This window comes from Porites lutea, chromosome 10, assembly GCF_958299795.1.
Source record: "Porites lutea chromosome 10, jaPorLute2.1, whole genome shotgun sequence".
NCBI classification, from domain to species: Eukaryota; Metazoa; Cnidaria; class Anthozoa; order Scleractinia; family Poritidae; genus Porites; species Porites lutea.
Window position 1 is genome coordinate 30,146,075 of NC_133210.1, and position 68,464 is coordinate 30,214,538.

At 39.6% G+C, this 68,464-nt stretch overlaps 11 protein-coding genes across 12 annotated transcripts in view; 5 read left to right on the plus strand and 6 right to left on the minus strand.

Annotated features, from left to right (window-relative positions):
* Positions 1–6,466: 6,466 nt before the first annotated feature.
* On the minus strand, positions 6,467–10,675 carry LOC140949954 (cobalamin-dependent radical SAM methyltransferase TokK-like). 2 transcript variants are annotated; one of them, XM_073399106.1, is made up of 2 exons: positions 8,708–9,891; positions 6,467–7,782 (listed from the first exon to the last, which is right to left on the minus strand). In XM_073399106.1, exons 1-2 carry the CDS (start codon positions 9,178–9,180, stop codon positions 6,894–6,896), a joined length of 1,362 nt encoding a protein of 453 aa, XP_073255207.1. In that variant the 5' UTR covers positions 9,181–9,891; the 3' UTR covers positions 6,467–6,893. The 2 variants fall into 2 exon arrangements, 1 of the variants encoding a protein (XP_073255207.1); XR_012167137.1 differs by having other exon boundaries at positions 6,469–7,782; positions 8,708–10,675.
* Positions 10,676–14,823: 4,148 nt separating this feature from the next.
* Positions 14,824–21,268, plus strand: LOC140949747 (uncharacterized). The gene is made up of 9 exons (XM_073398885.1): positions 14,824–15,004; positions 15,121–15,205; positions 15,802–16,094; positions 17,018–17,261; positions 17,429–17,529; positions 17,617–18,763; positions 19,919–20,097; positions 20,552–20,668; positions 21,127–21,268. Exons 1-9 carry the CDS (start codon positions 14,994–14,996, stop codon positions 21,173–21,175), a joined length of 2,226 nt encoding a protein of 741 aa, XP_073254986.1. The 5' UTR covers positions 14,824–14,993; the 3' UTR covers positions 21,176–21,268.
* A 755-nt stretch (positions 21,269–22,023) lies between these two features.
* On the plus strand, positions 22,024–24,370 carry LOC140949980 (prefoldin subunit 2-like). The gene is made up of 3 exons (XM_073399134.1): positions 22,024–22,184; positions 22,937–23,060; positions 24,092–24,370. Exons 1-3 carry the CDS (start codon positions 22,027–22,029, stop codon positions 24,266–24,268), a joined length of 459 nt encoding a protein of 152 aa, XP_073255235.1. The 5' UTR covers positions 22,024–22,026; the 3' UTR covers positions 24,269–24,370.
* Positions 24,371–25,748: 1,378 nt separating this feature from the next.
* On the minus strand, positions 25,749–33,882 carry LOC140949951 (uncharacterized). The gene is made up of 14 exons (XM_073399103.1): positions 33,753–33,882; positions 33,493–33,572; positions 32,127–32,184; positions 31,700–31,785; positions 31,387–31,448; positions 31,231–31,291; positions 31,037–31,108; positions 30,246–30,310; positions 29,605–29,704; positions 28,366–28,463; positions 28,142–28,161; positions 27,166–27,872; positions 26,437–26,524; positions 25,749–26,255 (listed from the first exon to the last, which is right to left on the minus strand). Exons 1-14 carry the CDS (start codon positions 33,874–33,876, stop codon positions 26,056–26,058), a joined length of 1,821 nt encoding a protein of 606 aa, XP_073255204.1. The 5' UTR covers positions 33,877–33,882; the 3' UTR covers positions 25,749–26,055.
* Positions 33,883–35,825: 1,943 nt separating this feature from the next.
* LOC140949959 (uncharacterized) lies at positions 35,826–36,960 on the minus strand. The gene has a single exon (XM_073399112.1). The coding sequence runs from the start codon at positions 36,958–36,960 to the stop codon at positions 35,872–35,874; it is 1,089 nt and encodes a 362-aa protein (XP_073255213.1). The 3' UTR covers positions 35,826–35,871.
* Positions 36,961–47,428: 10,468 nt separating this feature from the next.
* LOC140949961 (proline-rich transmembrane protein 4-like) lies at positions 47,429–48,785 on the plus strand. Its single transcript, XM_073399114.1, has one exon. The coding sequence runs from the start codon at positions 47,615–47,617 to the stop codon at positions 48,614–48,616; it is 1,002 nt and encodes a 333-aa protein (XP_073255215.1). The 5' UTR covers positions 47,429–47,614; the 3' UTR covers positions 48,617–48,785.
* A 1,051-nt stretch (positions 48,786–49,836) lies between these two features.
* LOC140949970 (ras-related protein Rab-38-like) lies at positions 49,837–50,902 on the plus strand. Its single transcript, XM_073399123.1, has one exon. It carries the CDS (start codon positions 50,066–50,068, stop codon positions 50,756–50,758), a length of 693 nt encoding a protein of 230 aa, XP_073255224.1. The 5' UTR covers positions 49,837–50,065; the 3' UTR covers positions 50,759–50,902.
* Positions 50,903–51,084: 182 nt separating this feature from the next.
* On the plus strand, positions 51,085–53,189 carry LOC140949956 (uncharacterized). The gene is made up of 2 exons (XM_073399107.1): positions 51,085–51,157; positions 51,455–53,189. The coding sequence occupies exon 2, from the start codon at positions 51,517–51,519 to the stop codon at positions 52,690–52,692; it is 1,176 nt and encodes a 391-aa protein (XP_073255208.1). The 5' UTR covers positions 51,085–51,157; positions 51,455–51,516; the 3' UTR covers positions 52,693–53,189.
* Positions 53,190–53,632: 443 nt separating this feature from the next.
* On the minus strand, positions 53,633–57,450 carry LOC140949950 (uncharacterized). The gene is made up of 2 exons (XM_073399102.1): positions 56,292–57,450; positions 53,633–55,582 (listed from the first exon to the last, which is right to left on the minus strand). Exons 1-2 carry the CDS (start codon positions 57,176–57,178, stop codon positions 54,301–54,303), a joined length of 2,169 nt encoding a protein of 722 aa, XP_073255203.1. The 5' UTR covers positions 57,179–57,450; the 3' UTR covers positions 53,633–54,300.
* LOC140949981 (uncharacterized) lies at positions 57,273–59,328 on the minus strand. The gene is made up of 3 exons (XM_073399135.1): positions 58,963–59,328; positions 58,348–58,413; positions 57,273–57,533 (listed from the first exon to the last, which is right to left on the minus strand). The coding sequence occupies exons 1-3, from the start codon at positions 59,002–59,004 to the stop codon at positions 57,273–57,275; spliced, it is 369 nt and encodes a 122-aa protein (XP_073255236.1). The 5' UTR covers positions 59,005–59,328.
* Positions 59,329–60,412: 1,084 nt separating this feature from the next.
* LOC140949748 (uncharacterized) overlaps positions 60,413–68,464 on the minus strand; it is a 29,973-nt gene continuing 21,921 nt past the window's right edge. Inside the window, exons 13-20 of the mRNA XM_073398886.1 lie at positions 68,302–68,464; positions 67,319–67,546; positions 66,235–66,397; positions 65,086–65,266; positions 64,264–64,716; positions 63,196–63,432; positions 62,575–62,763; positions 60,413–60,837 (exon numbers count right to left, since the gene is read on the minus strand). The exon at positions 68,302–68,464 is cut by the window's right edge and continues 104 nt beyond it. Of these exons, the coding sequence (XP_073254987.1) occupies positions 60,748–60,837; positions 62,575–62,763; positions 63,196–63,432; positions 64,264–64,716; positions 65,086–65,266; positions 66,235–66,397; positions 67,319–67,546; positions 68,302–68,464 (1,704 nt within the window). The 3' untranslated portion in view covers positions 60,413–60,747. The remainder of the gene's footprint in view (positions 60,838–62,574; positions 62,764–63,195; positions 63,433–64,263; positions 64,717–65,085; positions 65,267–66,234; positions 66,398–67,318; positions 67,547–68,301) is intronic.

Sequence of the window (68,464 nt, forward strand, 5' to 3'; positions counted from 1 at the left end):
AACAGTTGTTGAAAGTTTCAAGGCAGACAGAAAATTTTTCTTCGTTTAACCGCAATTAATTAAAAGCTTGTTGATCACATAGGCAATTTTGCCGCGAAATGTTTCCGCACGAGTTGAAAATCATCTGATAAGTGGCTTGTCAACTCGAAGAGCGAAGATCTCAACTTTTTTGAACTTGAATTAAAACAGAAAAAGTTTACATCGATTTCACATCTTAAGTTAACTTAAATTCGCCCTTTGTTATTTACAAAGTGGACTCCTAAGCGATTATTTGAGTCTTTTAAAGCGTAAGGCGTCTTTCAAATTTCTGTGCTCTCTCAACCGTGAAAACAGACGCCGTTCCAAAATTCGTTAAATCTTAAAGCCAACTGGAGGCAAACAGAGATGAAGCACTAGATAAACTTTTCATTTTTACAATACAACTAAAAAATTGTGATGCTTAGCAGCTAATATATCGAGTTTGGTAATTCAAACTTGTTTACTGACTATAAATTGTGGCGGAAACGATGTAAAAAGTTTGTACTTTTAAACATCTATTTATGTCTGCGAGACAGTCGATGGCCCGACGCGCCACAACCACAAAATTAAATGTCGAAAATATTCTTCGATGGACGGGCAGAAAAATGAGCAACGATGTCTGCGCTGGCGGCAAAAAATGCCAACATTTTTATACCAAACTAAAATGGCCTTTTGATTTCAAGACAACTGATTTTACGGTGGATTTTTTCCGTTTCTTTTCTTTCGTTGTCTGTGGACTTTGACAAGTGAGGATGTAGCCTTCCTTCCTTTGGCATTTCTCTTGCTTTCATAATTCCCTAAAAAAGAAACATCAACCCTTTGTTACCATTTTCTAAAAGAGAAATCTAATAATCTGATAGTCTAGTAATCTTGTAACATCACTATTAATTTACCTCCGCATCTATTTTCGGATGGAGTAGCTCCAAAATCCCGGAGTTGCTCTCGCGAGGGATCGATAGATTGAAAGTTGAAAGCGTCGATATTTTCAAGTCCTTTTCCTCTCATTCTTAAGTTATATCTTGTTGTAACCCCCGTGGGATCAACAGATCTCTGATGACAAACACCTTCTGTTGCAGGTCCCGCTTCTGTTGTTGCAAGTAAAGGCGCGTTCATTTCTGTTGGCAACTTTCGCGTCTGGAGTCGGCCGTGAACTCGTTCCCACTTGTAGCGTCCACGAAGCGGTTTAAAATTTTCAAAGTCAAAATTCCACTTACGCTTTTTTTCTTCCGAGATGAGCTTCATCTCTCGCCTTAAATCCTCTTGAATCTGTTCATGATCTATAGTGCCGAAAAGATTTCTTTTCACTGCCATTTTCCCGCGACTCGAATCAACGTCAACAGTAATCCTGCTCATAGTACGAATGCTTAACTTTTTCAAATCGGGTGCAATACAATGTTACGCCTCTCTCTCCAGAATCCTTGAATTCACCTTTTTTTGGATCTGACAGCTTGCAATGACTTTATTACCCTTGATTCCATTCACCACAAATCATTTCTACGGCAACTGAGAGAAAAAATTTACGTAGTATATGTTGCGTAGTGATGGATGACAGCGTCCTCTGCTAAAATATCGAGAGCGTTTTCAACATACGCTCGACACCCTCAAGCTTGAATTCTTGTGTACCAACAAAGTTGAAGAACTTATGCATATACCACAATGGAAAAATTCTGAGGAACATTGATTAACTTGTACAGTTAAAATTCACCTGTACAGTTTGTTTATATCGAAGCGAAACTCCCACGTAATTTTTCTTGAGCGTCTCTTTAATTTCGAAGCCCGCCACGCCGACACGCGAGCAAATTAGCTTTGGCATTCTCTGGACCAATGATCGCCTGTTACGTCATCAGTTGTATTTATATTAGGTGACACATTTGGCAGCTTTGGAACAAAGGAATCTTTGTTTTCAAGGTTTGTTTACACAGAGTTACGTCAAAATAGTCAAAAGAACAACGTTCAAATTGACTTTTTGAAGCTATTACCTGAAAATTATTATTTTTTTAAAGGTTTTTTTTAAGATCGGAAATGATTGTCGATTTTCAGGGCAGTTTAAACACCATAAAAACAGTTAAAAGTTTTGACGCCTTCTGATGAAGGATTTAGCGTCCTGTAACACGATATCGGCTTTTTCCAGATGGCTTCCTTCACTATTCTAAAATTTCGCAACAGTGCGTTCCGGGGGACTGTCCATCCACAGTTACTCAGAAATTTTCAAGACACTACTACTTGGGGTAAATTCGCGTTGTACAAAACTGCAAACGTTGGGAGCGAAGAAGGGGCAAAGAAGCACTAGCGTCCAAAGGGCGACAGCTTCCTCGCACGCTGGAGGAGCCAGTGAATTGGAGAATTTTTCTCGCAGTCCTGCAAATGTGCATGGGCAGGTGAGAGAAAAGCCAATCAAAGCACGATCGACCAACGACAAAAAGATGCTATCAGCCATGCAATATCAAATGTTAGTTTAATATTACCGCAAACGTAACGCAATCGTAGAAAAAAAACCTGACATACATACAAGTCATGGTGCAGAAAACAGTCGGGATTATTAACTTCTTTGCCGAAAAACCAATTTATCTTCTCATGAAATGTAGATGAACTGTAACAGGAAAATATATATATATTTTTTGCGCACTCTCTAGTATCCTTTATTTATTTAAAAAACTCAACATGAAGAGGCTGATATTTCGGTACAAAAGTTGAAAGAATGAGGGATGGTGAATTTTAAAAAGCGCGATCAAGCAAATTTTAAAGTGAAATAATCAGCATGTAAAAAGTTTTTCGCCGAAAACATACTTGCAGCTGACATGTCAGCGTTTATTGACAACGTTTGGTCTCGCAGGCTATGAAAACGTGCATTTTCGCGAGCGAAGCACGCGAGCTTCACGCGCGCGTGGTTGCTACATTTGACAAGTGCTGGCCAAAAATGCTTTTTTGCAGTCTGTTTGCATGGGAACAGACGCATGGTTGGTAGATCAAACAAGAAGAAAGCACAGCAAACCTACTATTAGCCAACGATTATGACCACAGCACACCCATGATTATTAAAACTGTGATCAAACATTCTAATATAATCCCCACCGACAATTCTCACCACTCTTTGCTACCAAACTTCGTTTGCCCTCATTCATTGTCATTGACAGGAGTAGATCTCAACCCATTCCCGGGGTTACCCCATGACTTTTTGGTTAGTGGCTCGGTTGGCATCTCGTATCCCAATCCTTAATTACGGTAAGTCGACAAAACAACGTTTTTGACCGAGAAGGCCTGCGAACACGCAGTTCAAGGGACGGGGAACACAAAACCAGCACGCAGACCAAGCAGACTAAAAACAAAACTGTCTTCCCCATCTCAGATCAACTTTTACATTAGAACTTATACTGCATACGTCAGTTCTCCAACCCGGGCCATATATCATGCAGAAGCTAACAATCCTCAACGTGTGTTACAACCCAATAAAAAACGTGTGTAAGGGTGTGAATGCTTAGGACACTTATTTACAACTCCTGCTTTCAGCTATTAAAATTGAGAATAGTTTGTATTGGTTCAGGGTTAACCATGGTCATAAAAAAAGCAGTTGAGCATAGCGAGAAATGTGACGTCAAATCATACGACAGAGGACGCAACGATCTGATATTGTTACATGGCCAGAAAATTCTGCTGTGACTTCTTTGAGTATAACATACCGTAAACTGCCGCTTGCAAGCTCCCTCCGAATGTATTGAAATGAATTCGAATTATTTTCCCGTTTTGACGGAGTACGTTTTTTAAAAGCTCTCCCGTTTATATTGGAGTCCTCCTAAACCCCCCTCCCCAGGGGGGCTCCTCATAATGGCTTATATGGGAAGGCTCCGTCAGGAAGGGATACCTTTTTCAGGCTCCAGGTATACGAAAGGGTAGGGATTTCACTACTTAACGTTATAACAAGGTAATGAAATCTGACATTTCGCTCTGTTAAAAGTCCCAAAAGAACTTACAGATGCATTTTATGGCTGCTAAAAAGTCGAGAAACGTCCTAGGTTTTAACATTTGTTCATATTTAAAAGACTTAATTTACAGCAGTTAAAATGGATGTAAAGATCTAGCCTAGGTATATGAAAGAGTTACCATTTGTGAATCAAAACTATACGAAAGGGGCGCCTTTTCCGTCGAAAATGGTATATAAAAATGTAAGGGGTTGGACCGCGGGGCGGGGCCTCGTATAAAAATTTGTTGCGTACCCCCGGGGCTAAAAGAAGCCCACGCAACGATAACCGGCAGTTTACGGTATCATGCTACAATAGATGAATATTTTGTTGCCTACTTATGACATCCAGTAGTTTTTGCTGATTGAACCACCAAATTTTTTGTTGTCGGACTTTCTGTCAAATGCCACTCAAAAACTGATCTGATCGACGTGGCATGATGAATCTTACGATGACACCTGACCCCACATCAAGGCCACCTTGAATTCACGCTTTAAATATCACAATCAATCAAAAATTCTCAAATACATTTTGTATATACAGTCTAAAGATGAGGAATCTCTCGTCAAACTAGCTTTTTTAATGTCATTCGACTTACACTGTAATGGCAAAAATAGCTTCCACTCTCATTTAATGAATATGTCAGAATACTTTAAGCTTCCTGACTTTAACCCTGATTTATTAGATATAGCCATGGTAAAAAGCTATGTAAGTTCAATGAAACAGGAATATATCTCATATTGGCAAAACACCCTTCAACATTCTCAAAAACTTGAATTTTATAGATCTTTTAAAACCCATAATACCTCCTCTAGTTACTTAACAAGACTTAACAAGAGGAACAGCTGGGAGAAGGGCTTTAGTAAAACTACGAATAAGCAATCACAAACTAATGATAGAAATAGGCAGATACAATCAAACTACGAAGGATAATAGGCATTGCCCTTTTTGTGGATGCAATGTAATAGAAGACGAACTTCACTTTCTTTTTCAATGTCCTACATACTCTATGATTAGGAACAAATATTACTATTAAGTCAAGACTCCGATTCCAAATATTACCCAGTTAGCTATAAACGTTTTGATCAATGAACTGATGAACTCTTCTAATTACTTTATCAATATACAATTCATAACATATATTTCAGCTTGTGTTGAGGTTCGTGATGAATTATTACCAGAGTAACGTAACTGCCCTGTGTTTTTGTAATTTTGATTCCTAAACATAGCTTTTGCAATACTGCATGTGTTTGTATGGTCAAGCAAATAAAGCTCGTTGTTGTTGTTGCACGCTCTTTTGAGTGTCATCAGTGTTGTGTAGGTTTGGCTTCAGTATCAAAAGAATTTCAGTCAAATGAACTCTGAATTGCGCTCTTCTTTTTTATTTTTCCCCACAAGAAATTACTCGTCTCTGAATAAGAGTTAGGCCAAGACGTCGGAGGCTAGTTGAGGCCTTCTCGTAAAGGCCAGCAACTGGTCTCGCAGCGGCAACGAAGGAAACACAAAAAAGAGAGACAGCCCAACCGATAGTTAAAAAAGCAAGATCCCCGCCCCACAAAAATGGAGAAAACAGATAGGGTGATCTCGTGTAGACTATACACTCTACCTAAAACGACGAAAAAAGGCAAAACACAAGAACGATTAGGTAAACATTTTTATCGCTCTAAACGATAATACATATAATCATAACTATAACAAAATTCTCAAATCTGATTGGTTCTCAACTGCCCTGATTTCAGCCTTAATAGGACAGTTTAATAGGACAGTACGCGTCATGCCTAAGTAATTGGACAGTACGCGCCATCACGCGTGCGCTTAAATGGCTTTTTTTTTATAGCTAGCGAAAAAATCTTGGAATTTCTTGTGTTTTGATTTAAAAAGAGCCCTATATATCACAAATTTTGTTAAAGTTATCATTAATTGGTAACAGAACTTCGTGTCGTCCAATTCGGTCTGTAATCATACTCGTGATTAAACAAATCGGACTCCCGCTACGCGGTCGTCCGATTTTGTTAATCACTCGTATGATTACAGACCGAATTGGACTCCACTCAGTCCTGTTACCATTACTTATACATCGCACACTGAAGTTTGTTTGTGATAGTAATATTGTTGTTCTGCCGAAATTTTTAGCATTGCTGTCGATAATCTGTGACAGAACTCACAAAAATTAGTGTAAGTATTTTCAAGCTGCAATCCTTTTCTCAGCCTGCGTCGCTCACGTAGTCCGGCGTGGGCTATCCTTGTCAAGATAAATTGGTTTCTCAAGACAGACGGAAATAGTTTCGCTGTATCCTTGTAGTATGAGGTTTTTCTTGGAAAATGGAACATTTATTATCTTTTCATTGCCGCGCAAATTTTCCGCGCTGCAAAATATATACATCTAGGGTTTTTTTTTCATATCACTCAGACTCGTAATTTGTATAAGTATTGATAACAAAAAATATTCCTGGCTTTTTTACTAATGATGTTTTTACGTTACAGCTCTGTACCGTAGAATGAACAGCAAAAACGGGCGGCAAAAATGTAACTTGTTTTCCAACATTGCTGCAAAACGAATTCCATTGGTATGTTTCGCGTTTTACCACACAAACCTGTTCAGCAACAAATCAGGTTGCTGCACGTTACAAAAAGTTGTTGCAGAAAGTGGAGAGTAGTTATACTTTTTGCAACAGAGTGTGTACATGTTGCGCGTTTTACAGGCCCAAGACAAACTTGTTTTGCAATAAGTGACGTAACTCCCGTGCATGGCGTGCTCCCGCGTAAGTTTATCCAATCAGAAGTCAGAATTCACGCAACTTGCAAATCAGGTTTAAACTTGGGTGGTAAAAGGCGTAACTAAGCTTTTCAACTCGTTTTGTGGCAATGTTGAAAAAAAGTTGCACGTTTTTGTCGCTCGTTTTACCGTGGCTTAAAGGTTTATGCTTCAGCGTGACTTATCCGAGGTTGGTGTTCTGGGTGGCGTTGCTGCAATGACACAGCGATGTCAGCCATTTGTTTCCAGTCACTGTAAGTCAGGGACGGCGTGGACACAACGTGTGGGATATATTTTTGAATCCGATCCAAAATAGGATGTGCTATATCGGTACCCTGAACCAATCCCAGCGCTTCTTTTTGATAATATAATGGTGTGCCCCTCAACAACATCAGAGGAAAGGCGACCAGCGACCCATCTGTGATCTCCTGAAGATGATGAATCGTTCTTTGAAAGCTTTCTACAGTCTGTAAGGGCAATCCAAAAATGAGACTGATTTCGTGGTTAATTTTTCGCTTCTGAACGAGCGCTAGTTTCTCTAAAACTTTCTTAGCTAAGCTGTGCGGATTGGCATTCTTCACGCGTTCGATGTGCACAAGTTCTGCTGGATCAAGTGTCTGCACACCAAACTCTAAAATGACATCAGCTCCAGTAGTTTTACTCAGCGATTCCACCTGATCTAAAAATGCAGGAGTCACTCGCTCCGGACGGCACTGTAAACTTATTTTCCCCGAAAACCCAAGGCGCTCTAAAAAATCCAGAACGGTGTATCCATTTGTGGTGTTGAAAGTCGGGTCTAGTACTGCTACATCTTTCACACCGTTCTCAACAAACCACTCTATTTCTGCGAGGATGCGATCTCTTTGCGCGTGTTGAATTTTCGTCCAGCTTTTGTTTGACGATCGCCACGAAGCTGGGTCTCTGTGCTGGCAAAACGAACAGCTGTAGGGACAGCCTCGTGTTGTTTCCCAGCGCATGAAGGGCTGTGGCTTCAGTGTGCCATCTAAGAAAGGCGATGGGAGCTGGGCTATAGTGGTGGCTGTGTGAAGACCCCTGTTGAAACATGGAAAATGACGTAAATGATCTTATAGATTCCCTCTCTCAAATAATAATCCCCCCCGCTCATAATAAACGCCCCTTATTTAATACACGCCCCGTCCCCTCTTTAAAACGCCCCCGTTTTATATACACCTCTTCTCTTAGGCTCCTAAAATTAATAGACGCCCCGAAAGTCTCTTAGTAGCCTGCGAAGACAGCCTTCTCTTGTTGTTCCTCGCCTCTACGGACGTTTCGCCTGGAGGCCGGGAAACCGGGGGAAACGTTCCAAGCGGCGAGGAGCGAGGAAAGACAGCTGTTTTCGCAACCTTGTATATTAGACCAGTGGTACTGTTCATTCATCTGAAATCTTCGCCGTTTTTTCTTAAACTTTCCCACTATTTTCGGAAGTTAAGATATTCAAAATTTCACTCTATAGATTAAACTATTATTCATAAGAAAGAACCGCTCCGGTCCCCTAAAATTGATAGAAGTTTTGATTACTGAATAGTGACAGAAAGAGGGTCCTCTCACGATTTTATAAACCAAGAGCCACATTAAGACCAGTGCCATTATGTCTCCTGCAAATAATTATAAAAAGCATATAAATTTTTTCGGGAAAAAACGTGAAAGCCTCAACATTTTCGGTTTCGTAAATAATGACAGAAATGGGTATAACATCTCGATTTCGTAAACGTATAAATATAGCTAAATATAAACATCTTAGCTTTTCGGGAAAAATAAGTAAGAAAGAGCTTATAATTCGAAAAGTATGCTCTAGGAAGGCCGAAGACCAAAAAGTTAACAGTTTTCTAGCACCGTTTAGTACTTTAAAGGCACTCCAGGCAGCCTAAAACAGTTTTTAAATGTATTTGGGAGAATTAAAGTTATCGTTAGGTATCCTTGTTTATTGTACGCTACTAGCATAACATCTCTTCGTTACCTGTCAGATGCGCCAGCAAAGTGAACTCCTAAAACATCGTCCTTCCCTTGTGCTAATTCTGCCACGGCTATCTCCGCATATCCTCGAATAAAAGCATCCACCTCAGGATAATAGCTTTCAAGCTGGCCTTTTTCGACGTACGACACCTGAGGACCAGCCATAACAATTCGCCCTCGATAACGATAGTTTTTCAGCTCTTGCAGAATCGTTTTGAGAAAGGGCTCGTTCCAGACGAAACCTCCAAACATAAGATCGTACTTCGGATCGTCGTATCGACTCCATACCATATCGAGGATTTTCCTTGCTAAAGGAGAAATCTGTGTTTCTTCCGCAATATTGTAAGTATGAGCAGCGAATTCGATCTTCTTCTGCTTTAAATAGCTGATGATACTTGCTACCCCCAAAGACAGTGGAGGATCTTTGGGGCGAATATGGTCCAAGCTGATAAGTATTGGGATTTTACTTCGAAACATCTAAAACTTCCGTGTCCGATTATAACCACAAAAATTACCTCATCAGCGACAAAATAAAATCATCTGTGCAATGCTGTTGTTGTCAAAAAGTTGAATTTATTCTTAGTACTTTCTTCTGTTTTGTCTACGGTTCCGAAGAAACCACGAATAAATTAGCATAATTATTATACTACCTAACGAACCAATCAAAAGTTCAATTTATTGGATTTCGGCAGTTTGCTATTCCCTTTGTGGATGGATGTAGAATGACAGGTGTCAAATCACTGAAGGTCATGTGACAAGGGCATAGACGACCCGAACTCACTTTACGAACAAAGAATGCTCACTTAAAACTTAAGAGCTAGTTTTCAAAGAACAAACTCATTAAGATACTGTGACCAATTACAAAGCTTCAAATTAAATGAGATTATTAATAAGCTATTTATAATTCAATTTACAAAGAAAGGTGATCTTTAGTCAGCTGTTTAGTAGCACTTTCACATGCACATCAATCCATTAGTTTTTCAGTATACATGCATACACTTCATAATTGTGAAAAGGAAAAAAAACATTATTTTAATTTTTTTCCTGAATATTGTCTTCTAAGTGAAAAACCCTCAGAGCCTTTCCAGTCCATACTAAAACGATGGGAATTTTGGGGCCGTCAAAACAATAATTAAAGCACCTTACCAACATAACAGCAGTTGTTCAAGGACATCACTGACAAGTTTATTTCAAACTGTCTTCCATCTCTGCCAGTGTTCTGAATTATGAATGTTCCACACCTTGGAAAACTCCTCACTTGTTGTGTCAACCATAACAAACTTCAAAAATTTGGCAGCAAATTCTGCAGTTGCCACTTTCCCTTCCTTTTGAACCTGGTCAAAGTATGAGACATGGGGGAGTTTATGTTGCTTTGCTAGCCTGATATGCTCCCACAAGCCCTCAGTGTCTACAACTCCAGGACGGACATCCGCAATCTGGACATGTGTTCCCTTGAATTCTATGACAAGTTGTTCATACAACCGTTGAAATGCCATTTTTGTGATGCCATATGTTATGGTCCCTAGCTGTGGGGTTGTGGCGACACCAGTCCCAAGATGGATAACTCTTCCTTGGCATGTGTTGAGCCTTGGAAAGAATCCCTTCGCCAACATAAGGGGTGCTGTGACATTAACAGCAAATGCATATTCAAAATCATCGCGCTGGATGTCTAAAAGGCGAGAGGGAACCCCAACAGCAGCATTTTGCACTAGATATTTTACAGAATCACTTTCAGGAATAAAATCCAATATTTTATTCTGCCCTTCGCCTGTTGCTATATCAACAGCCAGAGTATGGATATTGCCTGGGGCATGCCGCTGAGTTTCTTGTAAAGCCTCAAGTCTACGTCCTACAGCAAGGACATGTATATCATGCTGTGCCAATTCTTTAGCGAGTGCTGCACCAATTCCTGATCCTGCTCCAGTTATAACCGCCCAGCTTCTCATCTTCTTGAAACAGAAAAAATACAGTTAGCACAAGAACACAATGGGATTGGCTGATAATTTATAAAACTTCATCAAAAACAAGCCAATATCTCGTAAGACTATAATAAGAGGCAATATTGTTGACAGAACTTAGCAAAATGAGCAGAATGACTGCAAAATATTTTGTGACCCACAACTATTATATTGGTGGTTTTCACTGCCACACCATCAAAAACTTAAATCAAAACTGTGGAATTTCTGAGGCCAAGAATTTCAGATATTATAGAATATTGATGAATTAACAACCTGGCCAAGTCTCACATCTGTGCAATTTTTTCGCTGCTGAGTTGTTCTTCAAAATGTGTAACAGAAATTTATAGGGCTCACTATGGGGATGCCATATTTGTGCTCCTCAGGAGCACAAATATGTGGCGGCCGGAAATAATGCAAACATCTGGTGTCAGTGTCGCCATAAATTTGATCAATTGTTCATTGCGAACAAGCAAATTATTCCGCTAAACACATTTGCTACTACTTTCACCATTCAAAGGGCATAATATCATTTGATAAATTATTTTTTAGCATATGTGACGGCCTTCTCTGTCACCATATTAATGTCACGCAGAGCAAACTTGGAAAATTAGGAAGAGCTATATTTTCGAAACGGAAAACGCTATCTTGTTGAAAACTTATGCGGAAATTTATTTTTAAGCAATCTTTTGCTAGATGGAGATAAAACCTTAAAGGTTCTTGCGATTTTGGAGTTTGGATTTTTGTGACGTCACTTGAAAACCAAGAATTGTGGAGGCATGTGTACTTGTGGCCGAGTGGTTAACAAGCCTTGCCCGTTGTGTTGCTTCCTTAGACATGGAACTTTACTCCACTTTGTCTCTCCTCGCCCAGGTGTATAAATGGGTAGTGGTGACCTACTGTCACGGGGTAACCCTGGGATGGACTAGAATCCTGTCCAGGGGAGAGTAGCAATACTCCTAGGGATGCTTCATGCTAAGGAAACCAGCATGAAGCACATGCCATTTGGGCCTTTGGCTCATGTGAGCCTTTACCTTCTATCATACTAATACAAAGTAATATCACCCACGCTTACCAAACCAACCTTTCCCCACAAAGTACATTTTGCCAACAGCACCTTCATATTGTAAAAAAAAAAAGCGCCCTCCGCCGCTCCCCACCGCCTCGAACATTGGCAGCAAACCCTGATGTTTTAGAAAGTGACTGGCCCTTTATATACGGTCATAGCCGGCGCTAGTTCAGTTGGGTTTTAAAGATCCTCAAATGGTGCTGGATAAAGGGTGTTGCATAACATAATGGCTGTAAATTTTCTCCTGGCTACCAGACGACTTTAAGTGAGGGACTTAAGTCTGCTCAGCCATTAAAACTATATCATGTGTTAAACACGAACATAAAGGAACAAAAAAGGCTCCAAGTTTCGCTCGGGGACATGCCGATATATTTCGCTGTACAACGAGCGCCGCTAAGAAAGTAGGAGGTGATCAGCCAAAGGTCTAGTGAAGTTAAAAATATATTTAGCAAACCTAAGTCACTCAGGAGGTAATAACAATAGTTATCCTGGTTATTACAGAAGTGAAGTATTAATAAGTACCTACCTTTCTTTAGGTTTTTTCTACGAAAGCTGCTCAGCGCACTCACAAACACGCACACTTCAGGACTTTCCGAGCGAAATAAGTGTCATTTCCAGACCCCTAAGTCACTGTCATCTTTGCGTGACGACTTGCGTGACAACAAAGTGTGACTAATTTTGCATTTAGAATAAAATCCATCTTGCTGTGATTCTGAAGAGAAACCATTATATAAGCGGAACTAAAAACTGCAAATCTCTATTTTAAAGATTCTTGCGAACTAAAGACAGTTTGAGTCCTTTATTATTATTATTATAATGTTGCCTTTCTTTCGCTATTTATGCATTAAATTGCGCAGGAAAGATTCATAAAGTATATTTAGTGATCATTATAAAAAGAAATTCGTCAAATTTTCTTGCCCTTCTGAGCATCAAAAAACAACAAGGGAAAAATAAACATTAACGCAGTGTAGGTAAACTTTTGCGGACAAGTATAATAATACTTCTTGATATTAAATCAAACCAAATTCAACACAAGTAAAGAGTATCTAAAACTTTTTAAGGTCAATGTTGGTAAATTAAATAATTCTATTTACAATCCAGAATTCCAAGTCGTATTTAAAGTTGTATCAGACGCACAAATAATCCGCAAATTGCTCATTTCCTGTAGGGTTTGACCCAGTGATGATGACTGTACAGTACTTATTCATTCAACTGTTCAATTCATCCATATTCGTCGAGTTTAAGGACATCACGAGGTCACGGCAAGGGTTGTGGATATTAAAAGTTTACAAATCCCAAAACATATAAGAGAAGAAAATATTGGACTTGAATCAATGCTAGTTAATACCATTCCCGTCCCACAAGTTTGAGCAAATGAAATAATACCAGTTACGAACTTGACAGAATTAACAGTCACGGGAAGGTTTTTGCAGGTGTTTTGAAGCCTTCTGTGGGTTTTTCTGACGATTTTTCAGTTTCGATTTCCTGACTTTTCGTCTCTCTACTACCACAGCTGGCTCCTGTGGTTTGTTGTTCTTGTTTTGACGGCTCAACCGCTTCCCATTCGAATCTGCCTCCTTCTAACGGTTCTCCTCTCGGAAAATCGAAATTATATTTTTCGTTCATCTCTTGTACGTCTTTGTTCAATTCCTTCTTCAAATCGGCTTCAAGTTGTTGATGATCGGGCCGACCAAATAGACATCTCTTCGCTTTGCTTGACTCGGGATTCATCAAGATTTTCCTAGATATCCAAAACTCAAAAATGTTCTTCTCGTTTCCTTGTCTTAATGTATTCCCGCCGGCTGTTACATGCACAGACTTTTAAACATAGCCAAGCGCGGCAAAGTGTATACTTGCGTCACTACGTCATCGGCAGGTATACATCACGCGATATCTGCACTTCGCGCCCAGGCAAGTATGAACTTGTTGACCCGTCATTAAAAAGGAACATTCTAACGTTTGAAAAATGAAAGAAGAAACCATGCATTAGGGATAAAATACTTTCAATATTCATAATGTTTGTTTTTCGTGATGATATTGTTGCTACGGTTTCTTTTCTTCATAATTCTAAGAAATGAGAATTTTTTATCCGTTAATCACCAAAACCGTCAAGTCAAACATCGAAAACACAAATTCGAAAAATGAGTTAATTCACCCAGAACTTGTGGGTCTGTAATCCCACGCTTCATTTGAATAAGATTAGAAAATTCTTTCATCGTCTAATTACTAAACAGAAAAAGTGACGGAAGCCGGAGAACCTTAAGCACGTGTTAAGTTCAAGGGGGTGCTGTCTTAAACTAAGAAAAATACTGTAGTGCAGAATTAAAGATTTAAAATGCACAACTCGAGTCTTGCAGTTTGAAAATAAGAATTAATGAAGCCCCTCTAAGCGTGAGAAAATAATGTTAGAGGAAAACGTCGTATAGTACGAGACATCTCAATACAAGGAGCGGAAGAGGCCAAAAGGCGGCGTAATAACCTCACTCAAGTGTAGAATAGGCGGGATTTTTACCCCCAAAATTTATTATTTCCAGTGAGTCATTCGCCAGATTTTTACTGAAAACAACTATTAAGATGAAGTTATTCCTTCCTTTTAAGATTAAGAGATTTATCTTCATACTATGAGCAATCCAGTTACAAGGGCTTCTAGCCTTAAGTACAAAGTTAGCGACTTATTTTCAAGATCTGGTTGTCCCCGGTCAGCAAGTCCATTTGCTCTAACATTAATCCGGTGGGTGAATACATAAAACGGGTCAATTTTGTCTGTCTATATTTAGAAAGAAAAAAGTTCTTACGTCAGTAAATCCCTGCAGTTAGTCTAGGGCAGGCTTAAACTTGTGACTAGCCTTTACTAATAAGGATGCAATGAAAAGGCATGGAAAATATTGGCCCACGTATGGCAATATTACTGAATCAGGTTTAAATTTTTTGCTGATCTGGACTGTAATCAAGAGATCCTCTTTTAACTGTAATGGATTTAAGTCACAAATTCCAAGACTGAGCTACCTATTTTTCTTTTGGGGCAAGTTTGAACGCATTCTTTCCTCCTACCCAACCCCCGACCCCGCGTCTCGATGTCACGAAAACTTTTCTTTTTGGAGACTGGGAACGACCGAAAGAAGACTTCAAAATATGGCGGCAAGGAAACTGCAAACAGTATACTAGGTTTTTTCTCAGTTTTTAAGCTTTGATTAGGAATTCAGAAACTTTCTTACGAACTTCTTGACTAATCGACGTGTAGGCTATCAATTTACGATTACAATGCAATGAGGAAATCGTGAGTATTTGCTACTTAAAAGACTACCATAGTCTTATTCAGTGAGTTCGCTAATGAAGAAATTAAGTAGTAACTCTTTTAGTTCATTAAACTTTTTCTCTCCCTCTTGGCGACAGGGGTGACCCATTCGAAGTTGAGCCATTTCCAAAGACATTTTATTACCCTTCACAACAAAGAGAGTTGTCCGAAGGCCAGAGAAAGGTATTGCCCTCGCCATTATTCCATGTTCATCTTGCATTGCATGGCTTGAGTCGAGGTTCTCGATCGTTCGCGTTTGCGCTAAATTGAAGAAAATTCGCACGTACGTGTGAAATCAATATTCGTGCAAAGAAATAGTAAATAACGTCAGAAAGGTAGATGTTTTTAGGAAAACTTATTTATTCATTCAATAATGTCGGCCATTTGTTCAACTTGTAAAAATTTAACAGCAAAGAGTTTTTAATTTAAAGCTTGATTTCAGTTAGATCTCGTCAGCTACCTTGGCGTTGCACATCAGCAAAGAGATCGCATGAAACAAATATTTGGACATTTCTTCAGTACTGTATAAGAATCAAGTATATTTATAAGCATTTTAGCTAAAGAATGTTTTCTAAGGTGAGTTGTCTTCAGTATTCTATATAAAACTCGCCCGTGAAACGTATTTTTCGAGTAAGGTGTAAAAATCTCTCAGGCTATGATTGATTGTCATTTTCTGGTCAGGATTGTCTACAAGTTTGCGTCGGGCATTTTATCAGCTGACAAACAGCTGACAAGCTTGTTGAATGATGCTTTTTGTGGTTGTTGTCATTTTTCCACAGATCTGCCTCAGCCCTGGTCGAAAAAAAGAAGATCTGGTTATAAGTCCTGCTGATAAGAAATTTCTTCAAAAAACCAATGATATGAAAATTCATGAAATACCAACAAGAGAGAATGGAACAACAGATCCGGATCATTCCTCGTCCTCCAAGTTTGACGAATCCTGGCCCAGTACTGAGAGAGCAATGGTATCTACTCCTGAAGCAGAGATTAATATCTCAGAGATGTCAAAGACTCCCTCAAGTACAGGAAGCAATCTCTTGCTCCATCCACTCCCTGATTCTACTTTAGCAAGGTTGGTGATGTGATTCACTGAAGGCCCTGTCTCATGCTGTGATCCCAGCACTTTTCACTGGTGCGATTCTTGTATGACGTGACAGAACCTGTTTGGAAATTCATCTATCCCTCCTCACTCCTTACTGCAAGGGAAGTTTCATGGGAGAGACATGATTCCCCCCTTAAAAATTATTTACTATTGACATAGATTTGTCGGGAATCTAGTTAACAAGCACTGATTGGTTGATGTACATAATAACTATTCTTTAAGCTTTTGTTTACAAATGACAGACAAAAGATCACAAAAGTGAAAATAACATACAAACAATGAAATCTTCTAAAAAACAGTTATTATATTGGAATGTACAGTGTATTCCTCTTTATTTGAGTTTTGTTGTTGCTGGTTCACAGAACTCAAAACTTTACGACCACAGACTATCAGAAACTTAAGCTAAAATAAATTTTCAGCTGGAACTCTATGACTACCATTAATTATTAATTACGTCATGTCTCTCCCTCGAAATGTGCCTAGCAGAGGGGAGTGACAGACTGTGGTATTTCTAGGCTAGAACCACTAAGGATGTAAAAATCATTAGCAGCTACAGTCAACTCCCTTTATAGCAGACCCGGTGGGGAGCTTGGTTTAGTGTCTTCATTAGCGAGTGTCCGTAATAATGGGAGTTTATTTCAGTCAAACATCTGTAATTTATTTTTTCCTGGGATTTAGCTGCTGTCTGTATTATCAGGGTGTCCGTTATAGCAGGTGACTGCAAGGCGAGAGTTCACTTTACTACCCTTGCTGTCTATTTCCAGGCAGTACTTTACTTGGAGCCTACTGAAATGCAAAAAGCTAATTTAGAGTGTTTGGATTTCATTATTTCAGAGATATGAACTCTGTAAAATTTTCTCAAAGCACAGCCTTATACCTTTACCTTTTTCTAGGTACATACATCGCTTTCGCAATGCACCTCCTTCTAGTCGACAAGCTAGAGACAGGCAGTACACTGACAGTGGAAAAGGAGGTGAATTTTGGTGGTTATCAGAGCCCTCCCCTCCCACCAGCTCAACACCCAACGAAGGGACCCCTCCTGAGCGGCTCTTAGGCCCATCCCCACGTCCTAGTCTCTCGCCAAAGCAGAAGAGGGCTGCAGCCAGGAGGGGTAAAGCTACAGTTTCTCCAATATCAGTGAGTATCATCAGGATATCAGGGTTGTCATTTTAGACAACTCAGCTGTCTGCTTCAAAACTTTATGACAACCCTGGATATTAGACAAGCCAAGATGTATTTATGTGCCATTATCCTGTCTATTTGAATAAAGACCGTCACGTCACGTCTTTACATTTTTATTTCAGGCATTGCAAAGTGGTTCCTCACCTTCCAAGTCATCTCTTGATGGTTTGGACCCCAAAACTGCAGATTTACAACAACGGGCCCAAACTCTGCTTGAGAAGAGGTGATTTTCAAGTATACTTTATTCTGTCGTTAGTTTAAGCATTGTTGTGTCATTTTTTAACTAAATCATACATTATCAATGTTGCAGTGAGAGCACTCTCGAGACTTCGTCCAGTGAGGTTTACAGACCCACAAGAAAACCAAAGCAGGGTCCTCTTTCGAGTAGGACTTGCACAGAAGTGCCACCTCAGCATGAACTCCCTGGAACTTCCATGAGCGGCCAGTCAAGGCCACTGCAACCTCGCCCTGCGCCTCCCCCTGAGGAAGATATTTTGTATCAGTGGAGACTGGCAAGGAAAATGGAGAGGGCTCAAGAGAAGGTTATGAAATGGGGGCCCACTTGGAGCTCCACAGTGCACAGTCAACCCAACATAGCTTCACAGACTACCCAGCCACACATTTTGTCTAGTACAGATAGAGTCCCACCCACATTTTCCCAGATAGGTGTTGGTTACCAAAGACCAGAACTGCAATTACCAGCTCACCCAGTTGCTTCTAGAATGCCAGTAAGGGCCACAGGTGCACCAACCAGGACACAAACAACTGTTGCAGCCAGTGGGGTAGTTATGACTGACAATGAAGTGTCTCCAGTGATTTCTTCTCCATCTGGAGTCACTACAATGGCACAAGCGCCCACATCAAGTGGTGAGGTTCCTTCTGTTGTCATAGCAACCTCGAGTGGAACCCATGATGGAGTGCCAAGCAGGGAACAGTCACGTGTTGTAGCTGCAGACAGGACAGAAGACTTGGGACACATGCAAGAACCTGTTAGAATGGAGTGGGAGCAGTTTGTATTAGCAGATGTGCCATCTCATATGCATCTCTCATGTGACATTTTACCATGTCCTCATCAAAAAAGTCTAATTGAAAAAGGAAGTTCTGATTGTAGAATCCCTTTAAGTTCTCCAGTAGTTGACTCATGGGCAGAAGAATCACACACTCAGGTGAGAGATACTAACAGAGAACATGAAAAAGAAAGCACAAAGACGATGGAATCAGGTGATGACAGGCAAAATTTTGGCCCGCCAAGAGCTAGACAAAATGGTCTTGGGGACCAAACGAGTCACAGAAAAGTTGAACCACCCAAATTACCTGGCAAAAGATCTACATCACCAGAGATTACTGAACAAGAGAAACACAGAAGAAGAGAAGCTGGAAGGGAGAGGCCAAAAGCAAAGAGTGAGACGTCTCTAGGGCCTGGTCCTTCTGATGTGCTACATGCTGTTATTGGACAGGTAGGCTGTTTTGCTTACTGTAGATAACAATTCAAGGTCCGTCTCTGTCCTGCATAGGTTTAATTGGGCCCTGCCTACAAACTGGCTCAATGGATTCTCCCTGTTGTCCGGGTGTCCTGTTGTCCTCGTTGTTGCTGTTGTAACTGTTGTCCTTGTTGTCGCTATTGTCGTTTTTGTCCCAGTTGTCCTGGTTGTCCTGGTTGTTCCGGTTGTTCCTGTTGTCCTTGTTGTCCCTGTTGTCCTGGTTGTTCCGGTTGTCCTAGTTGTTCCGGTTGTTCCAGTTGTCCTGGTTGTTCCGGTTGTCCTAGTTGTTCCGGTTGTCCTGGTTGTTCCGGTTGTCCCTGTTGTCCTGGTTGTTCCGGTTGTCCCTGTTGTCCTGGTTGTCCCTGTTGTCCTGGTTGTTCCGGTTGTCCCAGTTGTCCTGGTTGTCCCTGTTGTCCTGGTTGTTCCGGTTGTCCTGGTTGTCCCTGTTGTCCTGGTTGTTCCGGTTGTCCCGGTTGTCCCTGTTGTCCTGGTTGTCCCTGTTGTCCTGGTTGTTCCGGTTGTCCCAGTTGTCCTGGTTGTCCCTGTTGTCCTGGTTGTTCCGGTTGTCCCTGTTGTCCTGGTTGTCCCTGTTGTCCTGGTTGTTCCGGTTGTCCCAGTTGTCCTGGTTGTCCCTGTTGTCCTGGTTGTTCCGGTTGTCCTGGTTGTCCCTGTTGTCCTGGTTGTCCTGGTTGTCCCGGTTGTCCCTGTTGTCCTGGTTGTCCCGGTTGTCCCTGTTGTCCTGGTTGTCCCTGTTGTCCTGGTTGTTCCGGTTGTCCCAGTTGTCCTGGTTGTCCCTGTTGTCCTGGTTGTTCCGGTTGTCCTGGTTGTTTCGGTTGTTCCGGTTGTCCTTGTTGTCCCTGTTATCCTGGTTGTTCCGGTTGTTCCGGTTGTCCCGGTTGCCCCTGTTTTCCTGGTTGTTCCAGTTATCCTGTTGTCCTTGTCGCTGTTGTCTCTGTTGGCAAAAGGTGGGGGCAGGAATTATTTACGCTTTCTCTGAAAAGACAGGACTTTCAATACAGGGTTGTTTAGGATTTGTGTCAGGCACTTGATCATTCCAATCCCAGAAAAAAGTCTTACCTCTTTGTACGATTTACAATACATCCTTGATCGGTTTTGTAATGTTTTTCACAGGTTGTGTCAGAACGCCTTTTTTGCACAAGCACTCCTCATTCATCTACCAGTAGTTTGAGTGGCAGCGAGGAGTTTCCTCAAAAGATTGTAAGAGAACCCAAAAAATCATACCATATTCATGGTAAGGCTGTGATCGAAATAAACAAGTGTCAACTCATCAAGGAAGTCTCTATAAGTCTGTAGGAGCGAGGTTTCGTAATTTGATACAGAAAATTTGTTGTAGTAGAGCGTTTATACCTCAACAATTTTAATTTCATTTTCAGCCTTTTTCTCTTTTTCATGCCGGGGCGTCTGTAACACCACTAGCATCAAAACATTGTGATGTTCTTAATCGCGGCGTCTCTGTAATCCCGCTCGTGATGTTGGAAAAGTACTTAGGACCATCGTGGTGTGTGTTGTCATGTGTCGATGATACCGGGTGGTTTTTCGTGTTACCGTGTTGCCGTATTTTAATATAGTTCGTTATACCGGGGTCTCCACATATGCCAGGGCGTCATTAATATTGGGATGTCCCCGATACCCGACTGGAAAATGGCGCCAAAAGCGTGATCACGTGGTTTATTACTGCTGCGCAATTCCAGGTTGTAGTCGGTTGTAGTGTCTGCAAGTAAAGAGTTGATTGTATTATTTTTTTTTAGCTTTAGAGGATGAAAATGCTGATCTTTATGGAAGTTCAGACAATGAATTCCCAGATGACAAGTTGTTAAAGATGTTACGTCAACGAGCAAGGAGATACAGAGAACAACTGAGGTAACTCCGATATTGATGAGGAAAAAAAACAGTTGGGAGCTTCTTTAATCAACAACGACCGGCGCTTGTTCCCTCTCCTTCAATTCGTCAGATTGAATCGTCAAGTAGAATTCTAAAGTATTGTAACAAAGTTTGTCGTCGTTACTTAAGCTCCCTAGTATATCTGCTGACCCTATCAATTTTCCCTCTCTGCGTGACTAGCACTATTGGCTTACTTCCGGGTACATGGACATAAGAAAAACCGGAAGCGTTTTCAATGCAAAACCAAATGATTGATAGCTCGCATTGAGATTTTCATTGGAGAGTTTATTGTTTGGATGTTTTTGTTACAGATTCACGCATGTAAGTGTAACTGACGGAAAATGAATTCGGTACCATGTTTAATCTAATGTAAACTAAGCCGAAATGTTACATTAAGGTTTCACTGCATGATAATGTTATTTTTTCTTTTTTTTCAGGCAAATAGACAATCTGTTAAACCAGCATACTCCTATATCAAGCTCATAGAACTTGAGGGAACAGAATTTAGATGAACCACTTTATTCACTGTATTTCAGATATAGATATTTATGAATAAATTGCAAAGTTATTTTTAATTAAGCTCAGTCTTTGGTTTCATTGAAACATTGCCTTCTGCCTTCAACTCAACTGGCCGTTGTTTAGCGCGGAAGGATCATTAAACGCCCCACCCCCTAACCAGATACTTAAGGCGGACACAAGACGCATTACACGCTGTCTCCGCTTTTTCGCTTCTCTCTTCTCCTTACCTCCCCCCCCCCCCCCCCGCCTAGAAACACCTGATACTCGCGCCAAATTTTCTTTTCCTTAGGTGGTTCTTAACAATAGGATTCCACTTAAGTACTTTTAAATAAAAAAAAGTAGCCTTTACTTTAAGCGAGGAATTAGTCATGGTCCTAACCGCAAACAAACACTGCATTTTTAATCCCTCCTATGTGGAAACTGTCTGGCCCAAAGTCTCGTCCTCTGGAGGGAGGTTGAGTTCGACTGTAGCCGGGCTAGATGAGATAAACTGTCCTCGATGTAGCCTGCGTTGCAGCCGGCCCACGCACTCGTCTAAATCCTTTGTATAGCTATATATAGAAGGTTTAGAGCGTCTGCGACGCAGGCTATCCTCGATGATACAATTGAGGGAAACTAATTCCGGGACTTTGACAAGTGAAGTGCCGGCTTTCCTTAAGAAATGAATGGGCAACGACTTTATACTTATTGCACACCCCGGGTAATTTTTCCTTTAACAGAAAGAAAACGCGAACTTGCGTCTCCCTTTTCCCTTTTGTCCGGTTAACATCCGAGGAAACTGGCACTACTTATAAGCGCGCACTGACACCTGGTATAGCATGCCCTCCATCATGGCGGCTGGTTCGGGTGGAAAGAAGAAATCGAAAGGCGGCTTAGATCACGAGCAGATTATTATGCAATTTAATCAGATGAGACAGGAGTATAGAGGTATCATGGGGAAAATAGGGGAGCTGGAAATGGAAGTAAATGAACACGGGTAAGAAATCCAATAACCTCTTCAAAAGCAACGTGCAGATTTTTTTAATTTTCAAGCCACTATAACGAAATTTAATACTCACAATGGGAGTTATAATTTGGCACCTTGTGACTTGAAGGTTTTCAACAACAAGTGCATAGAAGTTTTGTTTTATGTTTTCACTGGAAATTTATGTGGCCAGGACATTGGTAGCAGCCAGAGATAAACAGATCGATGTACTGTACAAAGTAAATGCATTTTGACAGCTAATTAGCAAGTCAGTTTCAGTTTGGAGCGCGATCATACTACATTAACTGGAGACATTACAGTGCTTATGTCTGAGACCCATTCAGAAATTCGGAAAGGTGTAAAAACAATCATCAGAAGACTTCCAACACACTTTGCTAACTATATATGTCTTATTTTTTTCAAGGAATAAGGGGGAGGTAAGTAATTTTGTACATAATCAGCATTTTCCATGAATGTTCCAGCTTTGAATCCTGAGAAAACATTATCTATCTTCCACTGATTTTTGTTTCATGAATTCTGCTCCACTTGTAACATTCCAAAAATTAACATGTCTCGTCACCTCAGAACTTACTGGTTATCGCAGAAAATCAACATGAACCAACATAAGCCAATGGAGCGAGTCTGAACCCACTGCTCAACACCTCTATCATTAGCTAGAGCCTATGCCTCCCAGGGTTCCTAATTGAACTGATGAAGGAGTTTGCTTGAAACAAAATCATGTAAATTCCCCTGTTTATTTGTAGTACCGTCATAGAGGCACTTAAAGGTGTGGAGCCCGAGAGACGCTGCTTTCGAATGATTGGTGGAGTATTAGTTGAGAGAACAGTAAAAGATGTACTTCCGGCACTGGAAAATAATAAACAACAGGTGAGCTCCAGGTTAAAACCAGACTTGCCAACTCCCAAGAGGTAAAAATCTTGAGATTCTGAACTTAGAGCTGGGAAAAGCAGTGAGAACTGGGACAGGGTGCAAACTAAAAGAAAATTATTTTTACAGCTTGCCACTCGGGCAAGCTGAAGCTAGCATTTACTAGCCCCAAAAGCTGTCTGATGAGCAGAATTGATTGCACAGTTCTTCTGTTATTCGAATTCCTCAAAAAAAATCACTTGCCCGTTGGACAAGTTACAAACAGAATGCATACTAGCTTGATAGCAAAATCCACTAGCCCTGGGCTATCGGACACTACTTTCTTTGCACGCTGATTTGGGAAAAAGTCGTGAGATGGACTTACAGCACAGATTTGGGGTATTGGAAGTCCTGTATCTTTTAAAGCTGGAGCAGTAAAAATGGCAAAGATGTATGGCTGAAAATAATGCACTTTATTTGTCAGAGTGTCAAGGTATTTCGCATGAAGAGTACTTATTGGGGACAGTGTTTTTTATGTGTCCAACTGGAGACGGGACCACCATTTTACGTGGTCATCTGAGCCATGCAAAGGTCTAGCTTCCCTCAGTGCAAGGGGTCCGAGTACCTTTTCTTTCTCAGTTTTTTTTCAAGACCCTGAGTAAAGGTCTGACCACAGGAATTGAACCTGTGACCTTCCGCTCTGCAGTCAAGCGCTCTACCGACTGAGCTAATCCTGCCGTGGTCGAAGAACAATGTAAACACTACCCCAAGTTGGCAATCCACACCTTTTGGGTGTTATAGAGGAACTTATTTCTTGGGTTGAGCTTTTTGTAATGCAATAGGCATGACATGTAGAAAAGATCCCCTCGACCCCCAAATGAGAGTTGGTCTGTAACTTGCAATATTTTCAACAGAATGTTACTAACATTTCTTCATTTACTCGTGAGGAAATTGATCTGGGTAGAATATAAAATTTTTTAAAAATTAAATAACAGTGATAATCAAACTTAGAAATATTTATGTATTATTACTTGTTAATTTTCTGTCCTCAGATTTCCGGTCTTATTAATAAGTTAAAAGATTCATTAACAGCAAAGGAACAAGAACTGAAAGCATTTAAAGAGAAACACAACATCCATGTCAAAGGAGAAAAAGATGCCCCATCAGAGGAGGCAGTGCAAACAGCGGATAAGACATCAGGAGTTCTAGTAGCACAAGACAGCTCATAAAGGATTGCACTACTATTTATATTTTCATAGACTGAAGGACAATATGTGGGTCGAATAGTGGCACTCTGTAAAAACTTGCTATGATAAATTTCCGGCATTATTTTTGTTTGTTTGTTTGATATATTATTATCCCATATTATTATTACTGCACAGAAGCTTGATTCTCCCTGGGTGAGATTCTCGTATTATTAGCCGTTGGCAGTTTGGCATGCCATAGTCACTGTATGCTTACAGATGTTCAGATAATGGGAACTTCCCAGGACTTAGTTTACCATAAATGAACTGAGAGTCAAAGTCCTCTAAGCAGCAAATTTTAGTGTGATGGCTATTATCAGACAAGACGCATTAATGTATATCAAAATGACTGTATTTTTTGAAAGATTTGATGCATTATGTTCAAGATAAAATATGTGCTGAGAAAGGAGTTTGAGTGGATGAGCTGGACTGAAGTAGATAAAAAATCAGACTAAACAAAAATCTCTTCTGTTCACTCTATGTAGATCAGCTATTCAACAATTTTTTTTTTTTTTTTGGGGGGGGGGGTGAGGGGGAGGAGAGCAGAGAAGTGGAGAGAAGAATGGGGAGGACTGGCCCCCCTCTATCCCCTCCCCTGCTGCCAAAACATCCTTGATATAATTTATGCATTAATGACCAAGAGTAAGCCCAACATGGCTGGGTACTGGCCAAGGTCTTCTGTTGTTTATTGACATCCAAAAAAAAAAAATGAACAAATGGAGCTAATATGCAGCCATACAAGCTTGGTCAACAAAGGGTTTATCACTGAGCTAAAAGGAAAAAATGTCTACCAGGAACAAAGCATGCCATGTTGCTGTCTCTTCATCCAACTGCAGCAACCTGGCATCTCCAAACTAAACTCACACTCTGCAAAAATTTAGGTGTAAAATTTCTCTCAAACTCAGTGAGTCACATGAAAAACTGCACAGGCTAAAAAATCTTGGTGACAGTCAACACTCTCTAAGACGGACACCTTTGGGGCCAGCACTAAGGGTCCATCTTAGAGAGGTGTCCATCTTATAGGGAGTCAAATAAAGGGAGTAAAGAAAGGCAAGGACCAATTCTAGGTGTCCGTTTTACAGAGGTGCCTGTCTTATAGAAGTGTCCGTTAAGAGAGAGTTGACGTATTGCCTTTGGCTTCTATAACTCTTTAAGCACCTCTCAGATTATTTATTGAAAGGATTTACCTTTTGTGTTTTGTTGACATGACAGAGAATACCAGCAATACATACCCTGAAATCAATTTGAGTTCCCTCCATTGAAAGACACTTATCAAAGTAGATTACAGTTCCAATTTACTAAGACCTCTTGTAGACTGTTTCAAGCCATTTTCCTGTATGACTTGTCTTTACTGATGATGCAAGACAGATTGTAAAGAAACTAACTGTACCATCCTGAAACAGCTTTATTAAACTTCAGAGGCATTTCACATTATTCTATTTTATGGTCTTTTATTGATGGATGTATGAACTGTTTGTGCATGTCAGGAGGGAAAGGGTGGGTGGCGATTCCACTCTCTACCCCAACCCCTACCCCTACCCCTGGTTTTTAGGCAGAGACAGAAGTATAATGTACTTGAGCAAGTAACCCGGTCTGTTGTGAAAACTGTTATAGATGGCTAAAAGCAAATGAAAGCAAGATGGTCAAAGATCTCTTTTTCACAACCTCGCTGACACTTTCAGGAAATCTTCAGCAGCACTTTTTGCATGGTGCAAATTTATTTATTCATGATTGTACAACTTTTGTCGCAGAATAAGGCAAAAGTGCAAGTGTTAAAAGAAGTCAGCTGCTTTCGGTCTCTTTGGTGACTTGGATTGTTTCTGTTGTTTCTGTCGCGTGTCTGTGGACCTCTTTACTTTGACATATAGTGGGGTTCTTCTAGGCAAGGGTGGTGACTTGAGTAATCCCTGCGTTGGTGTCTTTTGCGCATCAAATGGAATGTTAGGACTTTGTTTTAGAGTGCGTAGATAATCTGTTAGATAAAAAAAATACCAAAGATCAATATCATGAAAATACTTTCCACCAGTAGTAAGCAGCTGTAAGTGTGATCTTATGCTGGAATATTTACCCAGAGGCTCGACCAATCTAATTCAGAAATTTTAAATGATTTGATAAAGCAAAAAAAAAAAAATATAGAATAGGCTTAAGCAAACCTTGTGTAGTGTGTGCCGTGTTTTTAGACATCTCAATTCTAACTCTCTTCCGTGATCCCTTGGCTGGAACGGAAGTTGGTGTTTGATTCTTAAGAAAAAAATTACATTAGCATAGGTTAATCATATACCGAGCAAACTTTGTTTTAGTGCAATGTAGTTGACATCAGTGTGATTTTATTACTGGTTATTGAAGCAACACCATTTCTGGTGTAAAGTTAGTTTCCTTAACATTTGGACACGACCATCTCAAAGATGAGGTTGGAAAATAAAAGATGTAAATTTCCATTATTTTGTTGCACACTTGTGCTTTAAAATTCTTCCAGAATATTATTATTTTATTGGCTTGACATTGAGATAACCAGAATCCTTGAACTCAGCTAAAAGGGCATGAACACTACAACTCCCCTTTGATTTGTTTTTACTACAAATGCCTTGGAGAGTTTTGAGAACCTGACTTCTGGGAAATGACACACCCATGGAGAATTTATAATAACAAAGTCCCACAGGAGCAAGAACAGTGCGCTTTTTACAAGATGGGAAAGGTACATATTGGGCTCTCATTCCACACATTATATTATTAGTAAATGGGACAAAGAAAAACATATTTTGTTATTTGTGAAATGTTAGTTTTTTTATAATGGAGTTTGTTGTATCAACATTCCAACGTCCCATCATCTTGTCAGACACAATAAAATGATGAAAACTGCTATTTTCTGTCAATATACCTACCTTTTCTTGACTTGTCTTGCTTTTCTGTGGCTCTGTTCTTGGTGTTTTTCGGAGAGACTTTCTAAAAAATGCTGGCGGAGTGAAATTCTTCTCGAACTTTGCAAATGGCTCTTCATTAGGACTTGCTGCTTTTTTCAAAACCTTTTTATCAACAATATTTGACTCCTGATGATCAGAAATTTCAGGTGAGCATGTTGTATCACCATTAATAGTGGCAGTGTCATTTGCTAGTGACGTACTTTCTTGTGGTTCACCTTTTTTATCGCCATGTCCATTGACAATGACCAATTGTTCAACATTACTCCTATCATCACCCAGTCTTTTTTCCTTATTTCCTTCATTGTTTTGAGACTTTTTCTTCTTCTTTTTTGTGGGCTCAACATCCTTAACCTCTTCAACAACTGCTTGTTGATTTGAAGACATGTTGTTCAAATTTTGTTCCTTAATTTTTCTCTTTCTCTTTTTCTTTTTCCTTTCTTCTTCAGCAACGTTTTTTCTGATTGCATCATTTTCCTGTTCAACCTCTCCTTCAACATGCTTCTTTCTTCTCTTTGTTTCTTCTTCCCTGGAGATATTTTTCCTTCTCATGCCATCCTCAATATTTGTGATCTCTGAAGTTTCACATGAAGCAGTCTTTCCCTTTGATCCCACAGTGTTCCCATGTAAGGTTTCTCCTTCTTGCAAAAGCTCTCCATCCTTGCATTCTCCTAGACAAAAAAACAAACATTTCTTCAGTTAAAACCAAGCACACATAAATCATCTTCACTTCTTAGGTAAACAATATAAGCTACAGTTAATATGGCTGCCCTTGGAAAAGAAAGAAAGATCCTGAAAAACGTTTCTGTACAGCCCATTGGCAATTTCTGCAAATCCTGGCTGGAAAAACAACTTGGACATCGCTGTATATTCATTTATCCCTTGCAGTAATGTCTGTAAAGAGAAACTGCAAAAGACAAATCAAATTCAATCAACTTACCTCTTGATTGCTTTCTTAGCCTGTAAAAACAAGTGAAAAAAAAAAGAATCAGAAAGAAGAAAATATCACAGTGAGTATGACAAATTTGACACATCTATTTTGTGCCAGTAACAAGTTACATACGTAACTATGTTAAACATATCTGTAGTGAATTGTAGGTATGTCCCTACTTTCAAAAAAATGAATAACTTGTTCCTGACAGACTGAAAGACTTTACAACTCACCGTTTAACCCAGTCATAAAGTTGGTTCCTATTTCGACCAAGAATTTCCCTATCACTTGCTAAGGTAAATAATCTGTCAGCGATTGAGGCAAAATCAACCTAGATAAAAAAATATACATTCAAAATTAAAAAGTCGTCAGCCATCCTGATACATTCAGGAACAGGGATGTCAGTTATTTTGAAAGTGAGTGGGGAGATGGGAAAAGTACATGTAACTAAGCATCTGGCATTTTTCTGGGTTGTCAATGACAGTACAGTGTATTGTGTACAGGGCTTGAACAAAGTCCCGTTCTGTAGTCTGGGACAAGCACATTTTCTTGCTGGGCCAGTTGCTTTTTAACCCCTTAAGCCCCAGAAATTCTCCATACTGATCTTTATATGTTTCCTTGAAAAACTAGTTGAGAGAATTTGTTAAAAGATCAAAGCATTTTCCTTAAGGTGACCATTTTAGTAATTCTCATAACTTTTTCTTTACATAATGTATTGATAGTTTGAGGAGAAAATTGATGTTGATCACTTTTGGGCAAGGGTCCAGTAAAGTCATCCTCTACTAAAATCATTAACTAAGGTTGTGTTCACGTGGTACTGGTCAAATTTTCAACTGGTCAAAAATTCATATCGTTAGGTGTTTGGTTCACATGGAACCATGTTAACCGTATGAAAATTTGAATGTCTAGCCATTGAATAATTTGAACACTAATTAAAAATCAAAGTCAAATTTTTTTACGACTACAGTCAAACATTTGAACGTCAAGGTGTGAACACCATGACCGGCCAAATTTTTGTTCAGCAAAGGTGTGGTTGCATGGACATGTGGTTGATCAGCAGCAAAAAGAGAAGATATTGCGAACATGGATTTAAGAGTTGAGTTATGACTTCCTTTGCATGGAAATACTATGGTTCGACAGTTCCATGTGAACAGTGCTAAAATATTGAACGGTTTCCTGTGAACAAAGTCTCTGGTCAAATTTTTCAACCAGTTGAACATTCAACCAGTACCGTGTAAATGCAGCCCAAGGCAAGCAAGAAGTTACCTTGCCCAAAGGATGTGCTTGAATTCATGTTTTTTTGTGAGCCCTGGTGTATCATTGTCATATACAGATTACTTTGATCCCCTTACACTGAACGTTCCTCCAGGTTCCTTGGTGAAGGGTACATGCAGAAGGGGCCCTGGAGCTCCCCATACAAAAATCTTGGCGAGAACACAGAGATACTGAAGTACATAGCAGCCTTTACAAACCTTGTTCTTTAAATTTCCTTGATTCTTATCTGCTTCGTCTGTACCACTTCCAAAAAGTTCCTCAAACAAACTTTTTTTGACTGCGTTGGTGACGGTTTTACTACAGAAAGAAGAAAGATCATTAAATAACTATGCGAGAGATGTATCATTTCCAACTGAAGATTTGTCCAGCAACATTGACTACAATTATTCTCACTAGACAGCTGTGGCATACACAGGAGCTCAACTAAAAGCAAGCCCTAGTTTCACTGACTGATAACTGCTATGTAAAAAAACATTTGTTCCAGGGCAGTTTGATGACAATACCCTATTACCCTATCAGCTGGAAAATAGGAGGTTTCCCTAAGTAAACAAGAAGCATTGTAAGATTTCCTATCTTTTGTCTGCCATCTGAAATCTTGAAACTTTTTACTTTGCATACAAGAACATTTTAAATTCAAGTAATGAGTGCTCCTAACCATATTCTGGCAGATTTATGTCATAAGTATGGGCATTTTGAAGTTCAAAATGCAAATGTCTCTCTCATAAAAATAATTTCCAAAGCAGGTGGGAGCCACATGAGGTGGCTGTGTTCACTGGCTAGATTAAAAAATGTCTGAACAAAATAGTGAAGCTCCACTTTACTGATCATAATTTTTTACTTTTTTGAATGTGCAGCAAGAAGAAACAGTGGATCTAAAAGCTTGTGTAACACATCAGAGCTGACCTGAAAACAAGAAAACATTATGCTAAAAATTCCAATTTTACAGACAAGTTATTTCTATATCCTGCAAGCTTTAATGTTTAAAAGCATTCTAAAACATTAACTCATTGATTCACACCTAAACTATACCCAATGGGATCCTCATCCCTTGAATCATGTGTAATGACTCATTAACTTGTGCAGGGGGAAGTGATCTTTCCAACAATACCTGAATGTGCACAATACAGTCAAACAAGCCAGAGAAAAAAGCAAAAAACCATTGTAATGTTGAACAGAAAATTACAATGAAAATCTTGATCCACTGTCCAGCCATACTTCCTTTCAAAATAATTTCACAGTCAGGGTATTTGCAGAAACCTTTCCCACCAATATGAAGCCTAGTGAATGCTTAGCAAAGGATACGAATGGAGAGGAAAGCAAAAAGAAGCTGGAAAAAGAGAAAGTGAAAGTTAAGAGTACCAGTAGCAATTTTAAACTTCAACGATGTATCATGAATCCAAAATCAAGCCAAAAATATTTTGACGAGTATATTATGTCCTTTTCCAGAGTGTGATATCCTGCATTTAAGTGAACATTTTCATAAATTATTTCTACACTTTTTTTGTTATTTAGGGTTGTTCATGCATCAGACGTTTTCTTGTGTTCTTTTCTCTACAGAGCCTAAGTCCCTATAATTAAAGTAATGAGAGCTGTCAACATTTTTATGAAGCATTCAAAAGACTTTTTCACCTGGTCATTAACAACACTCTTAAGTTCAACCAAGTACACAGCCACTGTATGGAATCTTATGCCATCAGGAACCTAGAAGATCAAGTAGTAGTAATAATTATAATAATAATAATAATAATATTAAAAAAATTTTTATTACATTTAAATAAGATCACACTTGTAATAAGGACATAGAAATCTTAAAATACACATACCGCTTGACTCGTAGGATTCAAAGGCTCTTCATGAAAAATGCTGCTCACTTCTGTGGCCCACCTACATCACCAAAACAGTATGAGACAAAGTTGTTTATATGAAAGAACTCCCTTATTTGGTTTATGCAAAACGTACAACGTACAACATGTTGGTACCTGTCTTCCCATTCAGTTTTCTTGAGAAAATTAAAAGCTCCTTTCACAAAGAAACGAATCAGCTGCAAACAAGAGCATGATTTTTAGTAGAGAACTAAGTGTTAGGAAGGAATATTATTGTTATCTTAGCAACTAACAGTGCACCAACTGGGCTCATAATATAATTTACTTTATAATATTAAAGTTGGCTAATCAAAATATTACACCAATATTGTCAGAGGCATCTGAGAACTTCAAGACCACAGCCAAAGAGAGGTGTCCATTTTAAAGAGCTTTCCATTATAAGTTGAACGTATTATATAGAAAAACGTACCAAATAAAACTTGTCCAGTCTAAGTCTGTCTATTCCATGCCATTCCCTTTCCATTGTTTTGAAAAATGTTTTGATAAACAAAACAGCTGATAAAAAATGAAATATAATCAAACAAATGATAAATTTTGCTAAAAATCAACAAAAGAAATTAAGTTGTGATTTTTAATGTTCCAAATAACCCTTATGAATGTTTAAATTAGACCAATATTTTTAACAGCAAAACTCATACATTATGAACAAACGTAGGTGAATTTTCTGATGCATAAGTATTCTATTCAACATTAATTCATACTAGAAAAACTGTTTAACTTAACGAGATTACAATTCCAAAACAAGGCATTATATTTAGCAAGCTTGTTTGAAGCAAGTTTATTAAGACTACATCGAAAATGGATAACAATTTGAACATTGATTGTTTTTCAAGTACCTGACTGCTCATTCCTAAAGCTCAGAACAAGCTGAGAGATATTTAAAGCAAGTTCCTCCTGCAATAAAAGGAATACATATAGGCTGAAAATAGTAATCTAAACAATACACTTCTTTAAAAGAATATGGCTTTAAATGCACAATTTCATATTTTTTGTGGGAACTTCTCCCAGGGCGAGGAGGGCTACCCAACAACCCTTTTATATACCATTTTCAACAGAAATGTGCCTCCTTCATATACCGGTACCTTTAATTAAAAAATAGTAACCCTTCAAATAACATACCCACAGTGGAACCCCGCCTTACAGCCACCTCAGTAATACTGTCACCTTGTTGTTACATCCACTTTTTTTGGCTGCCTGGCTAAATGACCATACATTTTCTTGTAAAAAGTACCCTCATTAATATGGTCACCCTGTTAATACAGCCAAACGTTTTTCGCCCATTGGTGACCATATTAATGGCATTGCACTGTACTTTATAAGAATAAGTTGCTAAAAGGAAGTCTTGTCATTATTGTTTAATGTTTACTATATAAATTTAAAATGATGTAGTGCATCTTTTCAAAACTTTTTAATCAAGGCCCTTTCAAATACTTACAGGATAGATTTTCCTACCCTTTCAATGTACCCCACCTGAAGAACTTCACAAGGTAACCTCGTTCCCAGGGTTCTGTCCTAACCGTCCCTACGGAGCAAGCCACAGGTACACGTAGGGAAGAATCTTGGGAACAAGGTTGCAGGTAGGTAAGAATGTTCACTAAAACGGCAGACCTCCGAAACCTTCCAACTCTCACAGTTTGACCCTGAGACTCATAGTTTGGGCAGCCAACTCATGGTCTCACGATTTAGCCTCCAAATCTCACAGTGAATCAAAAAATCTTAAAATTGCAAGACAATTCCAGTAAGAACTGTGTAATTTTAAAAAAAAAACTGCCCTCACAATGAAATAATTGTATCAATCTAATTTTGAGGGGACGCCTGACCTGAGTCAAATTCCAACCTTACATAGGTTCGCTAAGGTCTGTGGGAAAGCCTTATAACATACTCTCTTGACAACTGGCCATTCTATCGACCTGGATAGTAAAACAGAATCTTCTCATCACTGCCAAACCAGCAACAAGAAAGTACAAAGGAGACCACCGATAGGGTAAAGAATACCATGACAAAAATAATCTGCCTTTTTGGTTTTATTTGACACATTTTTGAAATCTCCAGCTTTTGGGAGCTTTTTTTCAAGCACTCCAGATTTACATGGTTTAGGGGTTGGAAGGTCTGAAACGGTGCGGAACAAAATCACTTCCCAGGAATCACTTCTAAGTCAAACTGCAATACATATTCCTGTGATAACAGTAAACACCTCAGTACCTGGATTAGAGGTTTATCTGACATCCACATGCAGTAAAAAAGCCCCTTCCACACTTTCATTAAATCTAGCTCACCAAAACCTTGAAAACAAGAAAAGCAGCGAGTCCAGAGGCAACTTTAAAGGCAATAAACAAGCAGTGCATGAAATTGTTACAACAAATCAACACAACCTACACGTACGTATTAAAAAAACTTCTCTTGATATCAATCATTGCTCCTTGGCCTAAAGTAAGCAAATTTTTTTGAGTACACCAATTTACCTGGCCCATCCTTTGGTCGGCTTCTTATCCAAGCACGAAGCTTGGTTACGGCTCTATCTCGGATTTTCTTCTCGTTATTTGCCAACTTCTTTGCAAAGTGTTCTTCTGCTCCTCCGGCCGCCATCTTCGTTTTGGATCCACGTGCTGCTCAAGCGCATACAAAAATCGATAGCGACCCAGGTGATTGCGGTCTCATGTTCCTTTTTTCTCTGTTAGTTTATAAAGTGGCGGGTTGCATTAAAGAAAACAAATTAAAAGGAACTTGTTTGGATCACTTTTCCTAATCAAGGAATAGTCTTCATTTGTTCTAAAAGTTAAGTCGAGTTATAAAACAAATTGGACTCTGCTAAGTGCTGGCGCGAATTTCGGCTGCAGTTTTGTCACTTGTTTACGTTGATAAATCCGAAAGCGTGTTTTTTTTCTCAAAAACTCGCAAATTATCTAAAAAAAACCGTGATGCTAGATATAGTCGTAATTATATTGGGGTTTAACTCTATTAACTGTCAGGCCTATGACCGTAAGCTAATTCTGGGGCAATAATCTTGATTTTTATTTGGCCCACCATTCTATAGATCTACAAGGATGCACCTTATATCGGCGTCTGATGCAGAGCAAAACTCTTTTTTCACACTTAAGGTTAAAAGCTTATCGCGGAATGTTATGCTTCTATTATTATATTACCTTAAGGCAAAAAAGCAATTATTTACAAAGATGTCGCACAGCAGTAATTAATTAAAACTTCAAATGTTTGTAACAATCTCACGTTTTGCTGTTTACATAAAGTGCAAAACAATGAAACATCTTGCCGTTTTTCTTATTGTGAACGGTTGTTTTGTAAGATGAACTATCGATATGCCTGAAAATAGCATGAAAAGTTCGGTGTTTCTCACGTGCGCATACACCTGCTAGTAAAATGCAAGAACACTGAAAACCTCTGAACTTGCTAGTGCAATGACAGCATGCCACTGCGTGGCAAGTAAAGTTACATGAAAAGAGCGGTTGCTTCATATTACACTCTTCTGTTAGTCTGTCTTGTGATGTACGTGATAAAAACGTAACATGGTTTTTTCATTTTCGAGACCTTCATGAGTTTTTTAAAATTTCTCTCTTTCTCCAGACAAAATGTTGAAGCCTCACTAACTCGAGCGAGGAAACCTTGCTTGCTGAAATAGCCTTTAGTTTCTAATGGGCGCCGAAGCCGACGGCAACCGGGAAACACCGCGTCAAAATACAGCGATGGGTTTTTTATTTGCAAAACAAAAAACTCTGCACGTGCTAACACACTTTGTTGCTACATTGTCCTTCCCGTCACTTCAGGACTAGGTGGGTATGAACACTGGCACCGGCGTCGACGAATTTTCCTTTCTCGTTCAGTTCTGACATACATATACGGTCCTTAGAATTCAACTTCTGGAAGATTCGCCTACATTTGAAAAATTAGGCAGGCTATATAATTAAATAAACGCAAACGTAATCCGTTCATACTTTTATTAACATTTTCACTGCAGTCCTTCAGTTTTCTGCGACGTCGCTGTAGTTTGCTCCACATTTCAGATATATTACTGATTTTATTTCCATATTCATTGCATGTAACAGGCTAACTTTAACTTTAGATTAACCTAAAAATCTTGTCTATATAGTATAGCTTTAGTTCTTAATTTAATCATGTTCAGACAATATGTTTTAACAGCAGTTTTTCTTTTTCCTGAATAGACTACCCTGATTTAAATAAATAATGTTCTCGCTCTATATATACGATATATTCGAGAACAGCCCCCAAAAAACTGTGCGACTGATCAGCTATGTTCGTGCCTGTTTTCAGCCTACGTATTGCTATACATTTCTTTCTGCTTTCCCTGAAAAATAACAACGTCAAATGATCCAACCACAGCTGAAGAATTAATCTTGCTTTTTCTTGTGATCTATTAACCCTTCCTAGTTATGATTCGGCGAATCATAACCCTACAGATTTTAGACTGATAAGACCACGAATAACTAAACAACTCCAAGAGAGGATAAAACACGAAACTGAACAAATTTCAAAGTATTTCAAATAAAAAGAATTTTGTCAATACGACGGGTTTGACTGAAAATAAAGTAGTTAAACCCTAATTAATCCTTAAAATATATCAGCATGAGCAACTGTTCTTGGATGTGCATTTAGCAAAGAAAGTTTTCGGCTAGGTTTTCGACTGCCAGGGATTGGTTTCAGGTTATGGATGTCCAAAGTGATAGAAAAAGACGCGCGTTGTCCTCCGGTATTTCGACTTCCTCTCGTGGTCGCCAAATATAGCAAAAATGCGAGGTACCACTCCAGAGCTCTCATAGCATAGTTGAAAATCAACCACGGCCAAGCTTCAACGTAACTAGCTTTTGAAAAGACCCCATAGACACCACTCATGGAGTAAATTTGAAGCGCGCTAAGAGAAAATCCTCCCAAAACTGTAGCGAGACAAAGTTTTAACAAACTCAGCGTGCGTTGACCATGTGCCTTGTTTTTGTCAACCCAAGCAAGCTGATGTCTTCTCTCTTTTCGTTTGCAGCTTTGTTTCCCTTTGAGGTTTTTCCAAAGCATAAAAGCAATGATTGAATAAAATGTTGTCACGATTAAACTTAAAACTACAAATGCCATTTGACAGGTGAAAGTCAAACCGACAAAATTTGGAATGTAATGGACCACCAATTCGGTGACAAAAACAAGGGTGAAGTAAGGGATTGTGACGAAAGCAATGTTCCTTGTGGTGTACCATTTTTTAAATCTTTCTTTCATGAAGAATATATTCTTCAATACTAAGAAAACAAGTACGTATGCGGTGACAATACAAGGGTTGCCCAGACTCCACAAAATGTTTGAAAGCGTTTGGGGAAATATCATTTTTGTACTGTAAGCGTCGACGCTCAAGAATAAAGATCGAGATAGACCAAACAAAAACAGCAGCACAAGAACATGAAGGGCTGCTTTCTTCGGTCTTGCTGCTCTGTTGATTTTCAGACTCCTCAGGAGAAATATTAGAGTCAAAAGTGCAAGGATCCCAAACGCCGCACCGAAACCGTATTGATAAACGAGCCATATAGATCCCCACGAACGAATTGCCGAGGACCATTCCGGCAAAGGTTCGCCAATGACTCGATGAGAGGGAATTGTTGCTGTTGTCTCGGCCTCTGGCTCGCTCATTGTGTAATTACTTGGATCGTGTTTTGAACCCATTCTATACTTTTCCTGCAAGAACAAGGATTTAACCTCGTTAACTTCGTACCTTTCAGAGCTACATTAAATTTTAGTTTGTGTCAAGGTGATTCGTTGCTTTTAAACACCAAAAGGCAAACACGTAAAAATCAATTTTCCTGTAATTATTATGAGTTTTCGGTAATTGATCAGAATAAGGGAAAACATCCGCAAAATTGTTTATTCATAGAGGTAGTGTTCTTTTAATGACAAATAGAAGGAAAACATTGTTTTTACGAATCTTTTGTAAAACTAAAATAGGGAAAATATCTTGCAGATAAAATCAGGCAAAACACACGCGGGAGATGCTAATACTCCCTGGAATTTTTTTTTTTTTCAACAAAATTGTGCTGTTTGCCGCAAAAAAAAGTTTCAAGTGTTTTTTTTGTATGACGTTGAAAAACTCAAAACGGTTGAGAAAACACGAGACTAAAAAAGGAGCCGAAAAGGAGTTCTTTTTTTCTACTTATGCGGAAATTAAGCAATGTATATGTTTTGATTAACATGAAAACAAAATTCACGTTTGCGGAACGGCAATGCATATTACAGTCTAGGGAGGACGAAACACCTTTGAAAATCAACGAAGTCACTCGTAAAAAGTTACTTAGTCGGATGACTGAAACAAATCATTATATTCTAGCAACATTTAGATGATAAAACCACCGTCCTTCCAAGCTGTATATACAGGAAAATAACATGTCTACAGACAACGAATCTTGGTGATTTGGACATTAAATTAATTATTACGGCTTCCTATGTCCTATTTAGGCTTTTATTGTTGTTCCGCGCGACTTCAACAATAGCGCTGCGCGCAGTTACTATTTATAGACTCGAAACTCAGACAAACAAACTGAAATTAACATTAGCGAATTCTTCACTTTCTTTCTTTTGTCATTAAAATGAGAAAAATGACAAAACTCGGACAAAAATTGCAAGTTAGTCACTATGACGTCATTCGCGCGCTACGCTATGTTGACAGCATGTTCCCTTAGACCCTGTTTACATGGAGTGGAGGACCCCGGTCTAGTGGGCTAAGTTTCTTTTGTTGTGTCCTCCAGAGCGTGAAAACAAAAGAAACCAACCCCACTAGACCGGGGTCCCCCACTCCATGTAAACAGGCCCTCATCTAGATCACAAAACAGTTTGTTGCAAACTTTTGCCAAACAGCAAGTGGTGACTTAGACATTCACTGAACGTCGCTAGTGTACACTGGTATAGTGCACAATACAAACCTTCGTCAGTGCCATTGTGCGCTCCAGTGAAAAAGTCCCTAAACGTCTTTAACACAGTATTTCAAAATGACATTAGTCCTTACAATTTCACTGGATGTGACAATGTTTTTATGTAGCGCTCTTTTCATTTAGAGAACTATTTTTATCAATGATTAAGTTGAGGTAGAAGTTAAAGTAGAACTGAGGTAACTAAAGAAGTCAAAATGACGGCCAGTTCTAACATTCTAAGCCGGGGTTGCCCAAAATTCAAGCCAGCCAGTATTAAAGATAATGGAGCCCATATTTTAAAGTAGGTGCGGTAAGCGTCTAACTAGAATATCTTTTCGTTCAATGTTTCTAAAAATAGCTTCTTGAAAACAAATTTTAACTATAACTTATTCGCCTGCTTTTAAAACTCACCCGCCTCGTCTGTCGACTTACTATCCTGAAGTTTTCAAGTCAGAAGTCCTGTTTGATCCATATGCAAAATAATCTATGGATATCTTACTCTTGCCTGGTGTATCTCATAAATTGCTTAACTATTACAGCGTGAAACGTTTTTATATGCCATTATATCCAAAGTTTGTTTTCAATGACCACACATCTTAATAAACTTGGCGCCTCCTCCCGGCTCGCATCTCGATATCAGTCGGTGAAAATAATAAACTCAAATAACCAGGCAGCGTAATTTTTGCACTTAGTATAATGCGTCAAAATCATCATATTTAATTTGAAGGAAGAAAGTACTTTATAATGTAAATGAATGGGCGATTTTTCAAAATATTTAGAAATATTATTGTTTTAGCTTGACTGAGAGAGTTTACAAGGTTGGTAAAAACTCAGAAATAACTTAGAGAACCTCCTCTGTTAACACAGAGGCAATTAGCATAGGAGGTCAGCAAAATACCTGTTCCACAATGGAAATTAAGGCCGCAAGATATTTATTTTCATAGACTGGTGTCTGCGAGAGTCCGGTTACATGCTATTTCGGCAGTCAGCTAGTCAATTTTAGCATTTCAAGCGCAGCTGGTTAGATCGGAAACCTGTTAGCAACGGTTTGAGTCCCTCGCAGGGATGGCTTTAACGTAACCAAGAATTCGAGCACAACAACTCTGCACGGAATTGGTACATTTCGTTGCCTTCAATGCACGATTCCGTGGCCTAGTTTTTTTGCTGGACAGGGACAAGACCACCGATCCAATTCAAACGGGAAAAGGTAGAAACCGGTAACATTTGCAGTTAATTTTATATTTCAGTTAATTTTTAATTTTTTCTTTGTTTGAAATTCATTAGGCTAGCAGATATTATCATACCCAAAAACAGTAGAAAAAATAGAGGGGTAAATATGGAGGGGTGACTATGTTGTTTTCACGGCGAACTTGTTCCGTCTCCAGTGACATATTAGTTTGACTACATAACTAGAAACGCGGGCGAAAGAGATCTCAAATAACAAAAGCTCCTTTAGCCTGCTTTACAACCCACAACAGTAATATTACTATTGAGGTACCTTATAAGCCAATAGCCAGGGCAAACAGGCACTGCCTATCTATGTGACTTTCACGAAATCAAACCCGAAACATGGGTACCCAACAAAAGTTTCCTCCTAAATACATTGACAACAACTTTTAAAGCTATCCAGAGTACTTTTAGATCTTTAGAAATGCATTCTAAGCGGCGCTATAAAATTTGTATCTGTTCGGACATCGTATAGCTAGGGGAACTTATGTCTTTTCGAAATTTCAACAGCTTCAGTATTATTTTTCCCGAAAATTTTAGTTGCAATTTAACGTATTATGAAATTGAGAATTTTTCTAATTCCTCTCTCCATCACATTTTTGAATCCGAAAATTTTAGGTTTCTCTTTTTCTACGAAAAATAGCCTAACCTAGGGAGTGAAAGGTGAAAATTAAACTTTAGAAAATCGTAGGAAATTGATTAGATGAGCTTCGAAAATTGTACCTGAATAGAACGATCATCGAGAAATTTTTAGCCGTGACCTTGCGTAATAGAAAATTCTAGGCAATATTTGCTTCTCCGAACAGATATTTTACAGAAAACAATGCTAGGCTGCCTCTGCCGAAACTCAAAGCGAAAACAATATAAATGTGGCTTTGGTGGTGGAGGGAACTGAAACGGTAGAAATGTGGTAGTGGTAGTGTGGTGGCGGTGGTGGCGGAAGACAGGAAAATAAAAATTTTGAGCAAGAGCGAAAAAAATTAATTGTGGGAGAGAAGGAAAACTTTGTTTAGTGCTAGAAAGGTCTGTATACGGTTAGTTATAGCCGTTAACGGGCTTTATTTTCACTGTTTTTCCTTACTAATAGATAGTGTCAATAATTGTGGTCACATTGTGGGTGGCTCCTCCTAAAATGTTCTGCAATTGGTATAGGATCTAATGGAGCCGAAACCAATTGTGGAATTGCACATTTTAGGCATCCTACTGATGAACAGTTACATGCTTTTAGATAATTTTACACCCAACAGCAATTATTTGCGGTCTGTTCCCTTAGAATTTTTAATTGATTTAACCGGTTTGACAGGATTTAGATCGATGAATGTCTTGCTTATTGATTGGTTGACTAAACACTAAACTATCATCGGATGATTCATGTTTCCCTAGGAATTAGCGATAAAATCACTCAGCCGTAACATAATTTTGCAACTTCTGTTTCCTGTCGCTTTAACTGTCCATTACATAATGGAGGCCAGCGCCCGCACATTTGCATTTAACTAAAGAAAACATGACAGAAATAAAATAAAATAATAACAATAATTTATAACATATAACAAAGGATATGCCCATACCTTAACGAGATCCCCGCGCATTTTATTTATGAAATAAGAGCAAAAGGCTATGACGTCGTCTGCGTTAATGTATTCCTCGGCAAGTTAATAAGATTTCCCAGCGAAAAAAGGATACTTCGGTCCCTACTATGCTAATGTTACCGATTCAGCAACGAGGTTTTCTCTCTCAGTCATTCAGGGAATTCACATTAACTTATCTGCATTGATTTAAGGGAATTGGTGACAGGTTTATGTAAGAAAACTTAAAATAAATCTTTTGGAGTATACTAGTAACCAAAAACAAGTGAAAAACTCCAACTGTATGAGTAGTCGTGGGTGGGAATTCGAATCCCTTAAGAAGACTGCAAAAGTTGGATTTAATTGACAGGTTAAGAAATTCTGAGTTCTCTAAACTCCAAGTTCTACACTTTAGTGTGAGATAACTGTTTGAGGCATTTTCATTGCTTAACAAATTTTTGTTACATTCTAGATACAATGTACACAACTTACAAACCGCAAAAAGCAGCGACATGCAATTTACCGGGGGCCTCATCGTTAACGGAACTTTTGCTTAACAAGGAAAAAAACGGGTTGTATATAATTATCAGGATTTGTAGAATCGGTAAAAAAGAGAACTGAAAGGAAAAAAAATCAAATGAAACTTTTTAGCGATTCGCTTCATCTTACCTGTTGTTTTCAGCGTTGCTCTCTAGCGCTAACTATTTGAATAAAAACCTTTTGTTAAGGAGAAATAGTAAGAGACAATGAGTCGCCTAGCCTGAAGCTAAATGTTCATATATTTTGAAAACCACAATTTATTTTGAGTTACAATAGTACTCCTGTCAAAATTTAAACACATTTCGAGTTATATGGAGAGCGTAAGCGTCGCCAGAACTAACTCAGATTGTTGAACATGTTCTTAGAGAATTTTACACAGTTTTCAAAAAGTCTGTTAATCAGAAATTGAGTCATTTCTGAACACATAGTGCACTAGAGGTGCTTTTTAAAATAGGCTCAGTTTGATAACCAAACCTGGGTTGGGGCCATGAGCAAGTCATTCACAGATGCATACATGCACGGTCCTGACCTGACGTTGGCTGCAGAAGCTTATGAGTCTGGTGAATATATGCCAAATCTTGGTTGGTCAAAAACATTTTTTTTCTGCCATATTTACATAGGACCACGATTTGTTGAGATCCAGTAATTTTGCTACCATGGCAACGTGACGTAATGACTTCTTCTATCTGTTTTATATATCTATCTATTTTTATTTTAGGTTTTATTTTCGATGCCTGTTGAGTTTGCGGATCAATTATGTTTCTGGGAAACTGCCCACCTACCCCTTCCCTAAGCTAACATTAACACTTACTTCTCACCTAAGGCAAAATGTTAGCTTAGGAGAGGAGTAGGTGGGCAGTTTCTCTGAAACCTTAATTGATCCGAGTTTGCTAGCTGTTACCAAAGCTGTTAGTATGGGTTTTACAGGGATGACGAATTGACGAGTTTACCGTGGATAACAGAGCGATTGTTCGCGCGCTGATTGGTCGAGAGCTATGGTCGATAAAAGAGTACAGACCGCAAAAAATTGTTGTCGATTTGTTAACTGATGTTAGCTATGCAGTGTGAAATAATCACAATTCAATATGTACTCGAATTAGATTATATTGGTTAATTAATTCGTTTTTATGGCCTTCCGTTAAACCACGAAATTCACTTCGAAAGACTAATTAACAATTATTCCTTGAGCCCGAATGGGCCCTGAGGCGGTCATGAGGGCGAGAGGAATAATTTTTTTTGTAAAATCCAACTAGTTGGTCAAAAATATCGAAACAAAACAACTTTAGCTAGCAAAACGCGATTCAGCAGCCATTGTTTTGGTTTTCAAAGCCGGCGTTTTTCCCTACTAGTGGGCTATAACATACTGTTATAGTCTAGTAGTAACTGAACCAATCAGAACGCAGCATTGATGATAGACCACTAGTTGGATTTTATTAAAATACATTAGTTGGGTGTTGAACTAATTTGTAGAGAGAAAATGGTTTGTCTCTGCCGGTGTTTGGTTTCATTGTAGAAAAATACACACGTTAACGCTAAATGGTGATTTTAATCAGTATCAAATTTTTGGCTGTGAATAAACTCAGCATTTCTATACAATCTTGATGAAGTACAGAAATCTACAAATTAATATCATTTTATCTGATATTGAAAAAATGAAAAACAAAACATTCAGAAAGGTCATGCAATGGATTTTCAAATACTAGTGAGCTAAAAAATAATAATTATAAAAAACGATCGCCATTGGTTCTCACGATAAACTTGACCAGGTTTTTCACTTAAGTTCCTCGCGCTTTATTGTAGCCGTTTTAGATCCTTGTGGAAGCGTTTGAAATATATTAAAGACCCTCCGAAGAAACTGAATTCTTTAACTAATATTATCTGTTCGCGAAATAGTTGATTTACTGTTATTAGTGGTAAAAAAATTGACTGGAAAAACTTCAAAAAGTGGCAGAAATTGTTTAACAACTTTACAGAGGGTGAAAATGAAATAATCACTATTAATATGAGAGATACAGATACTTAAAAATGCATTGAAAGAAATCTTTTTAGTATTTTAAAAAACATATTTTCTTGTCGTATTGAAAGCTTTCAAAAAAGGAAGCAAGTATTTGTCAGTATTGATATCTTCATCGTTATTGCCACAACTTCGTGTTCATTAAATCCGTGGTATTGGAAATGGAAACGAAATCCTGTTATGGTGTGAAAACGTTCTCAAAAAGAAAGGAAGCAATTTATAAGTTAAGTAGAGTGTGACCTCATTACATATATTAGCCGTAATCTTGCTCTAATATATCGACCAGTTTGAATGAAAATATGCACATCTCATCAATAGCATAGAGAAAATAGGCGAAACAGGAACACTGAGCTGTGTGAAACTGGATGAAAGAAAAGTTCACATACAGGACAGAGTGATAACGTTAATCGGAGAGATAACCAGAGAGGTAAATAGCTATACCATTATTGATTTTGTTCGTCGAATAAATCGTTGTTGATATTTACAGGCTCCAGACTCACAGACTGAGCGGCACTAGTGCCTAACACATACTTCAAATGCTATCAATTATTTTTTTTTTCAAAAGATAAAGCAGATTAAAAAAAATGAAGAAATATTACCAATTATTGTATCACAGGATATCTCTGCCATCGTGACTTGTATATAAAAGTACTAGCGACACAGCCAGTAGCCGGCGATAGCAGACGCCATTTTCGGCTTTTTGCTTCAAAATCATACAACGTAAACTCAAAAGCCGTCTACTCTCTCAGGATACTCGTCAGTGTTGTTAATTAACAAAAATCTATGGATATCATCTGATCGTCTGATCGACTAGGAATATGTTTTCTCCAAAAGAGGCCGCCAAGGATCGGGAAAAATATGAGAGCTCGAGATGAAACCTGGCGCTCGAAGGAGAGTTCATTTGAATAGTTCTTCAGATATAAAGTCTTTTCAGGGACTTGCAACTGTCATGGTCTCGTGAAAGCACGTAAAGGGGCTATTTATAATTCAGTTATTGAAATATTTACTATGTTAAAAGTTCAAACTGTAGTGGGAAAGCCTTTTATTTATGTTTATCAACACTGAAAACCACGTAAAAACAACTGAAGAGAATTTGAAAGGATCATCGGAGATACAATATCCGTGAACTGATATTGAGATAACTTTTAAAACACCAATTTATCCAAAAACAACTATTTCTTTTCATTAAATCTTGACTAATTTTGGTAAATTATGTTCCATCGTGGTTTCTTTTCTAAGTCTTTGTTTTCTTCCATAGCTTTAAGCGGATATTTTGACATTTCACTCAACTTCAAATCATTTGAAAATTAACCAACTGCGTGACAACACTTTTTCAAAACGACAATATCCTTTCAATTTAAATATACAAAATTCAAGCATAAACAAAATGCCAACAAATATACTTAACTATTTTGTGATTGTGCCTCTTAATAGTAAGTATTTTCTTAAGTAAATTTTTACAGTGAAGATCACAGCCCTATCCTATCCTAGCCCAACTCCGGCGAAGTTTTCTACGATTTTTTTCAGAACTTTGATCGATTTTGAGTAAAAATATAAAACTGACCGTTAATATCGGCCATTTTGAAGGTCAGCGAGAGACTGGGTCTGTGTTTATTTTCATTGGCTATTACGAAGTTGAGTAGGAAACTGGGGCAAAATTCGTCCCGCAAAGCAATCCCATAGTGCTATTCGACACAATATCGACCCAGCTTCACCCGGTCAACACTTATTTCCATCCGCCAAACTGACGTTGACAGATTAACGATTCGTACACAAAGTAAGGGTTAGGGTTACGGTTAGGTTTAGGTTAGGGGTAGGGTTGTTGCTATATGTATTCAAATCAAACCATTTGGTTAGGGTTAGGGTTAGGGTTAGGCGACAGAGAAATTTCATTTCAGAAAAGTGAAATGTCTTGTGAGAGCCACTGAGGGGAAAATGTCAGTTTGGCAGATGGAAACAAGTGACGACCGCTTCACCCGCGGCAACTTCAAAATGGCCAATTGACAGGGATGGAACCCGTCAAAATCCCCGACATTTGTCAAAAGACAAAACATTTGTCGAGTCTAAACGAAACTATAGTGCTATCTTCACTGTAAACACATAGAAATGTTATCTCGGCAAACATAATAAAAATCATTTTAAAAAAGAAAATGAGTACAACTGACGCATCATCAAAGGCATCAATAATTAACTCCACGAAACTGAGGGGGCTATTCGCATGATACCGGAAATGACTTTCATTTCGGAATGAGTTCATTCCGGTTTTCATTCCGCATGAAATTCTCCTTCTGGAACGAAATTTCATTCTGGTATCATCAAACTGAAAACGAACGTCGTTCTGGATTGAAAATCGCAAATCGTGTCAGTCTACGGGCAAGTGGCGCATGCGTGCCTGGTCTGGCGCGAAAACCACGCGAGTCAGAACGCCTAAGGCTGCCAGACGATGTTATCATGTCAATGCAGTACAAACTTCACTCTGGAACCGAACTCATTCCGGAATGAAAGTCATTCCGGTATCATGTAAACATGATCCTCAATTATCCTCAAATAACATGGTTACCCGTAGCTTTCTCAAAGTGGATAAATAAGTCCTAAAGTGACCATTCAAATGAAACATCCTCAGTAGTTCTTTCATACAGCACCACTATCTTTTTGCTTTTGTCTTGTTTGAAAATGGGAATTTGTCCGGAAACTTAAGGGTCGCCAACGAATTAGAGAAATCTAGCCTCGTTTGCACTAGTTTGCTGCATTCGAAACTAGTGCAACTTTCTTAAATTTCTAGTCAAAAGATTTATGGCTCGCAGGAAATCTTGTATTGCTGCTTATCACGATTAAATTGGGTTTAATAACTGTTATTCTTTTCGTCTTAAAATGAGCTGTCGTGTTGACTAGAACAATTTGAATTTCGCAACGCCATAGAGGTTTTTTTAAATAAATAAAGCAGTCTTTTCGTCATGAACTTTTGTGTTTTGAAAGGGCCAAATATTTGTTTTGATATTAAAATTTTGCAACGCGGAAGATCTAAAAAGTGATTTGTTCCCCAAGTCAAAAAACAAAAGATAAAGTGTGTTGTCGCCTTTATTAATAGCGGTGTGTGAGTGTTATTTTGGTGGCATTTAAGATGAAAGAAGATCGATCAAGATAGTTTTCCCTAATTGTTTTCAACATGGCTCTAATAAAAGTGAGGATTCCATTTGAATTTTGAATACAATCGATCAGGGTGTTAATGGAAAAGAAATTAAACAAAACCAAAATGAACAAGTTTAGTTCTGTCAATAGACTTCACTTTTGAATGGGAACAATTTGACACCTTGCCAAAAGTAAGTTATTGTTAGTAAACTATCACGTTTAATTTTCCCACCAACTTAAAAATATTCCTATTTTCCCTTTTTTAAGGTAAACAGAGCTTAGGGCATTTTCATGATCTCTGATTGAATCTCCCCGGGGGTTTCAAAATATCACTAACTGTGATTCTTGTTATGTATTTCATACAGACAGAGGAAAAGAAGTTTACTAACCGGTAGAAGAAAGGCAAACAGCAAAACCGCCTTGAGGAAACTGTGAAATCCTAGCTCTTTGCGGTTGCGAGAAGATACCAGAAGATCGAAGGAAACGGATTTTTCTGAGGACCTAATAAAGTCCACTCCAAAGCTTCTCTCCTCTGAGCGTGATCACGGACTGGAAGGGATATGAAGTACAAAGGTGGAGACAAAAGCAGGCATGTCTTGACGTCAAACAGCTTGAATGTTTGATCTTTCTGTAGATGAAAGACCAGCCTGGGTTTATTTAAGAGGGACAATTTGCAAGATTACGTGGTAAATTAAAGATACAACTTTGAATTTAATTCTTCTGGCAAAGTAAAATATTTATAGTTCTTCGGGACGTTTTTTTTAATCTTTGAGAGGAAAACGTGAGCTGATTTCTCCGTCGATCAGCCGTACAAGTTGTAAACGTGCGATATCTGGCAAACATCCGAAGAAGTGAATTCAAGAAACAGGCGGGTATCAACTGTCAAGATATATTTTTGTTATTTGCACAGGTTGCACGTAAAAGGAACTAAAACAACAAATATGAGTCCTGAACCTGAGCCCGAATATCGGCGCAGTACCTCATTGCCTGAAACGGAGCCGAAAGGCGAAAAAACGATTGCCGAACCCCTTCCGGAGTGGTCGAAAGCCATCAAAGAGTGGGGAGTCGCATGGGAGTTTCACCAGTACGGTCTGGGTGCAGTTTACGCCTTACTATTCTTTCTGATATCAATGTGGCTATGGAAACGTATAAGACGAGTGCTTACCGGTAACCAGGGCAACAAAGTACCTATTATTGTTTTAAGTCTTCTTGGCTTTTTCTGTTTTACCAGAAGTTTGTGTCTTTGCATTGATGCTTACCACTGGAGAAAAATCACCCCGGTGGCTTTTGTTAATGTTCTCTGGGGTATTGGCCAACCCTGTCTCATCGCGGCTTACACCTTGGTCTTCATTGTAATGCGAAACGCTCTAACGCTCAAGCAGCATTTTCAACAGTGGTACAACACAAGGAACATAGCAATAGCCACTCTACCGTATTTTATCTTTGCGCTAGCCGCAGAGCTCACTTTGTTATTCGTACCTGCGTACAAAGGCCTCGCTTTTACTTGTCAGCTTTTGTACATCTTGTTCGGCGTTTCTCTAACAGTATTCTACGCCATAATATCCGTTTTGCTCTGGAGAAGGCTCTCCATCTCCAAAAATAAATGGGCAACGGACACGGCACGGGCCCGCGGCAAACGCACTCGAGCAATCTTACGAACGTGTATTGCAGCCGCGTTTGGCGGTCTCAGCATCTGTGCCATGCAATTCTACGCCATGACTAGCGTGTACGGCGTGTTTTCGAATGCACGAAGCGTACCTGCTTGGCCGTGGTGGGCTTTCCAAACGACCTTTCGAGTGATTGAGATTTGCATGGTAGCAATTCTCTGCTACGCTGTAAATGACAGAGGAGTGGATGCGAAGAAAGGCGAAATAGCACCTTCAAGTGTTGTCTTAGAGACGCCATTTAAACCCAACGTGGTTGAAATGAGTGAACAAATATAACTGACAAGCTGATGAACCTAAAAACGTCAATTATAACTGTTGAACATTTTTGCTAGATCTGTATATTTCGGTCAGTATAACAAACAGGAATCCCCACCCCCACCCTTTCATCCCCTGATCAAAGTTGGCGCGTTAAGCTGTAACCATCAGGAAACCGAGCCGGCATTGCCCACGGGGAGGTCTGGAAACGGGAGGGGGGGGGGGGAGTGAAGAATCTAGACATTTTTTTTCAAAAACTGTCTACTACGAAGTGTCGCACAAAAGAGAAAAATGTTGCCAGGAAAAACTGCTTACCTTTTCCGAATTTTCCAAGCTTCCTTTTCAAAATAAGTGTAAGTACGAATACTCTACGTTGCGAAGAATTTTTCTTATGCCCAAAAGAATTCATTTAAATACGAAGGGTTTTGCATTTTCCCTCATTTGGAAAGGGATTTAGCCATGTTAAAATGGCCTATCGCTATTGTTGTGATTATGAAGGAAACGTTGGGGTTTTCAAGAATTGTTATTGATAACAAACGAGGTCACCAAGCCATGGCAAGGAAAGTAAACTGCTTTTAAAGTTTTAATTACGAGCGTAACTGAACTAAAAAGATGGCGTGTACCGAATCTAAGGTGTGAACTAGTTAACGCTTCCACAATTGATAGTGTAACTTGACGGTTTTAAAAAGCAAGGTCCACTGAGCGTGACGCCTTACTTGCCCAGCCCGCACACCAAGCCCTGAGATCTGTAGTTCTGGAAGTTATAGCTTTCTCCGCAGTATATACGGTTAAGGAAATACTTTTTTCCACAATCCCTTAATTCGCCTGGCGACCGTGACTCGCCGTAAACCTTATGTCGTGGCATTTTCTTCCTTAGAAATTGTAAAATTGACGTTTTCGACACTGATAAACCGAATTCATTGGAGCCACTTTACAGTGTAAATTGATTAACTATAGTTAATAATCTTCGTTAAGTGAATGAAATACAGTAAAAACTATCTCACGTCCCTAACGGCTTAGTTTCTTAACTTCTAAAATATATTATATTTTGTTGGTAAAAACCGTGGAAAAAGTCATTTTAATTGACACAGCAAAAACCCAACCACCCCACACCTTCTGCCTCTCGACCCCATCATCCGCTTCCGCTTACAAGTCCCTAGTGGTCATGCGCAGCAGAGCTCTTGAGTCGAGACCTTCTTCCGACGAGTCACGCAGTGGTCACCAGTGTTTAACCTTCAAGCGTAGACGCTTTACCCGTGTCTAGCAGACCTGGCGAAGACGTCAATCGAAAACTGGGGACATCGAAAGGACAATTTCGACACCGTGGTATAGTATACGTTGTAAATTTGTGAGCAACAAGGCTGAAGTTGTAGTTGCCTCGAGGAGGATTTCAAATCGCTCAAAGGCCGGAAGTACATGAACGTATGCGGAAATCGACCAAAATATAAAGAATTTCTGCTTTAATATACCATGGCTACAAAGTATGAGTTACCCGAAGAAGCCAACGTAAAACTACTAAGCAATTTGGGAGAGGAAGTAGAAATGAAGACCTTTAAAACAAACGTTCGATCGACTTTAGAGTATGACGAAAATCAAAGGCTGCTTATCAAAATTCTTTGCCTCGGAGACTATACCGGGGGAGTGGACAAAAAAGGGGTACTTATAAAAGATTACCTGCAAGTCACACCACCGGCACCGAACCCATCTATCGTCCATCTGGGGCCACTAATCAGTTGCGACTTTCACTTGAAAACAATAAAATGGGAAAAAGTCGGCGATCACAATCCATGGCCAATTACCATCAAATTACATTTATTTGAGGTGGCAGAACAAGAGCGCTACTGTACACACATGAGAAATGTTTATTATAGGGACATTCATGGGGCATTAATATTCTGGGGTCCGGGCAATTCATCCTCACTGGATGGAGCCCCGAAATGGTTGAAAGACGTGAACAGAACTTGTCCATCAATTCCGTGCGTTCTTGTCACGGACAACACTTCAAATAAGCCTCTGTACGGTCCTGGCGAGAAATTCGAGAATAAGATGGCATTTGATCAGTTCTGGAAAGATCACGGCTTTGTCGGTCATTTTGAGATCAAGTCCCGTGACTGGGAATCTGGTGAAAATAGCGTTTTCTACGGAGCCCTGTTAGTGCCATAAACGCGCGCGTACAGCATCATATTGGGAATGTATTCTTTTGTGTTTATGGCGAACACTTTCTTACCTTTGGCGCGACTTTTTCTCTCTGGCGCGACTTTTTTTTACCGGCGCGACTTTTTTTTCCTCGCGCGACTTTTTCTCAGCGGCGCGACTTTTTTTCTCTGGCGCGACTTTTTTTTGCTGGCGCGACTTTTTTTTCCTGGCGCGACTCTTTTTTCATTAGCGCGACTTTTTCTCAGCGGCGCGACTTTTTTTCGCCGGCGCGACTTTTTTTGCTTTTTCTCTAGCGCTCATTTGTAGACCGCTGCTAGATTTTATTGCGGGCTCAAGTTACGAACACGTGCAGTTGTGAGCAAGATGGCTGACTCGGTTGACTCGGCTGACTCCGATCTAGAGAAGGTAAGTAGCATGTAATTTAGCTCTGAATACGGTCGTATTCCTAAAGGAATTACGAGAATGAATAGCGGGAAGGTAGCTAGTCTTATTATTTCGCTATTTTCTCTGTTGACAGAGTAAATTATTGCTCGAAAAACACAAAACCTTGCCAGGCTGGAAAAGCACAACAGGCAGAACAAGCTTGATTCTTGCTTTACAGCACCCTTAACAAGTATCTAGTCCTGTAATAGGGACAAAAAATTATGTAAAAAATTGTGTTCAAGACCACGTATCAACCGTGTCCTCATTTATTGGCGTTAGGTCTTTTTAACCTTCTGGGAGGAGCCGCTGTCCTAAATCACTGAGACATCGCGGATAACGACATGGCGGATAACGACCTTCGAAATCATATGATTGAGGAATATTTCCATTTGGGCTTCAATTATAAGGAAATCATTGATTGTCTCTTTTTAAATAATGGAATACCTTTAAGTCTACGACAGCTTAAAAGAATCTTATCGCAAAAAAATCTTGGACGACGACGCTTTAGCAACTTTGTTGAGATAGCAGACGCCATGGAAGAGGAGTTAAAAGGAAGTGGAAGCATTGTCGGTTACAGATCTATGTGGCAGAGATTAGTGGTTGACCATAAATTGTCTGTTAGCAAAGAATTTGTTAGGAATGCGTTAAGAATAATGGATCCTGAAGGGGTACAAAGGCGCTCAAGGCATAGACTCCAAAGGCGACAATATCACGCAAAGGGCCCAAATTTTATTTGGCACCTGGACGGATACGATAAATTGAAACCTTATGGGTTTTGTATACACGGTTGTATTGACGGATATTCGAGACAAATCATGTGGCTTGAAGTTGGGCGTACGAATAATCATCCCGGCGTTGTTGCAAGCTATTTTATTAACTGTGTACAAAATGTTGGAGGTACCGCCAGTGTAATTCGTGGAGACATGGGGACAGAAAACGTGAGAATCGCTGCTATTCAACGCTATCTACGACATGAAGGAGGAGATAGTTGGTCAGGAGAGAAAAGTTTTCTTTATGGAAGATCAGTTGCTAATCAGAGAATAGAAGCATGGTGGGGACAACTGCGAAGAGGAGCTTCTGATTGGTGGATTACTCATTTTAAAGATTTGAGGGACAGAGGACTATACTGTGATGCCAATGCTGTGCATGAAGAATGTCTACTGTTTTGTTACATCACAATTATCCGTCAGGAACTCCAAAGAGTGGCTAGACTGTGGAACCTACATCGGATTCGACCCTCAACAAGGAACAACAGTTCTCCCCATGGTCGACCTTGTCTCTTATACCATCACCCTGAAATGACAGGGGCCACAGATTGCAAGCATGATGTTGACATTGACGACTTAGATGTTGCAAGAGATATGTGTTGTGATGACCTGCCTCTGGAATCAACACCTGAATTCAATGCACTTGCCCAGGTCATCATGACAGAAGAAGGTCTTAGAATGCCAGAAAATGCTAACGAGGCACAGAATCTTTATTTGATTCTCGTGAACGAGATAGAGAAGTTATTGTAGCTTCACATTTATGAGAATGGTCGACCAGAAACATGTCGAATATTCCTGCCCCTTGCGCCTGTTCTTTCTCGCCAAAGAAACCTTGGCCAGGACTCTTCATTCATTAACAAGTCTCAATGCTGACTGATGCGAAGAGAATACTGTTAGAACAATAGCAAAAGCATCAACAGCCAAACATCAACTTTATTAGCAATTTTCTTTCTCAAACGATCCATTGTTGTCGTCTTTTTGTCAAAAGGAGGATGCACACGCAATAAGGAGAAAATGGACAAAATTTCTCCGCCAATATTCATTGTATACAGCATAATATTAACATAAGATAATTATCTTAGGTGAAATCAGCTCAATTCAACTGAGTAAACAGATATCAAATAGCAAAACGGACTAATTCTGATGAACACGAAATGTTGACTATCATAAAAATTGATGTTAATGTGCACGTGTACGCACTGAATGCATTCACATTCGTAATAAACAGCAACCGTAACCCTTTAATACCCGAGGTGTCTCCCTCTTATCAGCTAGATAGTCTGACATTGGGCATTCTAAGTTAAACAAACAGTAACAGTAACAAAGAGTCTTTATAAAATATGCCACTGGGAAGGTGCCGTTTAACCAAACATCAAAAAGTATATGACTGAGATTAAAATGAACACAAGACTTGCTGTCATCAAGAGAAATGTCACCGAGTGCATTTACATTTGACACAGACGGCAATTTTTTACAGTAACGCCCTCCCGATAAGCCTTTGTAGGCGTTCACTCAAAAACAAAACTGGCGATGTTTGAGCCAGTTAATTAGCAGCTGACATGATTATCTTACGCAGGTACAACGGTTAAAGGCCATGTTACACGAAGCAATTTTTCTTGCCATTTGCAACGCAATGATGACGATTAAAAAACCTTTCAAGTTGCAGAGAGGGTGTCACACGTTTGCAACTTTTTTCGCAACTTGCAACTTGCAACGCGTACAATAACAACCAAGATGGCGAGCGAAAGATGAGCTCTGATTGGGCCATTCTGACTTAATTGCGTTGTAAGCTGCTGAGGAGATGTTACACGCGAGCAACTTGTCTCGCAACGTTGCGAAAAGTAGAGGGTCGTTCTACTTTTCTTGCAACTCGCAACGCAACAATTGCAGTTGCAAAATGGGGTGTTACACGTGAATTTTTTCATGCAACTTGCAACGCAACAAACGTTGCGGTGCAACTTGCAGTAAAAATCGCTTCGTGTAACATGGCCTTAAGTTGTGCGTGAGCCATCTAAAATTCGGAACTAAAGAAGGTACAGAAGAAGTGTTTGTTGAAGACGTTTCTTTACTCTTAGACTGAATTGAATGTAGAAAACTGCAAAAAAATCTGTGTTCAATTTTTACTTTTTCTAAATATGTGAAATTGTTATTTTTTAAGCCTGAAAATTGACAACTGAAAACTGAGTGTACATACTCGATTTCCAGGCTGACAAAAGAAATAAAAACTGAACATCCATTTGTTATTTTTCATTTCTTTAACTTTCAGAAAAAGCGACCTGATAAACATGCATTGTTTGGCCCAGCAACTTCCAATTCCAGTTGTCCAAAAATGGCTTGAACTGCACTGCACCTTGCTTGTCACGCAGTACCGAAACCCCGTGCATTGAGAAATCCAAAGGTAACATCAGCTTTGAAGCTTTCATAATCACTATGCACAACTGGAAGACGGAGGATGTTTGAACATGTATTTGCTGTGGGAAATCTTGACAACCCTTCATGCAAAAACTCAACGGTGACAGGTAACGCACGTTGTGGTAATACTTTGCAGCCAGTGGTAAAGAACAAAATGTCACTCAAGGTGATGTCAGAATCTTCCGCATCTTCTATGTCCTGAAGATAATCACCCCATCTGGACAAAACAAGACTCTCGGTTAATGCCTTTGAAGAACCAACAGGGCTTGACGTAGGCCTGAACAATTGTTCCATTCTTTCTGCTGTCAGCTTCTCGGGTACATCACAAAACAATGGCCTGAAACTATCAGGATATCTCTTGACTGCTTCTAGTACGCCAAGGGCTGAGAGGCCTTCTCGGAAGCTCTCAAGGGCTGGTTTACATCGCCCGAGAACAAACCACTGCGAAGTTGCTGCAACCATTTTCTTGACATCATCCAGGGTTTGTATTGGCATTGCCAATGTTCCAGCCAGCTCAAGAACAGTTGACAAGTTGCCATCAACTGTGCAGCTCTTTGCTTTCTCTACAGTGTCACAGTCTATCAGAGATTTCAGAGAAGATTTCAGCTCATGATCATAGACATCTTGCAATGGCACTGTCAAAGGTTGGTCACTGAGAAGAGCTTGAAACATGACAGGGGATAGGAAGTGCGGTGCAAGTCCCCCATGCACGAGTGACATTGCAATCATCAGTCCTGCAACAAAGTAGTCATTATCTTCTAAACACTTTACATTGTATGACAGGAATCTGCAGCTCTCCGGACCACACATAAGTTGAGAATCATGGATGCATTGTAGTATCAGCGTAAAGAACTCTCTCATGGGACCACCCCAGTCGATGGCACCTTCACTGATCCCAGTGTCATCAGTGAACTTAACAGATACCTTGTTAGCTGGCGAAAATACTTTGCGGGAAACTGCTCTCTTGGCTCCTTCCCATATGAAATTGCGAGCAATGTTGAATTTGGTGAGGCAATCAGCATTTATCTGGGCTGCTAGTTCATTCAGTATTTCAGGTGCTGGTTTCACTTGAGAACAAGTAACAGCTGGGACATTATCACTGTGGGTTTCACTTGCAGAAACGTCACCTTCACTGTCAGACGAATAACTTTCCCTGTGACATGTAGTTCCAGGTTGCTCTACCAGAATGGAGGCGTAGTAATTGTCCAACTGCATTGGAGTCATGGGCCTAGTAAAATAAAAGTAAACAAATACCATCACAGTGATTGGTATGAAGTCAAGAGTACACAATAGATATATATTATAATATTTATAATTCTACCTGCAAATAAGGGAACTTCCCCACATAAGTCTGGTAGTTTATTTACGGTCCTCTTGCCCCTCATTAGAGTATATAGGCAATATTTTCTAATGACTGTGGATAACATATAAATTAAAACTTGAATTTAAATATCATAGCATCATACAAGAAAGGGGTGCCTGTGACACAACAATCAAGTTCAAGTTTAAAATGAAAAGAATGTAGAGCAATCAAATTTTTATACAATATTGTCTTTATGAAACAGATTTCTGAGATATATCTCCTTGTCTGTAAATGCAACGCTGAAAGTCTGTCCTTGATATTAATTTCTTACATTTATGCCTGTTAGGATAACACCACACGAAATACATGTAGATACTATAATCCCTGCTCCTCCACAACATGTATAAGGAAGTTCAATGCTGCAGTTACGTTTTCCTTACTTAAAAAGACCAATTTAATGTTCCTTACTTTTAGACATAAATTTATTACTTCCTGATAAAAACTGAGCCCTTTTAGTGCCCAAGCATCATGTGTTAAAAAAATGAAATATTAGTGGGAAATTTTCAGTCTGACAATTTCTGATGACTGACTGTTATTTATATGGAAATTGGCAGTGGAAGTTTAAGTTACTTACACGTCAGTATTTATTTCCCTTCCTTCCATGTTGCACTCACAGTCTGGCAGTGTTGTGTTAATACCATTACTTGCATCTCCAAATCCCATGAATTGAATGTCATCATCAGACTCACACAATGATGGTGTATGTCTAGTAGTAGCCATAACCAAGGTACATCTATCCTCTAGTTCACTACTTGGTGGCAGCGGTGTTCCCACAGGGTCACAGAGTGTGAAATCCACTATGTCTGGAGTCAAAGAACCAGCCCAATCATATACTACTGCCACTCGACTATTTGCTGGAAACCGCCGAGAGCATACTCCCATTGTAGGGTGTCGGACCCTTACAGTGAGAAATTCTGTGCTGGGTTCTGCTAAAACTCTTGCAGCTCGTGCCTCTTGAACTCTTTTCTTGTGTTCAGCCTCAGCCTTTGCAATTTCAAGGGAGATTCTTTTTTGCTTGTCTGCTTTTAGTGAAAGTTCATACTCGGTGTCCTGCTCTCTTTTAAGTGATTCCCTTTGTTCTGTTGTACCAATCAGGCCTTTTCTGTCATCTTGTCTGTCCTCAATTGAAGTACCAGCTGTACAAGCCCTTTCAGAAGAATTGGTGTCATGACTCATTATCATGGGTGGTAAGCCATCATCACTTTCATCACTGAGAGTTGTCATCTTTTTGGACAACAAGTATAGCCTGACATCTTTCAATTTAAAAGCCTCTATGTAATTTCCAATATTGAAAGGTAGCTCTTTCCCATTCACTTCCAGGGTAACACCCATTTGGTCATTATGAAAATTTCCAATAGCAAATAGCATGTCTTCTGTTTTCCCATAATATGACACTCCATTAGGGAAAAAGATGGATTTACAAACTTTCATAATGTCTGTTCTGTTACTTGATAACAGCATGGTTGCATACCTACTGCCACCTCCCTTAGACAGAGGTACAAGAACATAGTCTTCAACCTCCTCTCGGAAGTGTTTCCATCCAACTTGTACTCGTTTAGACTTTTTTTTTTTCCTTTTCAAGCTTTTTCTTTTGCTGTTGGTTGCCTGAAGCAGTTGTAAGCTTAGTCGACCTATCTTTCTTTGAAGACAAGAATGCCTCAAGGAGTCTTCGTCTTTTGGATTCCTTTTCTTCCTTGTGTTGCTTCTCTTGAGCGGTGCTACAAAAGCCACGAAGGCTTAATCTGTCCCCTGCTGTCGACAGCCCCATATCTTTAAGGACATCATCACTCGCATTTAGGACTGCTGAAATATCCATCTGGGATAAGAAGATTTAAGTTAATTAGTATATTAATGCTCTTTTCCAATGGAGATGTAATTTATTCTTGTTTTTTAGAATTGAAATAGCAGGAAAAGGGGAATGTAGTTTATTTTGTTGTGACAGCTTTTTAATTAACTCAAGGAGAGCAACACCATAGGGGTATTTCTTCTTCGGCCTTCACTGTTTGGCTCTTGTTGTAATGTGAAATAAAGTCATAATTTGTATTACATGCAAAAGAAGTCAGTACTTTAAAATGCCCCAGTGGTACATTGTGGGAGTCTATTAACATTTGCGATGATGTCAAATCTAGACCTTGTCTGGGTGTGTGTTTGTGAAGGGGAGGGGAGATTGAGTTATGTTATTGATCAGTACAAAACTTTGTTAGGGAGGGCTGATAAGACATAGTAAGGAGCCATGATGGTTTGAGCAATGGTTCTCTTTCCTTACAAAAATATATTGTTGTTGATGGCAAAATTGTAAGAAACAGACGTTCAACTTTTAACGTTTATTGTGAGCCGCTCGAATCATACATCTACCGTCCATGAGGTCTGACCCGTGTCATTGTAGAAACTGGGTCGTGCAATCACGTGTAATTAAATTGACTGGCTAATCATGCAGTCCTTAATTAGATATTAATAATAAGTCACACAACCTGTCACAAAGTGACACAAAGTGACACAAAAGTAGCCAGCTAAAGTCAATTGACTAGCAAGTGATTTTAGCTGCCTATGACAACACACAGGCACCTGCTTAGGCGGCCTGGATGGGTGCTAGTTATAAAACAGGATAAAACAACCAAAATTATGCTAACCTTTTCTTCCTCAAATTTGTCTACTACCCTTTCTTCCACTCCTCGTTGTCGTAGATAGTTACAAACCTGTAAGTGAATCAACAACACTATGACAAAAGCTGAAAGTACAACTTCGCATTGTTTAACACAGACTGCACTTCATAATAATATTTTTTTCATATAATCATTATTTATGTGCCAACTGATAAATCAACTGGCCCAAGGTTCAACACCTCACTACATGATTTTACACCGACAAAGTAAGATCTAAACTCCAGAATACCCGGTCACTTATTTATAGCATCTAATTGAATAAGAAAAGCAATTATTGTTATATACCTCGTTTTCAAAGCACACCGGCACATGTAAATAAAGTGGCTGGGTATTCTGAAGTTGCCTTGGACCTTAATACAGGACTAGACATCTATTAATTACGAGTATTGCTATACTTGAAATTTCTTGTCACGTATAAAAATAAAGTAAGAATCATGCTTGTTATTTTGTGTTTCGGTCCACAATTTACTCTGTCAACAGAGAAAATAGCGAAATAATAAGACTAGCTACCTTCCCGCTATTCATTCTCGTAATTCCTTTAGGAATACGGCCGTATTCAGAACTAAATTACATGCTACTTACCTTCTTCAGGTCGGAGTCAGCCGAGTCAACCGAGTCAGCCATCTTGCTCACAAGTACACGTGTTCGTAACTTGAGCCCGCAATAAAACTTAGCAGCGGTCTACAAATGAGCGCCAGAGAAGTCGCGCCGGCGAAAAAAAGTCGCGCCGGCGAAAAAAAGTCGCGCCGGCGAAAAAAAAGTCGTGCCGGTGAGAAAAAGTCGCACCAGTGAAAAAAAAGTCGCGCCCTCGAAAAAAAGTCGCGCCAGTAAAAAAAAGTCGCGCCAGAGAAAAAAAAGTCGCGCCAGAGAAAAAAAGTCGCGCCAAGGGTAAGAAAGTGTTCGCCATAAAGAAACAAGAATACATTCCCAATATAATGCTGTACGTGCGCGTGTATGGCACTAACAGGGCTCCGTAGTTTTCGGACAAGCTGTCAACTGCCTTATTGAGAAGATTTTAACTGAACGAACTTAAACCAGGAAAAAACTTGGACGAAGCGGAATTACCCATACAGAATGCAATTTACCTCTTTATAACAATTGAAATAGTGGAATTATTCTTGTACATAAGGAAACCTGGTGGCCTGGTGTTACTGGTGGTTAAGATTTTGACGTCGGATTCTTGCCATTAAGTCGTTCCTTTCGACAAGAAAGTTTACTCCTCTTCGTCTCACTCCACCAAGTTGAATACCCTGGGATGTAATAGCATCTGAACCCATCTAGGGGGAGGGGGAGGGGGAGGGGGAGGGGGAAATCAGCAATACATCCAGGCACTTGTTGCTTATGCGACCGGGATAAGCTTCAACCTCCTACCCGTCCCTACGTCTCTCACTCCCTACGGACGGGTAGGAGAGTACCCTGGGAACAAGGTTAAATAAGCTTCGGCCATGTGGGCCTCATTGTCGCTAGGTCGGCTTAGTTCTCCCCCCACCCGCCCCCGGGGCCGATCGCCTACAGGGGCTCGTTTCTCGAAAGGCCCGGAAACTTTTCGGGCCCGAAGGCAAATTTTAAAATCTAAACTTGGTGAATAGTAGCACAGTTCCTAGTCCATAAACCAGTCAATTTTGCTTTTTTAACTGATAGTTTTATTGTATTATTTTAGAAATTATTGATGCTTTGTTCGTAACTGCAAACCCTATCCTAGCTTAATTTACCAAGCAGCAAAAACGTGGCGACACCTGACTAAGTTGATCTCACTGGCTTCTCTCTGACCTTGGGAGATCTACATACGAGATTAGTAATGAACTAAACTGAAATACACAGACAAGAGACCAGTGTCCACACGGACATTAAGGGAGCATTCTGGTGGTTTTTAGGGAAATGGGGTTGATTTGAGAAAGATGTTTGTTCGTGACGCATATTACTGGAGTTGCTTTCCCACCCACCCACCCTGGGTTGTCATGTATGAGGGTGGCAGAGAGGTTTATTATTCTCATCGTTTTCACTGTCAGTTTTTCTTTACACATTGAAACTTCTCTCTGTGCCAAAACATAAATTGCGTGTGTCGTTTGTCACTGGGGGGCCCGTTGGGGAGTGAAGGAATATTTCGTCACCCATGATATTAGCTAATTAGCATCAAATTGTACTCAAACTGCCTTCACAAAAGGCTGAATCAGACCTTGGGTCTGGAGAGCTAAATAAATTAGCACTTTGGTGCTGAAACAGTTCCAATGAATTTACGTCCAAATCTATTGATGTAGCTAATAAGCTTTACAGACACACGAATAAAAACTATCTCACTATTATTTTACTGTTTTAATACAACCGACCAGGCACCACTCCATGGATTGTGTCTAAAATAATTATGAATCAATCCTCGTCTGAGCTCAAAAAGTTTTGCTTGACTTTAACCAAACCCGCCTTCGCCCTTGTCGGAGGAACAATGTAGGCATAAGAGAACTGAAAGAGAATTAAAAGTGTTGAAAGCATTAAATACTGGTTGTTAGTAGTGGTGTTCAACTCTTCTCTTTTGTAACTGTAAACCTCTGAGTACGACATCCCACCATATAACTCTCTGGATGAAAGACATGAAAGCTATGAACAATGAAGCTAGGGGTAGGGGCTAGTCGTCAGGTAATTGCAGGGAGCTCACGAAGGATAAAACGTTCATGACACAGTGACAAAATAGTTACCTTTAAGCTTTGTTTTCACTGGCAACAAAAGTAACAGGGACTGATGAAAGCCAAGAACGGAAATAGAACAACATTATGTTGTGGTCAGTGTAAACCAGAAGGAAGAAACAGGCGAATTGCTTTTGGGCTTGTTTGTCAGTTTCACTGATTTGGGGGAACGTTCGAACTCAACCGCTGTTAGAAATAGATACCACCAGTATATGAGGTGATATTTTTGGAGCTTTCGAGACAGGTTAACTTGTGATTTAAAAGGTTATTTTGTTCAATTGAAATCCAATTGCCAAGGAATGTGTCTCGCTCAAAAAGGAGAACTTAAGGGATTCAAAGCCCAAAATTTTTGCAAAATCGCAAAAAAAAAATTAACCGATGCGAATATAAGCGCATCTCAATATGACGAAATAATTTCATGTAATAAGGTTGTTCGAACGTTAACACCTTCATCACATAAATCGACGGGAAACATGGTTGACGAAGGAGCCCAATTTTCATTCTCATTCCGATTCCGGTTGAGAACCAAAGACTACTTTAAAGATTTTCGATGCATATTTAAATACATGTTTAGCATGTAGATCATCCACACAGATATCACTCTTATCCAGTTTATTGCTAAAGCCCCAGAGGTGCCATCAGAGGTGTTTTAACAGACTTATCCCATGAACCCCTTAAAATTTTGCCGAAAAACACCGTTTAGAGACAGTCGAGCCATTCTCTCCAAAAACAGGCGCAAAAAGGCTGTTTATAAGTCGAGCACTTCGCTGCCTACTGTTCCTGATGATAAATTACAGATTCCGAAAATCGAACATGACAGAGGGCAAAATTTCACTCACTGACCTCTCTCTCCCTCTCGCTTCTTTTGCTTTCCACCCCTACCCCCCAATTTCTTTTGCTCGGCATTTATTAGGCTTCATTTTGCTGGGAATAGTTTTCGCGGAAACCCGAGGATCGTGAAATTCTTTTAAAGGAAGTATGGGTGAGTAATGGAACAAGAGTTTTATTCGGATTTTCTTATAAACTTTAAAAAGGTTTTATGCGCTTTTGCCTCGCTTGTTTAACTGAATCGTACTCATTTGCTATGACCATTAAAACTTATGACGTCACAAGTCAACCTCGTCCCCAGGGCTTTTCCCTTAAAAAATGGGTAAGGCCATTTTCTAAGGGAAAAGCCCTGGGGACGAGGATGGTCACAAGTCTAACAAGGGACCAGGTTTCGCCAGGGGCGGTTCAAGTGTGGATGGGTTAATGTATACTATTGCTAAGTTACATATGCAAGAACTGGTACACTGTGAGTCTGCATTTTTCCCACGTATGGAAGATTTGCATACTAAAAACACAAGTAACGGAAGCAATTTTGGTTGGCTGCGTCGGCAAATGTCAATCAATCAAAAAGTGGGCGGCAGACGTTTCGTAGAAGGTTTGTATCAGGCTCTCTTTTCGCTTCGCCTTGCCCGCCGGAATGTTATTTACAAAGCGAAACGAAAATTGAAGCTGTTCTCAGGCTACTTACCTCGTGCTTATCTATCCAGGTTCCTGTGTTGACATAATAAGTTCCACCGCTCTTGGTGCCCTCAATTTGTTGCTCCTTCCATACATGAGTGTGGGCAAGGACAACAACATTCTCCTCACAACGCAACAGAAAATCATCAAATCTTCCCAGGGAGCCATTGATCAGGCTGAAGGTCTTGCTAGGGCCGAACTGTACGGTTAAAAAGAAGACAAATCAGTGAACGAAATTCACGATTTTTTCTAACCTTGGCTTTCTGTCGTTATATCGACGGTCATCTCTGCAATAGAGAGATCATCCGAGTGTATTTTGATAGTAGGAAGTAATTTCGTGATTGCTTTGGTTTCGAATTGTCTATTGTGACGTGATCCAGGCCTTTTTCCGCGCTGGCTGCTGTTCCCTACAAACGCTTCGAGATAAAATTGTTTCAGACTGTCTGCTCATTTGTGTGATTGGCCACAGTAAACATGTTAGCCCAAAAGTGTTTCAAAGATGATTATTGTTGTTTGTAAGGTTTGATAAAATTATTGAGACAGATTTGGCTGACACGAAGCTGCGATTTTATCGTTATTTACGGAGTGTATGTGCAAGGAAGTACGAGAGAGAAGAGGGAGAAGACTTTACCTTATCAATGGCACGTTGGAAGTAACGATACTTGAACACATTTTCCATCTTAATCCACCTTCCGTCATCCAGACGGATACACTCATCTCCTGAAATTTTTCGACCCATAGCTCTTTCAATAAGGTGCCTTGTAAAATTTTCTTGTACTACACTCTTGGCCAACGTTTCTACGACAAATGTCTTGGCAAACTCACAACTGATGTGTTGAAGGAGTCCTGCTGCAATGTCCATAATGACCTGGTGTTTGAAACAGCAATTATTACAGACATACCGAAGAGAAAATTGTTTCCTGTTTTATCTAGCAGTTGAATAAAAACGTAAAAAAAAGAGCGAGCCCAATATTCCGCCACCTTGAACACACAAGCTTGATCAATAAAGGATTTATTTAATGGCCAAGACAAAATCTTTTCGTGTGGGACAAGGCAGGACCGAAATCCCGACCGTGCCACCGGACCAGATATGCCCATCTTGCATGCTCGGATAGCCAATAAGAACGCAGAATTCACTGAGAGCCAGCCGTTAAGGTAGATTTCTACTAAAGCGTAATTTTTTCCGTGCGTACCACGTAAATTTCACGCGCGTAAATAAAATTGAGACGATGTATGGAAAGTCACGCGTATAGTCATGAAAGTCGAAACTCTCAAATTTGGCCTTTCATGAATTGCCTTTATTTCATTTACGCACGTTCGGACGGAAAAAAATAGGAAAAATTGGAAAGTGTTGCGATTTTTTTGTTAGTTCGGTTCCTACCAGTACTTTGAACTATGTAAACAGTTTTCAAACACTGTAAAGGTGGGTTTCCCGTTGCGTAATTTTTACCTGCGCACGCGCGTAAATAAAATAGAGGTAATGTATGAAATGTCGCAGCGTAAACGTAAAAGTTGAGCGAGGTTCAACTCTTACGTCTACGCGGACCTTCCATACACTACCGCTATTTTATTTACGCGTGTACCCACTTAAAACTTATGCTTAGCATACGAAACGTCAAGTTTATTAGTTGTAAAATGCGTCAGGTTTTTGGCACGTTTCACAGCTGTTTGTGTTAATTTCTTCTATGCTCTTGCATACTTTTTCAGTGTCGCTCTCTTGTCTCACTGATGTAGCCACTGCCCTCGTTACATAATACCCGATCGGCCTTCCACCCATTGGGTCATCCGGATGAGAAAGGGAGTACGTGTTAAAAATATCCCAGTCATGACCGTGTGCAAAGCGGATTCTGTACGTCTGACCATCGTCACTTTTGATGACATAAATGAGAGACCCCTCAATGAACTCCACTCCGTCTCCCATCAGTGTTTTAACCGTCTCGGCGTCCATCTCGTGGTCATGATTGCCTCGGAGGTAGAACACCTTAACATTATCTTCTTGTGTCATTTTACGAACACTTTCGAAAAGGATGCGGCAGGTTTCGTTGGATTGCCATTCCATAACTCGTTCGTTAATTGTTTTCGGCTTTACATTAGCGCTGTCCAACCACATCTCCAGGGCATCTCCAACAAGAACAAACGTGTGTAGTCTAGTCTGTAAAAAAGATGGAATTAAGGTTTTTGAACTTACCCTTAATTAACCCGAATTGTCGATATCAATCAGAAAAAACTCAGTTTTGTGGTATATCTTCATCATAACAAAGACAATGACTCGATCGTTGAACAGATTTTAGTTTAAAATATCCATCGACCGTGATTGCATTTGTGCGCACACGGATTGTTACTCCAACCTTTCTTATGAACATAGTAACCCACCCTAAAAGGTACGACGAGAACCGCCGTCATTTTCATAAGGGGGCACCCCCCCCCTCCCCCCTACGAGACTGACACATGACATTGTGCTTTTGTTTCACCTGAAACGAGAGTTGAAAAATAATTTCCTGCATATTGCTATATTTCTTACCCCGGCCAGCGTCACTAACTCCGTGATAAACTTTTGAATTCTTTCAGTCTCCGTTTCACACCAGATGCTATCCAAGTGAAGGTCACTCATGCTGATGATTACATTCTTTACTGGATCGTTGGGATTGATCATTTCTCGGACAAAGATTCCTTCTTCATGACGTTCAGTATCTGGAATGGACCTTAAAAACGGACCATAAAAAAGCAGGAAAACGAGGTTTTTTCCCCAGCTTAAAGATTTTGATAACCCCAACTCTCTGTTAAGTAGGTAAGAATCGCATAATATTTTCTATCCCAACGATTCTACCTTCCAATTCAAAATGGACTGTCCCCGATACTGAATATAAAACTCTTGATTAGTCATAGCCTGCTATAGCCTCCCACGCAGACGTTCTTACGGGTTCGTCACGCAATCATTCCTCTCGTGGGGTAGGAACGCGTGACGAGCCCCTAAGAACGTTTGCGTGGGAGGCTAAGCCTGCTAGCAAGCTCTCCATTTGTGGCGAGCGAAGCGAGCTGCAAGAACTTGCTCGCAGGCTAGATTGGTCAGTAACTGATTAGCTACAATGTTTTATTAAACCAGCTTAACCCTATTTGTCAAGATAGTACATAGCAAGTACCCAAAGACTGCATCGTGTGGGTTTTGATTTTTGCCCTCTTTCGATCATCTCTTTCACCTTAACTCCGGAGTATCCCCCGAGTGTTAAAGCCGCACCTTTATAAAAAATAAAAACAACGGTTGCTTGCTTATTTGACAATAAACCGTGAGAGACGCTCATTCGATGTGGGGTCTCTAGATATCCACCCTCATTAGTAGCCTCCCACAGGCAGGCGTTTTTAGGGGAGTCTCATTTCCTCCCTCGCCTTATAACGCCTGCATGGGAAGCTATTCTCACTGTTGATTGGTCACATCACCAAGCGAAAAAAACATTAATGGGAAAGGAATGTTGGTCTCGGGTGAGCAAATTAAGCGTATGTGGGGAGGGAAGAACAGTACGACTCCCCTAAAAACGCCTGCGTGGGAGGCTATTTCACTTCAAGATACTCCTCAGCTACCCGTCATAAAAAATTCACCTCTAACTAATATATAAGGATAGATATAACAAAAAGAAAGGTCAAAAAGGCTATTCTACTCTTTTAAATGACAAACCATGCTTTTTTCTTGACGGAAACTTCACTGCTTGGTCCTGATGGCCATGTTATGAATGACCCCAACGAAGTCAGTTCACTGTTCTCATCCCAGATGCTTGCGGTAGAAGCCATGCCCGGTAGAAGTCCGATATTTAAACCCAAAGCCCCTGGATAAACTGGACCTTTTACAGAGATAATAAAATGTATAAAATATTGAACCAGCAGCTATTCCTGATCCTTTAAGAGGAACTGGCAAAAATGAAAGATAAACCAAACAGTTAAACGCATAAACTGTAATCAGATCAAAATTGAAAAGAAAAGGAGTGATCATCGCACTGTGAATAAATGTCATGCAACACGGCTACTAGCTCAGCGGAGAAGAGTGTACTCTGATCAATAAAGGATAGGTGTACACCGGCAGTCTAAAAGCCTAGCCCTGTTTAGGGGGAAAATTCGAAAGTTGATAGTGCACGTTAGATCTCCTACTTATGAGTCCCTCTAGTTGTTCAAACAAACCTCAACAGTTCATATTATGAGATGTTTTTTATCATCACCTTTTCTCGCCGCCGTTGTTGTAAATAATAAAATGATCACACTTGTTATCTCATCCAAGCAACGTTTACATTCTAGTTAGATTTTTGCCATCAGTACACGTTAAATGTTAGAACACCTTTATTTAGCGTTCATTTTATACTGCCATTTTCCGAGGGTGACAGTTTAATAAAGGTTTGACAGTACCTCTATAGATCAATAGATTAAAATATCGGGTTGCAGAGTTCTCAGCCCGATGAGACACCTGCTGTCAATTTAGATGTGAGGTTAGGCAAGAAATCAAACCGGGAGGTTTTCTCTGCTTGCCCCGCCCCGTCCCCTCGATTCCTTTCTTTGCTTTGCCACTGGCGCCTCCTGGGGTTACTCAAACAAAGATTTGTACGGAGATGCTGCTTTCCCTTTTCAATTCCTGCCCTTTAATATAACTCTAGCCTGAAAAAGGTGTCTCTTTCGGGCAAAGCATCCTCGTACAGTCCATTACAAACAGTTTTTCTACTAGCGCCACTCCCCCACTTGTCATGCACTCACAGAATCGTTCTGCGGCTTCTTACCTGGAAATTTAATTTTGGACTGTGCTGACGGAGGTTCGATTGATTTCAAAGAATTTGTTTTACTAATCTCGTCCCAGAGGCTCGCAAAATCCAGCCGAGAAGCATCGTCATCACTTAACTGACCAGGGAGGTCAACTGCATCCCGGAACATTACCTCCTGCTCAGGTGGAAGATCCGAGTATAATAGCCTCTTATCATCCAACGGTGCGTCTGTTACATCAGTGTCTCCTGAAATACACGATTAATTCACTATAATAGAAATCATTTGACAAACGTGTTAGCTAAGGAACTATCAGTCATGCTTTGCTTTCTCATTTCACACAAGCTCAATGCACTTGCGCTTCTCACTCGTGTATCAAATCCAAGCACTTTGTCCTTTACAATATTTATTCTAATCATAACTATAACAAAACTGTCAAATCTGATTGGCTATCAACTGCCCTGATTTCAGCCTTAATTGAACAGTTTAAAAGGACAGTACGCGTCATGCCTAAGTAATTGGACAGTACGCGCCATCACGCGCGCACTTAAATGGCTTTTTTTTTTCACTTCTAGCAAAACAAAATTTCGAATTTCTTGTGTTTTGATTTAAAAAATAGCCTTGTATATCACAAATTTTGTTAAAATTATGATTAATTGGTAACAGAACTTCGTGTCGTCCAATTCGGTCTGTAATCATACTCGTGATTAAACAAATCGGACTCCCGCTACACGGTTGTCCGATTTTGTTTATCACTCATATGATTACAGACCGAATTGGACTCCACTCAGTCCTGTTACCATTACAAACGATCTCTTCTGCATCCTCTGAGCAGTGGGAAAGCATATTCCAGAAGTCTAATTTCCATTCATTTTCGTCGCACTGAGAGTGTGTTGATCTGATACATTATCAGGAAGCACTTTCTTTACCTTGTGAAGAAATCAATTTTGAAATAACTAAATGGAATTATCATTGTCGTTAGTACTTGATTTTGTTATCAAACCTGAATCTTCCAGTTTTAAAGAGTCTACAGCCCTCAACACGTGGAGAACAGCATTCTTATCACGAAGCAAAAGATCTTGAGAATGCGCGTCCAAAGCCCTTAAAATGTGTGGATAAACATCATACACTGCGTTTCTGCCAAAAATGCAGTCTAAGTGGCCATA

Coding starts and splice junctions, on each gene's coding strand:
- LOC140949980 (XM_073399134.1), top strand. CDS start 22,027: ATGCCCTCCATCATGGCGGCTGGTTCGGGTGGAAAGAAGAAATCGAAA. Junction 22,185..22,936: donor ATGGAAGTAAATGAACACGG/GTAAGAAATCCA, acceptor GTTTATTTGTAG/TACCGTCATAGAGGCACTTA. Junction 23,061..24,091: donor TGGAAAATAATAAACAACAG/GTGAGCTCCAGG, acceptor TTCTGTCCTCAG/ATTTCCGGTCTTATTAATAA.
- LOC140949951 (XM_073399103.1), bottom strand. CDS start 33,876: ATGGCGGCCGGAGGAGCAGAAGAACACTTTGCAAAGAAGTTGGCAAAT. Junction 32,185..33,492: donor CAGATAAACCTCTAATCCAG/GTACTGAGGTGT, acceptor CTTTTATTGCAG/GAGGAACTTGCTTTAAATAT. Junction 28,162..28,365: donor CTTTATGACTGGGTTAAACG/GTGAGTTGTAAA, acceptor TTGTTTTTACAG/GCTAAGAAAGCAATCAAGAG.
- LOC140949956 (XM_073399107.1), top strand. CDS start 51,517: ATGGCGGATAACGACCTTCGAAATCATATGATTGAGGAATATTTCCAT.
- LOC140949961 (XM_073399114.1), top strand. CDS start 47,615: ATGAGTCCTGAACCTGAGCCCGAATATCGGCGCAGTACCTCATTGCCT.
- LOC140949747 (XM_073398885.1), top strand. Junction 17,530..17,616: donor CAAACTCTGCTTGAGAAGAG/GTGATTTTCAAG, acceptor TCAATGTTGCAG/TGAGAGCACTCTCGAGACTT. Junction 18,764..19,918: donor TACATGCTGTTATTGGACAG/GTAGGCTGTTTT, acceptor TGTTTTTCACAG/GTTGTGTCAGAACGCCTTTT.
- LOC140949950 (XM_073399102.1), bottom strand. CDS start 57,178: ATGCTGTTATCAAGTAACAGAACAGACATTATGAAAGTTTGTAAATCC. Junction 55,583..56,291: donor AGGGAAATAAATACTGACGT/GTAAGTAACTTA, acceptor TTATTTTACTAG/GCCCATGACTCCAATGCAGT.
- LOC140949970 (XM_073399123.1), top strand. CDS start 50,066: ATGGCTACAAAGTATGAGTTACCCGAAGAAGCCAACGTAAAACTACTA.
- LOC140949954 (XM_073399106.1), bottom strand. CDS start 9,180: ATGTTTCGAAGTAAAATCCCAATACTTATCAGCTTGGACCATATTCGC. Junction 7,783..8,707: donor TTTGCTGGCGCATCTGACAG/GTAACGAAGAGA, acceptor ATGTTTCAACAG/GGGTCTTCACACAGCCACCA.
- LOC140949981 (XM_073399135.1), bottom strand. CDS start 59,004: ATGGCTGACTCGGTTGACTCGGCTGACTCCGACCTGAAGAAG. Junction 58,414..58,962: donor CTGACTCCGACCTGAAGAAG/GTAAGTAGCATG, acceptor ATTCACTTACAG/GTTTGTAACTATCTACGACA. Junction 57,534..58,347: donor ACAAATTTGAGGAAGAAAAG/GTTAGCATAATT, acceptor TTCTTATCCCAG/ATGGATATTTCAGCAGTCCT.
- LOC140949959 (XM_073399112.1), bottom strand. CDS start 36,960: ATGGGTTCAAAACACGATCCAAGTAATTACACAATGAGCGAGCCAGAG.